At 44.9% G+C, this 68,640-nt stretch overlaps 3 protein-coding genes and 1 long non-coding RNA gene across 4 annotated transcripts; 2 read left to right on the forward strand and 2 right to left on the reverse strand.

Annotated features, from left to right (window-relative positions):
* The first annotated feature begins 10,560 nt into the window (after positions 1–10,560).
* On the forward strand, positions 10,561–28,900 carry RAB4A (RAB4A, member RAS oncogene family). Its single transcript, XM_023923631.2, has 8 exons — positions 10,561–10,757; positions 18,624–18,704; positions 19,877–19,991; positions 21,177–21,239; positions 22,437–22,591; positions 23,517–23,612; positions 25,176–25,336; positions 26,645–28,900. The coding sequence occupies exons 1-7, from the start codon at positions 10,727–10,729 to the stop codon at positions 25,289–25,291; spliced, it is 657 nt and encodes a 218-aa protein (XP_023779399.1). The 5' UTR covers positions 10,561–10,726; the 3' UTR covers positions 25,292–25,336; positions 26,645–28,900.
* A 672-nt stretch (positions 28,901–29,572) lies between these two features.
* Positions 29,573–44,351, reverse strand: CCSAP (centriole, cilia and spindle associated protein). The gene is made up of 3 exons (XM_086877824.1): positions 43,997–44,351; positions 35,464–35,747; positions 29,573–33,604 (listed from the first exon to the last, which is right to left on the reverse strand). Exons 1-3 carry the CDS (start codon positions 44,286–44,288, stop codon positions 33,431–33,433), a joined length of 750 nt encoding a protein of 249 aa, XP_086733950.1. The 5' UTR covers positions 44,289–44,351; the 3' UTR covers positions 29,573–33,430.
* Positions 44,352–53,071: 8,720 nt separating this feature from the next.
* LOC147654908 (uncharacterized) lies at positions 53,072–60,064 on the forward strand. The gene is made up of 4 exons (XR_015283389.1): positions 53,072–53,414; positions 54,564–55,918; positions 56,288–56,524; positions 56,681–60,064. It is a non-coding gene; the product is annotated as an uncharacterized LOC147654908 (long non-coding RNA).
* Positions 60,065–65,560: 5,496 nt separating this feature from the next.
* On the reverse strand, positions 65,561–68,002 carry ACTA1 (actin alpha 1, skeletal muscle). The gene is made up of 7 exons (XM_086877823.1): positions 67,827–68,002; positions 67,604–67,746; positions 67,116–67,440; positions 66,812–66,973; positions 66,404–66,595; positions 66,102–66,283; positions 65,561–65,977 (listed from the first exon to the last, which is right to left on the reverse strand). The coding sequence occupies exons 2-7, from the start codon at positions 67,730–67,732 to the stop codon at positions 65,834–65,836; spliced, it is 1,134 nt and encodes a 377-aa protein (XP_086733949.1). The 5' UTR covers positions 67,733–67,746; positions 67,827–68,002; the 3' UTR covers positions 65,561–65,833.
* Between the last annotated feature and the right edge of the window lie 638 nt (positions 68,003–68,640).

Consider the following 68,640-nt stretch of genomic DNA (forward strand, 5'->3'; position numbering starts at 1 on the left):
AAAATAAACCTGGCAAGGAAAAAGAACCAAGTAAAAGTGCCATTGACATACTTGTTTAAAATACAACAAAGCCCAACAGAAAGGTTCAGCAACTACTATAAGTTTTCGCTGAAATTTTTAGCAATTCCTAAGTGTGTTGTGGCTGCAGAAGTTTTTATTTAAATATGAATATTAACAGGTTGAATAGAAATACTTTAATAACAGAAATTAACAGTGACATGCCACTAGAAAATCTGATTACTACTACAGGACTAAAGTTGTTACCAACAGTTTCAAACACTGAAAATATTCTAGAATTTAATTCCAAAGAAAGGCTGCCTATCAGTGTGTAATCTTATTATCAGCCAGAACTCTCCCAACCCTGAAGGAATATTCTAATTTTTCAGAAATACAGGTTTGTAATATTGAGAGTTGAGACATTCACCTAATCTCAGTGAATTTTAATGCAAGTGTGCAAGTATGTTACTCAGAAAAGTCAAAAGAAACCATTTCCCAGGCTAGGAAGGAAAATAAATATGTCTTATAAGATTACGAGAATTCCTTTTGGTTAGTCACAGAGACAAGATAATATGAAAATATGGTCATGATGTTTATTTTGTGGAAACCATTTGCAGAGCAACAAGACATTAATCACCTTGACTGATGTTAATTTGAAAGGGGCAATGTAAAATCAAGAAAGCAGGGCCTAAACAGCATATTTAGGAGCAGGGGTCTTTTAAACCCTCCTAACAATGACGCTTCTGAACTGCTCAGCACTGCCTGGCTGTGTTGGAGTAGCCCAGGCAAACAACCACTTTGTTGATAGCAATAAAGAATATAAAGAACTCTCCATTTATGTTTTAATGAATCCTTGAGGTTTATTTAATAATTTTTCAATGATGAATCAGAAATTAAGCTGGCAAAGGTAAAAGGTGTTAATTGGCTGGGTTTTTAATCCGAGTATGATCCAGTGCAATTTTTGCTAAGGTCTCCAACAGAGAAAGCTTCAGTATCCTGGCTCTGGACTTCTGCTTGATTTGTGTCTGGAATTTTTAAAGTATCTACAAATTGTTTATTCAGATGCAGGACCTTTTCCTATCACTATGGACCATGAGCATCATTTGAGTTATCCTATTAGATCCCAACTGGAAGTCCAGACTAAGAACTGAAATCTTGTTAGAAGCCTTTCAATATAATTTTAGCATTGACAGGCTATAGGCAAATCTCCCAAAATCTCCTTTTACAATATCAGATGGAGTGACATTTTAACTACTATTAATGAAAATATTCTGAGCCATTCTCTGCAAAGGAAAGGTGCTCAATCATGCACAAGATGAATGAAGAACACAATATAAAGCATCCCCACTGTGTAGTTTTCCCCCATAAGAAACAAGAGCAGGCTGGTACTATGTACCCTTATCCCATCATGCAGACTATCTTCTTACATGTATGCAGCAGAAACCATCTAGGAGATCATCCAAAGCAACTTTGCATTGGTCTCCAAAGGAGGAATTGATAGCAGTCTTCTGTCTTAATCAGTGTGAATCTCCTTGATGTATGAGGTGCTTAAACACTGCTGTAAAAGACACACTACAAAATATAGTCAGGTATGCTGGATCAATTGTAGCTTTTGCACAACTAACCCTTGTTACTGCTTCAGGAAATAAATCCACTGGATTTATACATTTATAGGTTTTCCATTAAGTCCTACACCGTTTACATTAGCTTTATATTTAAGGACCTTATGCAGACCTAAATCTGATTTCTGGAAGTGAGGGAGGGATTGTAAATCTCAGCAGCAGTAAAATTTAATCCTGAGCCAAAATATTATGCAAAGTCAGTGATATGTAGAGCATGGGCATCACCCCATCAGCAAAGTGATGTCAGAAAATTATCCTCTTTGGTCTCCCAGAAGAAGCTGACCTACCTTGCTTCTGTTACACTGGATTGTTTTAATTGACTCTCCATCTAGACACTGTTGAAATCAACACACAGAGCTTTCATGGCTTAATAGACAAATACAGATTTGTATAGCTTTAAAGGATGATGGTGCTCCCATAGACAATCAATTGCAATTGGTATTTTCAGGTGTGACTAAAATTTTTTTCCATTCCATGTCTTTTTCACTTTATTTTCCAGTACAGAAAATCTCTTCTGTTCTTTTGCTTATGGACAAGAACATCTATATTCTCGGGCAACAATTCATCCACACAGCAATCAAAGAGTTCCATTTCTGCTTCGAACTCAGCATGATTTTCTCTGTTTTTAAAAGTCATTGTTTTCCTATTGCTGTGGACTGACAGTGGCATGACCTTCCTTGGAAAGGCCCAAGACCTTTACTGGCAAATGCTACCTGTCCCTTAAAAGGAGAAGGCATGTGAGAGTTTTCAAGTTGCCTGCTGCAAGGCAATCCATGTATCTGGCAAATGGCCCATCGGTTCTCACTGCAGGGGAAGTCAGGGAAAGCATGGTCAGGAGTGAAAAGACATTGTTCAGACAGGTATGGGGTAGCTGTTTGAGGAGTCACTTGCCTGGTTACAGAGGTCAGGTACCAAACACCATGTCTGGCACAGCAGCAGCGCCTGGGAAGAGGATCCAACAATTCTGGGCTCACTGCCATCCTGACATATGGGCACATGTGCAAGTATCCAAGTAGATGTAGGCAGGTATCTGTTTTGGGATGCCTGAAGGGGAATCTGCTCTGAATTTCTTTGGCCATGACTGAACAAAAGCACCATTCCTGATCCCACATGATGTACAGCTGAAAAAAAAGCTACAAGCTCAATTCTGAACTCTAAGTCTTCCGCCTATACCTGCTTCCAGGATAATTAGATTTCCAGTGTGATCCAAAGGGACCTTAATACAAAAGAATTAGGCTTAAACACATGATTTTAAGCAGAAGGAGGGACTGCAGAATATACCTGCCCTCATGGCTGAGAAAGGTACTTGCTCTTGTCGTGGTTTAGTCCCAGCTGACCACCGGGTGCCACACAGCCACTCACTCACTCCCCAGCCAGTGAGACTGGGAGAGAACAGGAAGGTTAAAAGCTGGAAAACTCGTGGGTTGAGATAAAGACTAATAGGGAAATCAAAAAGCACAAAAGCACACAAGCAAAACAAAACAAGGAATTCATTCCCTGCTTCTCATGGGCAGGCAGGTGTTCAGCCATCTCCAGGAGAGCAGGGCCCCATCACACCTAATGGTTACGTGGGAAGACAAACATCATCAACCCAAACATCACCCCACCTTCCCCTTCTTCCCCCCACTTTATATACTGGGCAGGATGTCATATGGTCTGAATACCCCTTTGGTCATTTGAGGTCACTTGCCCTGGATGTGTCTCCTCCCAGCCTCTCAGGCACCCCCCCCCAACTTCCTCACCAGCATCACAGGACGAAAAGTAGAAAACCTGGCTCTGTGCAAGCCCTGCTCAGCAATAACAAAAACATCTCGATATTATCAACCCTGTGCTCTGCACAAATCCAAAACACAGCCCCATGCCAGCCACTGTGAAGAAAATGAACTCTACTAACAAAAACTAGTACAGCCCTTATGGGACAGTTGTAATAGCAAGAGTCATTTGTGAAGAGCTGCTGCCTCTGATGTACCCATTTGTAGGCATTGCTGTAGATAAAATGCACTTGAAAGACTACAGGGAACAAAAACATGGAGCTGACTTTGAAAGAGAAACACATTGAGGATCAAGTCTCAAGACAGACATACAAATTCTGTAACATCTGCTGAAAAACATATCTGTCTCATTTGTCTTCAACCTCTCCTCAAACTGATGATAACAGATCTGTGTGGGTTTTGTGTGACAGCAACAACCTGGAAGCTACATAAGATTATGAAACACATTTTATATAATCCATCAATAGCAATATTCAGCTACTAGCACCGAAGGCTGGAGGAAATCCATGCCCATTCATTTCAATCAACATGTCAGAATTCCTTTTTCAAAAAAAGAAGAAATCAAGGAAGTTTCTTCATAAGCCACAAGTATTCTCAAATGTTTATTTTCAAAAAAAAAAAAAAAAAAAGACTATAGAAAAGAATAGCTACAAGGCAAAACTAACTACAAGGTTGTCTACAAGTGAAAGTGAACCAGGCAGAAACACCATCATGAAAAATGGCATGAATTACCAGAGACAGAATTGCATCTTTGGAACTGAGACTCACTTCCAACACAGATACCATTATTTTTAGGCACAAATTCTTCCTTGAAACACTCATGAACATGTCTGGTGGTCCTTTTTGTAGCACAAGGGAGTTTGCACACCTCATGCACACGGAACAGCTCAATTACCTCTGTCCTATTCAAGGTGAATACATTTATTTTATGCAAAATTTGTTGTGTACAAAAAATCCACTTTAGACCTCAGGTATTATGAATTTTATGTGTACTTAAAAAAGAAATAACCCAAAGTCCTATCCAATAAAATGTATCAGTTACTAAGAGATTTTCTTTTGTGGAATGCTTTATAAGTATATAATAGCAACCTGGAAAATTCTGATCTTGCAGCTTTTAGAACACAAATATTCTGCGGTTTTGGAGAAAATTATCACATATTTAGCAATGAATGCTTTAACACTGCACTGCAGACTAGTCTTCTCAAACCATCCTGGCACAGATCACATCTCCAGGCTCAGGAAAAACCACAGCATGGTTTTAGGCATAGGGACATCCCCTCACACAACTGTCTTCTCCCAGCCCTCTTCCAGCTGCTGAGTTCTCCTTACATCCATGACAGATGTGCAGTGTGACATTCTTTGGCCTCTTTACATGGAAGCTGGCCTGTCCCAGGATGCATGGCTGCTTTAGTGGCTGCATATCACTACCTTGACGAGGGAGAGCAGTATCAGGAATGCATTACATGCAGTTGCAACTTATTTTAATAACACTGAGGCTGGAAATGACAAACACTTTTGATCAGAAAACTCTTGTTGGTCAGAGAGCTCTCTCCACTTAGCACTCTCCACAGCTCAGCACTGCCAGCCTGTGTCCCACCAGGTCTCCCTCTAATCACATTTGTGCACAAAACAAAACAAAACAAACATATTCCAAGAGTTTCACAGTCTGTTTAGACTGTTTAATGAAAACAGCTTTCAGAGGCAAGGATGCCACTACAGGCTGCATGTATCATGGAACGTTCCATGATGCAGAGTTCAGAGAGGAAGATAAGCATATTGAAATTTGGCTTTGCTCACCACACATGAACAAAAGGTTGCCCATTTTAATTCCATTGGAACTATGAACTGCCAGTATCAAGCCGAAAAGCTGCAAAATAATGTAACATCAGCTGAATAAACACACTTCCTGGCTGCTTGCAAAACCAGATGCAACCAGAAGCTGCTGAGAGCATGCTAGCCTCCACTAGGGAGGCAAAAAGACAGGGGACAGAAAAAGGCTCAGGAAATTCCATGGGTTTTCCCCACCATCACTGGGCTTTCTCCATCAGCACAAGCAAGGCCTGGAGAAAGGAAGATGAAAACAAACCCCCTGGGGTAGGGTTTGGTAGTTTCTACTTTTAGGTGGCTGTGTTAGTTTTTCAAAGCTTGCATTGTGCTCTCACTTAAAAAAGAGTCAGTGGAGAGAAGATGATCCATGCTGTCCTCAGACAGACAGTGGTGATCCATGGGCTCAAGACCTCTCCAGAGCTGCCTCCCATTCTGCACTGATACAGAGAATTCCCAGAAAGCCTTGACTGCCTCCTGATGCTGCATTCCCATGAAACCAAAGAGTCAGAATTGAATCCAGGCTGCTATATTGCACCTTCAAGGATGCTCACTTGAGAAACAGGACCCAAATGAGAGACATTTTCCTTATATATGAGTTCTTCAGAACAGGTAGAACCAATTTGAGTGTGAAAGGGAGACCATGAACATGACCTCACGTATCCCTGAGAAACCAGTAAACAAATCTTCTAGTTCAAGTGTATGGTACTAAAAATATCAAACCCCTCAGCCATTTCCTATTGCTAAAAGTGAACATAATGCAGCCAATTACATCCCACTATCATCATTTCACCAATAGAGAAGTTAACTGGTGACACCATGAGGCTAACTTCATAAAACATGGGTGTCAAACCAATCTGTCTGTATTCTAGACACTGGCAATTACTTATGCAGGCTAATTACATGTCCCAAATTTCTGTTGTCTTCATTTTCTTGTGCATCTCTTGACATGCTGAAATAAGTATTTAGGTCCCTTCACTCTATTTATGTGATTCCTGAAAATCTAAATCACTAACTGTTTTTAAAAGCTGTGGCCTATAGTCTGATTTGCTTTTACTTTTTTTTCTATTCTGTGCATTTCTTTTCTAAATATAGCATATCTATATAGCTTTATGTTAGTAAAACATACTACATACATACCACATAAAACATACAACACCTAGAGGAGGGTTCTGCACAAAGAAAAATACATAGTATTCATTTCAACATCAAGGCAAATTGGTATATGTCTGTGCTATAGCATAGAGCTATCCTAAAATGAGCTTAGCCCGTGTTGTGGTAATTTTTTACAATATCAGGTTGCACAGGCTCCTACTACCTACACCTGCTGGTGAAGAGAACATGATGAAAGAATAAAGCAGATGTTTAGCACACAGCATGGCATTCTATAGCTGTCACCAGTTTCCAGTAGCATTGTTTGTGGTCTTCATATTTATTTTTGGAAAAGTTCACCATGGGGCAAGATAAAGTTCAATTACAGCACCAATGTACCTTTGCAGTGCCTTTCATCAGCTCTCATCACTCTGGCCTAGCAGTGGAGGGATGAGCCCATGATTTTAGAAGCATCCAACCGATAAATTTCCGTACCTAACTACAATTACATATCGTATTTCTCTGGCTGTGATATTTCAAGTGGTGCAACACGGAGTTACAAGTCTTTAAAGACTGCCCTGGCAATCCCAGCAGGGTGAGTCCGTGGTATTGGACTGGTTTAATCATTCTCTTGCTGTGCATCAGGATGGCCATGAGCAGGTAACAGCCTTGGTACAATGGGAGGTAACCCTCTCCCTGGTGAGGTGCCAGCGTAAACATTCATCCCCTCAGCACTGCTGTGGCAAGTGGGACTGAATCAGTTTACACCTCTCAGGTGCTTGGTCCCTTGAGGATCCTCAGATTCTCCTTTGATCCCTGAGGATCAGGAATTCAGACTACCTGCACACCATGTGAAGTGGGTCGAGGTCCTTCTAAAAAGCTAGGTCCTAATCTAACGAGATTACGAGTGCTACGTTTCTTGTTATTTAAAATACACAGATATCACTTTCATGCTTGAAGCAAATGCTGATTTCAGCACTAGTAGTTCTTAGGTGTGAGCTGCACGTGCTCACATTGGCAGACGTGTTCACAGACTGAGGGCAGCTCCTGGGGAAGCTGAAGATGGCACTGTTCAGATGATCCCAGTTGTTTTCAGATGAAGTCTGCGTACAAGGAGGTCGCGACAATCTCAGAGGTTCCTCAGAGTATCCATCACTTGTCTTCAGATTCCAGCTGGGTTGCTGGAGTCACATTCATTGCTGTTTCAATCAAGCTGAAGCCAGCGGCTGCCACATACACTGGGCTGCTTTCCATATCCAGCATGCAAGGAACAGGGAAGAGCAGCAGGATACATCATTTTAGCTGAGCATGCCAGGTGGGACCTCATGTCACACAGCCACCACAAGGAACAGAGACAAGTAGTGCCACTACAGTAGTGCCTTCCACACACAGCCTTGTAGTGCCACCTTCAGAGCAGAGCGAGGCATCCCTAGCGCTCTCTCCAGGAAAAGCCCCATCCCACCCGCAGCTGCTCTCCAGTCCCAGACAGCAGCCCACGGTGACGGTGAATCAAAAACAAGCTTCAGTTACAAACTCTGTTCCTTTTACAAAAAAAAGGAAAGGCAAAAGAAAACAAAAGGATCTGGCTTGCAGTGCTAGGGGCCGTGTCCAAATCTGAAAAGTCCTGAGTCATGCTATTTTATCTCGGCAGAGATTTCACAGAATAGCCCACCCTGAGTCTGACTCCCATTCCTATTACTGGTCAGTAAAAACTAGTAAAAAATTAGGTTAGCACTTTTAGAGAAACCTTTAATATGAACTCCTGAGCAGCAATTTTACAACCACAACCACTTAGAGGCACAATAACTGTGGTGAAAGTAATTTGAGGAAGTACGTGATATGCAGATCCAATTTAACATAATACATCTCTTCTTACATATGCCAAAAGTTTCTAGCAAATGTAATCAACAGAAATCATAAATCAAGTGAATTAAACACTAGGTTTCAGGGTTTTTTTTCACCTTTGTATTCAAGATAGACACTGACAAGGCCAATTCTAGCTACTTATTGTTTATTACTCAGAAAGAATGATTTTATTAACATACAGGCCTGACATTCTCAAATTACTGAGGTATGAGCATATATTTTCTAGTCTAGTGCAGTCGCTGTTATTTCTGAATTTTACTATTTGTTCTAACTTATTCTTCAAGGCAAAATTTCTAAATCACTTAATACTATTAATCCCTAATGCTCTTCTGTCTTTGCTTTAATATTCTTCCAACTTCTGCCTTCCTCTTCTGTATGAAACTAATAGCCTTTTTGGAAACCTTTACAGTTTTAATGTACTTTATTGGTAGGTGCATATAAACTTATCAGGAGTGACTGGAAGCGAAGGAATGTGGTATTAACACCATGACACATTTATCAAATATAAACTCCATAAAACAAAGTTACCTTGTAAGATACACAGAATAAAAAAAATAAAATTATCCCTTAATCTAAAGTTTTTACTGTGCAAGCAGTCTAAATCTCCTTGTTCTTGCATATAACTTTGATATAACATAACATATTTTTAGTAATCCAGTAAAATCTGTTTACTACAGTATCTTAGGGGCTTTTTTTTGTTAAGACATTCAGTTTGGTATTTGAGTTTTATGGGGTTTTGTTTTATTAATTTGGTTTGTTTTCTGGGGATGGGGATGGGGGGGTTGAGAAAAAATAACCAACATCTATCAGGGATTTGGTGATGTTAGACCAAACTTATTTAAAGCCCAAACTGAGCCTCAGAATGCACCACTTTGGGGGACAGCTTTCAGACACAAAGCTCACATCTGTGACATACTGTTCTCTGCAGTTCATGTGAGGGCTCTTCAGCTTTCCACAGCATTTTGGACATCAGATGCCCCAGAGAAACATTCACATGTGACATTTCAGGCCTCAGTGTCCTCTATGCATCAGGGCTGTGCTAACTTTGGGGACCCGTTTATACAACCTCCAATTATTGTTAATAGTATGAACTCTTTAAGGAGTTGGTTCTTTGAAAACTGTGGCAGGTTTCTTTGTCTGTATGTACCCACAACAAGAAGAATAATCAGCAGATTCTCTGAGGGGTTCTTGGTGCTGGCTCAGCACATGTTGTTGCACTGATTAGAGATGGGAACTTCAAAGCTGACCTCTGACCAGCTAAGGACTTGGCAGGGAGGTGGCTGGGACAGGCAGAGGCAGTTTTTCCTACAGCTCGGGAGATGAAGGAGAAGGGGAAAGGATGGGAAGCTGTGAGCAACGAGATTTTAAAAAACCCAGAAATAACAGAAGAGGAAATAAGAGGAAATTTTTTAAGGATTAGAAGAAAGGAGAACATGGAGGACACACAGGAAGGGCATAGATGGAAAAGCTGTTGTGCTGGGAGCTGTAGTGCCCTTGGCTGTCAGACTAACCAGGGCTGGCAGGAGAGTTAAGACATCCAGGAAAGAATAACACAGGCCAGGCACTGTTTCTATCGAGCCCCTGAAGAATTGAACCAAACTTTGCAACTTTTGTTTTGTGGTTAGCCTAGCTATAGCTGCACAGTTAGGATTGAGCAGTTGCACTGTGAACACTGTATGCTCGGCTAATCTTTTGTTACAAGGAAAGGGTAGACAATCCCAGGATGAATGGGCTGTCTAGATGACAGGAGTCATGCCAGGAGTGAAGTCAGGAGTACCTGGGGGAAAGGTCATTCCGGCAGTGGGAGATCACGACCACCGACTCATTGACTGCCTATCCAAAACGGAACCCAGACTCGGAAGGAGAGCAGAACTGAGCCCGCGGAATAATTGCCATGAGAAAGGAGAGGAACGACGAGCAAACAGGGGTTTGAGTACAAATTGAAAGAAAAGTTATATAATTTGTAACCAAGGAACGCTGGCGCCTTTGTTAAAATGTACAAACAGCGTACCGTTCTGGCGACCGGGGAGCCGGCCTTCCGTGGCCACCGCCCGTGGCCACTTCCGTGGCCTTCCGTGGCCACCGCCCGGCTCGCTCCTTGGCGCGACCTGGAATAAAACGCGGAGAGCCGCGGGAATAGCGCTTGGCTGTGTGAACGGGCGTGCGCACGGGTAACGAGTCCGCGCTGGGGGCCGCGCTCGAGGAGCGTATTCCGGCCGGATTCCAGCCGGATTGCACACGGATTCCAGCCGGATTCCAGCCGGATTCCAGCCGGATTGCCGACGCTGCCTTTCCCGGGAGAGAAGCGGGGCGGGAGCCTCCCGGGCACGTGCGCCTTGTTTTGGGGGCGGGGCCCCGGCCGCGCGCAGCCGCGCGTGCGCGGGGAGGCGGGGCGCGCGCGCGGCCCGGGCGCGCCTGCGCGGCGGCGGGGCGGGACGGGGCGGGGCTGAGCCGGGCCCGGGCGGCGGGGCCTGTTCGGTTCCCTCCGCCGTCGGCGCCGACCCTGGGCGGGGCAGGCAGCGAGCAGCGGCGGCGGGGGTCATCCCACCCGGGATGTCGCAGAGTGCCATGTCCGAGACCTACGGTAGGATCCGAGGGCGGGCTGAGGGGATCTCCCTCTCCCTCCTCCCCTTCGCGGAGCGGGCCCGGGGCCGGGCAGTGCCCCCTGAGGAGCGGGGAAGGAGCCGGTGTGACGTGAGGGCTCTCCGGGCTCGGGCGGGTCCCTCCGGCCGGAGCCCCCAGCGCCTGTCCCGCTCGTGGTTGCCGGGCAGGAGCGCTCCGAGTTATCCTTCAGGGTGAGCAGGGACCGGCTTGGGCGCTGCTTGTTGTGGTCCGGGGAGTCCAGAAGGAAACTTGCAGTGCATGTCCGCTGGGAGAAGTGCATGTCCGCTGCCCCTTCCCTCACTTGGAGATGGCGGGTGCTTCTGCGAGGCAAGTTAAGGTTTCGGTCCTGGTGTCTTAGACGTGCAGACGTCAGAAAGAGTTGACTGCGTTGTGGGGAAATAAATCAGTGGGTATGTTCCTATGTCCCTGTGGTGGCCTGGGTGTGTGATTATTGCTGGTAGGAAAACATCCGATGGAGTAAGTCGGAGTGCAGGCACTGACAGGGTGTGTCCAGTGCGTCGCTGGGAAGTATCAAGGAGATGTGAGGACTCAAAGAGGCAAGCAGAGCTGGTATTGCTGGCTAGGTGGAGGTGATGAGAAGCAACTGAATAGCATTAACTTCTTTATAATTTTATTTGAAACTTTGCTTTGAATAGACTTTTACCCTTTCCATACCATACAGTTCTGTAATATTTTCCAGTATAAAGATACAAGCATATTCTAAAGCCGTGTAATAGGTTCATATTCAGAGTCCATGAGAGTAGGATCGGAATTGAATATAGAATAATTGAAAAATGAAAGCAAAATTTGACACAACAACTCCGGAAACTGTTTGGAGGCTGGGATCAGGAGCAGGCCAAATGACCTGATTGTTTCTACTGTGTAAGTAATTTTATTTTCAATACTGTAGTCATCAGTGTTTGATATTCTATCCTACTGGTCAGTGCTTCCATGTACAGTAAATGCACAGAACTAAGGGGCAGAACAAGGCAAGAGTGTGGGGCAGCCCTTGAAGTGCTATCATTAGGATACTCTAACCCTACTTCTTTTGACCATCTGTTCTAGAAACACGTAAAACTTACATGTATAAACCAGGGAGGTGTGCTTTGTCCATCTAGATTTGAGTTCAAACAAGTTCTTCATGCTCTGTACCCCTGTGATCTTGAACTGGGATTACTTTGACTATACTTATGGTGGTCTCTGTGCAAAAGAGTTGGTAGAAAACCAGAGATGACAGCATTTCAGTGGAGCTCTCCTTTGATGCTGTAATACTAGGTAAGCCAAATACATGATTAGTATCTTAAGCCAGAACATTTAAACATTTTTTGCATTGTTCCAGCAATGCAGAATAAGGATAGTAATCCTACTGGAGCTCTTGATACCTTCTGATTATTTTGGTATCTTAGAAAACAAGCCCTTGGAATGGAACCTTTGTAGTTGTGGGTTGTTCCTGCTATTTGTTTAATTCTTGCTTGATATATTACCTTTTGGAGTTTCCATGTTTGTCCTATGCACACACAGGCTACAAAAAATTCAGAGCTAGAACACTTGAGAGTGTCGAGTTCTGGAGAACACAGAAGAATAAAAGCTAAGTTATAGCATAAAATTTAACTAATGGCTCTACAATCTCTGACCATAATTGTAGTCAGTAACTAATTTTGCAGTGTCCTGTCCACATACGTAGCAGCACCATTGACAGATCAAAGTTAACAGTACCATGTGATTAAATTATGGATATTCTGTGCTTGATGAACTTTCTGGATTTAATGTGCTCACTGTCCTAACAAAGAGTGGTTTGTTGCTGACCAGCTGTTACAATAACTGTGGAGGATGGGAGAAGTATTAGGTCAGTTTCTCCCTGGGTGACTGAGACTAGGGGTTACTGTATCCCCACCCTGGAATCCCTATAGCTTGTAAATGCTTAGTCATGAATTGGATTTTTCTTGTCACTTGAATTATGACCCATTGTAATTGTGTAACCTCAAGCTTTTTATCCCATATAGTTAAACTCAGGAAACTGGTTAGTGGTTGGGTTGGTGCTTTTCTTCCCAATGTCGTTTTGCTGTCTGACTTTTATATGGCTTTAATTTTGCTGTGAGGTTTCAATTTCTCTTTCTATTGAAAGAGGGGGTTCTTTTTTTTATGTTTTTCTCAATCCATAGGGAATAAAGAGCCTTTCCTCTGGCCACCACTGTTAATTTCATGCCTCCTGGGGTTTTTTTTTTCTTCCCTTAGTATCTTTCTCGATGTCAAATCTGTTTTCTTTGAAGGTTTTCTGCTCACTCACTTTTCACAACTTGTTCTGTCCATTATTGAGATTCTTGTCTCTTCCCTCTTTTCAAACAAAGTTCTGCAGCTTCTCAGTCTTCACACTAAATTTTGCTTACAATTCATACTTTCACTCCTGCAGTGAAATTACATCTGTTGTGTATCTTTTGTTCTTAGCTTTCTTATCTGTTCAATTATTTATGTGTTCAATATCTATTCAATTCTTATGTGTTCAATTTATTTCCCGTACCAAGTGCCAAAACCAAACCAAGCATGAGTACAAGGTAACTCCATGAATTTTGAGACTGGGTTTAGAAAGGACATTTTCCTGGCTGCTTTTGGGAGAAAAGGGTCATTCTTTTAGAAGTTTGACGTTTAATATTGGAAAAAGATCTGTTACTCATCGGAAAACGCTTTTAACTCAAGTTTTCTGAGATGTAATGGCCTTTCTGTAGATAATTGCCACATTACATGCATGTTTTAGCTTGCTTCCCAGTGCAAAATATACATGTTTTTGTGGTAAATACAGCTTTGCAGAAAGTTGCTTATCCTTAATAAATAAAAGCAAAGCAACCTTTGGCAGAAGGATGGAAGTTGTATGAGCATTGAATAAATGCAATGTGTAAGATTCAGGTCAAATCTCTTCACTCCTTAGTTCCTTGTGTTTTTCCACCAGCATCTACAAATCCCAATCTGCTCACTTAAATTTACCAATCTCTGTCATTGGCAGGGAATGCACAGTCTTTCCATCCATTTGAAAATATTTTTTTTTGGTCTGGACAATTTGATTCGTCCTCTTCTCACCATCCCATCCCCTGCCATTTACCTGATGGTATTTGCATTTTTCACCCTGGTCTTCAGTTTGTTTCAAATCTGATTTTATTCCTTAGAGAGCATAGGTCTTTTGCTTGTAAGGAAGCAGAATTTCCCTCTTTGAACCACTCTTTTTGGAGTTTGGAGTAGAGCCAGGTTGATCTGTTCTACCTGTTTGTCTTGTTAACTTTCTGCTAAAGAAAGGAGTGAACAGTGGTAATAGCTCCTCCTTTCATTTAGAGGCAGCATGTGCTAGTAGGAATGCTTCAGAGCACTCTTCCTCCTGCCCTATGCCATGAATGAGAGACTTTCCAAAGGGTCAGATGCTGCTCTCTAGCAAGGAGTTGGGAGGATTTCAAACTGAGATTGGTGATATAATTTGGTCTCCCCCCTACCCTACTGTATTAGCATTGTAAAGGAAACCATTTAGTTCTCATTGCATTTTAAAGACTAAGCTACAGCATTTCAGAAGCTGTTTGACTATTTCTTTTGCTGGAGCAGACTTCAGTCAAAGGAGGAGGTTGGATGTCTGGGGGTGGTTGCCACATCAACCATCTGTTTTTGCTGGTGCTTGAGTCAAAGCCCACAATTGTCTCTCTTCTCCTTTCCCCTCAGCTCACACTGCACCACCACCCCCAAAAGGAAAAAAAAACAAACACAAAAGACATTATGTAATTTGTATAGTTTAACAGCTTGTGCTGTTGGTGCATCTTTAGGGCAAAGCCACAGTTTCATTCCTTTTTTCCTGTGCTAGAAAGTAAGTTTTATTTCCTCTACCCCCTGCCCAATTTGGGATCAGGTGATGCATGTAACTCTCAGAGGGGAGTATGCTGATTCTTTATAATGCCTTATTTCCTTTAACAGCCATGCTGTGCTGTGTTTCATCTCCTTATGATTTCTGTAGTGCTTATTTTGTAACCTTTTTTCCCTTTAGCACCGAGTTCAGTCTTGATCCTAAATCCCTTCTGTATAAAGATGATCTTATTTAAAGGCAAAGTGTTTTAACTTTTCTAGACCTTTTCAGTAGCCAGCATGGCAGAAAGCATTTGTAACATCTGAATGATGTTGCTTTTCAGCTCTTCTATGGAGGAGGAACAACAGAATTCAAAAGAAAAGTTTCTCTAGGGTGACAGCGTTGGCAGCTGAATGGAATGCTGGAGCTCTGAGCTGCTTTGTCAATCGAGGGAAAAAAAAAGGAGATTTAAAAAAAGCTATGAAATGAAGTGAACTAACTCTTCTGGGAACAGGACACCAAAAATAAAAACTAGAGCCATTAAGCAGTTGTACAAACAGTAGAATGTGAGTTGCATTTGCTGTAGTTGCAAAAGATGAATATACAAAGCTTGAGTCCACAGTGATGGTCTAAAAGAAGCTGACTGCCCAATCTCATTTGATTTCTGTGCTTCCAAACTGTGCTAAATTTTACACACATCTGTACAGCTTAAAGAGAAAACATTTAATGTCCTAAATCATGTGCTAAAATAAGTAATAAAAAGGTAGCTGATGTGGTACCAGTTGTCATACAGAATGATGTTATAAGAAAGAAGTTGCAGAGTAATAAGATGAAAAATGTGTTCCCTGTTCTTACCTGGTATTACCTTATTTGTTAATGTGCTAGGCTGTGAACTTAATAATTTGTTAAATTTTGGTATTTTTAACATTTAGTATTGGCAAAGCTTTTTTCGTGTCCTTCCTTGCAGTTGATTAAATGTGCAGAGTATTCTATATATTCCTGAACCATGTTATCCAGTGCTCATAAATAAACTGATAACATAAGTCTAAGAACTTTTTGGTAGTTCAAATAATTGACATAAAATTGGAGTTTAAAATCATAGAAGCATGGTTATATTAATAAATGTAACAGTGTCTTTGAGTCTGCATGCGTTTGGAAACATTGCTGCCTTTGGTGCAGAAAGGTTTTAATTTTTTGTTAGAAGACTGACATTTTCATTTTATGAAGTGGACTACAACATTCTCTTAGTTTGGTGGAATAAAACACATTTCTTTTACTTTCATACTGTGGAAAAAGTGAATTGTAGCTAGTTTCAAGTTTCATCTGAAAAAGCCTGTTTGCTATTTTGTCAGATGGAAATTTGTTTTTTATCTCCTAAGTAAGCAGGCATTGAACTGGCATTTTTGTGATTTATTTGTAGGAGAGATTCCCTTTTAAATTTGTCTGGCACAATAGAATCTCAACAGGAATTAGGAGTCTGTTATGAAGCACTGCTAGAATATGTTATCAATTTAAAGACATGAATATACAATCCCCATATAGCACTGTTGCTTTCAGAGCAAATATAAAGCACCTCAACTTAAAACACCTCGGGGAAAAGGTGCTCTTCCAGATCAGTCCCTGGCAGTGAGATGGTTGTCCCAAGGCCTGACTGGCCTGCAGCCTGTCTGTGCAGAAGGGAGCAGGGTGTTAAATTTGCTGCTCACTGTGTGTTTGTGGGTGGCACAGATAACGCCTTCGTGAGCCACATTTGACAACCGGTGCTTGCAGTTACAGTGCAAATTAGTGGGGGAATAGAGTTTTGGTTTTAGTCTTTCCCTGGTTTAGGTTTGCAGTAGCTGTTGTACTACTGTCAATAACATGAGTTTTCCGTAGGAAAAAAAAGAAAAGGAAGGCAAACTTGAATTTTATAATTGTTCTTAATGAGAAAATCTGACAAATGGCATTCACCATATACAAAGTAGAACCAGTTTTAATTTGATTTCAGATTTATGTTTGGAAAAATGACAGAATCAGAAACAGATTATTTTAATTGTGTCTGTGTCTCAAAATATCTTGCATTTTGAGGTACTCTGGAAGTGATAAAACCAGTAAGATTATACACACACACACAGAGTCATTTAAGTATACAAAATGGCGTAAAAGGCAGCTAAACAGTGATATTTGATCCATAAGAATTGAAGCTTGGCTTTGAGATTAATTTTTTCTTAACCTAACACTTTAGGCTATTTATGATATCTACATTCCATAACAGTGAAGACTTGATAGAGTGAAGAGTTCTCAGCTTCAGTGTGTTTTGCAGTTGAGATATGAGGGGCCCTTCTTTAGAGGAGTTAACACAAAATTTTCACAACCTGAAGGAAAATCCTTTTTGTAACTTTTTTTTTTTTTTTTTAAAAATCCAGAAAGCATGAGCAGCTGGGTGGGGGCGTGACAAATGAGAGGATTTTGGAACAGAAAGTTTTGAGCATGTAAATGGTTGTATTTGTGAGCAAGAAACAGCCATCTTCTGAGAAGTGTAGAATTCAGAATCTATTCTGAGCTTGTTGCAGCATTTGAAACAAGAGGGGCAAAATGTAAAAAAAGCAAAAATCATTAGTAAAACATTACCTCATTTTAAATATGAATAAAATCCAGAAGACAGGTGAAGACAAAGAGCAGTAGACATTTCCAGGACTCAGAGCCCTGTCTTTTTAACAGTGGGAGTCTTCTTAACATTTGAGAAACTTGCTTGTTCCTTTTGCCATTGCTAGGGAGTGTTTATGATGTACCATAACAAGCAACTCCTTCATGAAATGGAATGAGCACGTAGATTTATGTGCATCTTAAATTTGATTTTTGAAACTAAGTACTCAAATGAGGTCCTGGTAGAGGATTTTATTAGTTCTTTGACTTACTTTGCATCATTTATTTTTATTTTTGTTTTTATTCTGCCATTCCCTAGGCCAATACCTGTGTAGCCCACTTGACAGCTTTGAGCACTTAAGAAAATTAATATTTTTATTTTTATTGATATTGCAAACTTAATAATTTTCCTTGCATGCTTACCAGATGGCTTCTGGAGACCTGCTCTGTTTCTTAGAGAAATGGTGCAATAAAGAGTAAAAAATCTGCTGCTGGTGGAATAATAAATAGGGAATCTTGCATGAGCTGTAGAGGTTCCCTTGGTGGCAGTATATTAGGGGAAGCAGTTGTAAGCTTTCTAATCAGTTTATAATTTTTGAGAGCAGTAAGACAGGGAAGCTTTCTTCAGTCTTTAGCAAAACTGAAAGCAGATTTGTGGTGGTAGCATTAAAGGATTTTATGTAACTGTTAAAACAATAGAAATGGACCATAAATCTCAAAAATGTGTATTACCAATGAACATTGATATAAATGGCTCATACATAGGTAACAGAAATACATGTATATTAATTTAACATGTGGAGGAAATGTTAAACCAGGCATCCCAGAATAAAAATTATTTCTCCCCTCTAAATTTTGCAGTGAAATACTGCGGTTGTCCCAGCTGTACAAGGATTAAAAACAAAGTATGAGTATTAAACTGTTAATAGAGAAGTTCAAATTAATGTAAATTTTAAACCAGGGGGGGAAAAACCCAAAAAATACCCAAAAAATCACAAACAACCACCTCTCTCTGGAACTGTAGATTTTGAAAAATGTTATCATTATATATTTGTGTTGACCATAGTTAATAGCTGACACACTCTTAAAAGACATTACTGGAATACAAGCCAGCCATTTACCTGTTATTCAGCTTTTTTTGACTGAAGTCAGATTCAGCTGTTTCTGCTTTCTTTTGTCTTTCTTGCCTCTCCATAAAGAAAAATTCTTAGTTCTTGATGTGTAATATCACTACTGTAGATACTGGATAATTTTTCAGATTTATTGCTATTTGCCAGTTTTGTCATCTATTCCCTTCTCTTTGAAATGACAGCTACAAGAGAATAGTTGGCTTGTGAGCTTGGTCTTGTAACAAAACGTGAGTCCATACTAAAATTTAACTTTTTTTTTTTTTCTTTCAATCATCAGATTTCCTGTTTAAATTCTTGGTCATTGGAAATGCTGGAACTGGAAAATCCTGTTTGCTACACCAATTTATTGAGAAGAAATGTAAGTACATGTGAAGGACAGTGAAAGCTCTTCACTGCCTTGTACCACAGCTAAAGGCTCTGCCTACATGAGTACCTATTATTGATATGGAAGCTCCCCTAATTCTCTTATTTGTGTAGGTGAGGATTTTAGTAAAGAATTATGTTCAGAACTGTACTATAAATTATTATTGCTCACTGTTTGTCTTTAATCTAAAACCTAATATAGAGTATTATTTTCTGTTCCTCTCAAATAAATATAACAAGATGTTGGTGAAAATGCAGACTTACTTTCTGTGAGAGGTATAATTTGATGCTACAAGATTCCCTAGATATATAGTAGAAACATGGATCTTTTAGAAAAAATAATGAAGGAAAAGTTGAATTGCTTGAGTAGATTTAGAAATCCTGTAGCATCTTTCAAAATAAATAGTAACTCTGTTTTCTTTGTTAAGGACTGTGGTCTATGATAAATACTGATATTCAGTTTTGAATGTTATTCATAGATGAGCAGATAACAGGAAAATTTCTGTTGGATTCTGCATTTGGCATCAAGTTTAAACTAAAATAATATGCATTTAGAAAACTTTGTAAATCTAAGGTGACTGTTTCTTTCTCAACCAAACAGTAATTCACCTTATCTCTTGAGGAATACTTAAGGATAATGATGTGTAAGCGCTAAGGAACATGGCTTGATTCTGAGTAAACCTGAAACAAGCCCTTCTAGTAAGGGCAGCTGTAAATTGCTGAGATTCTGTGATATCAACAGGCATGCATAGAGCAAGTATCTTAACTTTGTGCATTAAAGAAGAATTAGCTCTTGCATATTCATGGTTAAGGCTGTATGTATTTCCATTAATTTTGATTTTAAATGGCATCAAAGTATTAGGAAACACAGCTGGAAAAAAGTGTACAAAAAGTATCTTGCTACTTACGAAAGAGAACAGGAAATTACTCATAGTGGGCTTTCTAGTAGTAAGTTTGAATTGACTAAACTGTCAAAAACTGTAAGAACATTCAATTCTGTGTGGTGGCAGTGAGCTTATGAGCAGCACTGAATTTGATGGTTCAGGAAGTTTGTAATTTGAACACTGAGGAGTTTTGATAATACCTAAATTGTTTTATGTAAAATCTATTCACTCAGAATATTCTTCAAATATTTTTTTTTGTTTTGTTTTCTTTCTTTTTTTGTAGTCAAAGATGACTCAAATCATACTATAGGAGTGGAATTTGGTTCAAAGATCATAAATGTGGGTGGTAAATATGTAAAATTGCAGATATGGGATACAGCAGGACAAGAACGGTTCAGGTACGCTCTTCAGCCATTTTATTAAGTGTTATTATAATTGCTGCTGTGAGTGGTGGATATTATTTATCTCTGCTTGCAAGTAGGCAAAGCTTTTTAGTCAGTGGAATTGTTTGTCTGCTTTCATATTAACCTTCCAACCTGGACACAGCAACACAGATCCATTGATTCCCGTAGAGCAATGCTGCCTTGCAGGACCCGAGTTTCTGCCCTTTCTTTCATTGGGTATTTCTGCTAGGTATATAAGTGGAATAGGTGGCTAAAATCTTGCTCACCAGCCAAATTCCTAATTGCTTTTAACTAAGAGTATGCACTTAACTCTATGTTTTGAAGACCTATTGTTTGGCATAAGTAAATGTCAGGAAGCTGTAAGCTGCTCAAAATCTTCATGAAAATGATTCACAGTATAATTATATACAGTTTTATTAGAGAAGAAAAAAAATTAGTCAAATTCATTTGGGTAAATACAGTTCTAGAAAGACTGAGATATCTTAAGTTTCTTAGAGAAAAAACAATGAATTTTTCAGTTTATAACAATCAGTGTGCTTTTAATGCTGTATTTTAACAGTGTTCTACATCTGAGGCATCGATCAAACTTAGTAAAAATCTAGTGGATTCCTGGGTACATTCACCATCAAATAGGACATCCTTTTTTTATATATATATTTTGAGGGGGATAGAGCTGAGGTGTGAGCTCAGATGTGTCTGAGGTCACTTCGTTTTGGGAGAGGGGTTGGTTAACAAAGATATGAGAAGTCTGAGTAATGGACAGCACTCCAGGTAAATGTCTTCTATCAGACAAGTCCTTTGGATATATTTCTGACTGAATAAAGCTGAGCTGTGATATGTAGTCTTCATTAACGAGGTCTCTGCAGTGTGTTGGCCAGATATCAGCCTCCAGTTCTCTATCTGGTCATGTATTATGATGATCTGTATACCTTCAGCACCACGTGGGTCATAATGGACTTTGAGAATCCTTGTACAGCTATACTTAATGAAAGTGCTTCATCAAAATCCTGGTTGTAATTAGTCTTCTGCTGCACAGCCGATAACATTGTCTAGAAAAACATGTTTTGTTTTAAATATGTAAATAAGAATTCTGTTCCATAATACAGATTGTGTTATATTAACCCAGATTTTTAAACAGTGAAGGCACCACAGAAATGTGTATTTCTAATTCTATTTCAGGTCTGTAACAAGGAGTTACTACAGAGGGGCTGCAGGTGCTTTGCTTGTCTATGATATAACCAGGTAAGAAAGCCAGCAGCTCTTTTGTTCATAGACTTCCAGATTCAATTAATGCACAATAATTCTTCCCCAAGTACCTGATGCTGTAATTAAGATTGGGCAGGAAGGAGAGAAAGTATAAGAAGTACTTCTGTTTCAGTGCATATTTAAGCTTTGGAATTTACTTACATGAGATACTGTGAATGTCAAATGTGAATGATCCTAAAGGCTTACACAAATTTGTGGGGATTGGCCTCCCAGCTGATCTAATAACGGTGGACTATGTGCAGCCACTGGCTCAGCAGGCTTTGCCACAGAAACAAGAGTGGACTTCAGCCATCCTTAACCAAGGTGGTGCACCCTTACTTGTGGAAACTGCTAATTGGTGTGCTGGGATAGCAAGTCATCCTCTGGAGAATCTAGCTCTGCCTACACATTCTTTAACTGTGGGCCAAAATTCTGTTCATCTCTGCATCTTTCGATATTTTAATATTATTTAATATTAAAACAGCCAGTAAAACACCTTACCATTATACACGTTCACATTCTTCCTGCCACCATTAACTGATAATTGTGAGAGGAGTTTTGGCTTGGTTAATGGTGGATCACTTGGTTGTTGCTTGTTGTTCTGTGAGTGAAGATTTCTCTCAGCAGGCTCTGAAATCTGTGTTCTGTGCTTAAGGTCAGCTGGAGTCATCTGTCAGTTCACTGCTTGAAAGCTTTCTCCCTGACCACTGCTACAATGCCAAGTGTGACTGCCTGCAGTGTAGGTCCTGACACTGGTGTGAAAGTTCAGGCATGCACATCTACACAAGCCTCGTAAATTCTTACAATCCCACTGGTAATTCAAGTATCAGTTGAATTCCAAGTGGAACAATATCTCATTCTGTTATGCCAAAATGTCATGCATAAAAGGTTGAAACTAGATAAGAGCTTAACATATCAGCTTTTCATATTAACACAGTATTTTATAATTGTGTGTTTATATGTTGTGATTAATTTCATTTCGATTTTTAAAAACTCAAGCTTTTAAATAGTTTCATGAAGGAATTTGATACTCTTCCCTGTTCATCACTGGCACACGGAGATGTGTAGGTGCCTTGCCTGACTACCAGCAGTTTGTTTGCCACAAACTGATTTGCTGTCTGAGTTTTGGGTCAATTATTTGTTTGTTCATGATAAATGAGTGTGGCCTAATGAAGGATTTCTTTTCCTGCACAGCCGGGAAACCTACAATGCACTTACTAATTGGTTGACGGATGCAAGAATGTTAGCAAGTCAAAATATTGTGATAATACTGTGTGGAAACAAAAAGGATCTTGATGCAGATCGTGAAGTCACTTTTTTAGAAGCATCCCGGTTTGCACAGGAAAATGGTAAGTAGTAACATTCAAAGACGTGTAATACTTCAAATCATTTACATTTTTGTGCAGTTAGGCTGTACTTTGTACCCTGTCTACAGAAAAGAGTTCTGTCAGTACCTGAGGCCCAGAGAGGCAGTGCATGAAAATTACGTGAAAATTACATGTACTACTTAAGTCTCATTACCAGTGGCTCTTCCACTCACAGCTGCTCCTTTAAGAATACCCTCTATGTGGAGATGTATTCTGTAGGAAATGTAATACAACTTCAGGTATTGCCTTGCCTCCAAACAGCTGAGGAGAAAATTAAGGACGTGAATTCCCATTTTTCAGCATCTTAAAGACTCTGTAGATAATAGATGAAGTTGTATGGGGTGTGCTGCAGTTTGAAGCAATGAATTTTTACTCACTGAAAACTGAGGTCAGTGCAGGGCATGGATCCAGAGAACTGTTACCTAGTCTCTGGTATTCAGAATTTCCAGTCTGAGGACATGATTCTGAGTCAGCTAAAGCCAGTCTTGGTCTGAGCTTCTGTGCTGCAGTCCTGCCATCAGCAGAATCTAGTTTTTCTTTTATAAATCAATTAAAGTCTTTTCTACTAACTCTGCTTACTGACTTTACTTTTGCATATGACCTCTATTAATGGGAACCTATATGAAGTTTGGTTTCAAGTGCAGTTTTGCATGCACAGCCCAGGTTATCTTTGGATTCCAGCTTTCTAGGGTCCCCGAGTAAATTTTAGAGGTTGTTTTTTGTGGTTTTTTCATTGAAAGTTAGTTTTTCTGGACCATGCTTTTTGACAGTAGATCTCTGTAAAAATATTTTTATTGCTTTCACTTTGAATTTTTCACTTTTCACTTTGAAACTTTCATGCTTTGAATTACTATACCTGGTATTCCAGACTTGTTTTGAGGATGATTTTTTTTGGTGTCAAATGCAGAGCTGATGTTCTTGGAAACAAGTGCTCTAACGGGGGAAAATGTTGAAGAGGCTTTTGTACAGTGTGCAAGGAAAATACTCAATAAAATTGAATCAGGTAAATTAAGCTTTATATTTATAAAATCTTTTATTTTAACTGAAAACTAATAAAAGTGCACATGGAAATATCACCATTCAAAGTCCTTTAATAGAATTAAACAAAAAAAACCCACAAAATTTCATTTTGGTGAAATAACCCATTTGTTTGAAATAACCTATTTACTTTATACTGTTTTTCTTATGCTTTAATAGTAATGGATATCTAAGTGAGATCTGTCTATCCAAAAAGGGGTGGTGGTGTGAACTGTGGGTGATGTTTACCTTAACAGTCAGGTCTGAGTGTAGGTTCTGTTTTCTGTGGGTTGTTGCATCCCTACAAATACCAAGCCTGACATTAGGCAGTTTTTGTAGTCCAGAATAAAAACCTAATATCAGGGCAGTCATAGCTTTAAATTCTGCTTCTGATATGTAACAGGAAATACAGTCAAGAAATATGAACAGTAACACTAAAAATTTCAGGGATGTTTCCTAGCAACTGTTTCTCTGAAGTGACCTTTCTACCTCTCAGTTGAAATCATTTTTACTTTTGCAGATCTAGAAATATAACAGAAGCTTCTCAACACAAGTGGGCAGGTTTCTGCTGGAGATGGACTCCTGTGTGTTAGATGTCATTACAGCTAATTTGCATTCCAATTTTTCTCTCCTCTAGCTGCTTGATATCTTCAAAGTTTTAAAAGTACTGGCCATACTGAAAAGTCTGTCCTGGATTCTAATTACGTGTTTCTAATGCCAAACACAAATTTTTAGATTAAAATAATATATTTTCACAGGAATTTTCTGCTTACTGCATTAAATCAATACCAAACAGCAGCTTCCATTTTAAACAAACAAAATGAATCTAAACCAATCAAACCTAAAACCCTTATGAAAAAACAGTATGTAGCTAGTTTCTCACGATACTGTAGTTTGGTGATTGCTTGTAAGAGGCACTGCCACCACAGAATTGAGTTTTATTTTCTGAGAACTACTCCTGGCTTTTTTTGTGCCAGCACACATCCACTGAATCATGCAAAAATGGAGAGTGTAAGGAACTTATGGAGGTCTCTCTTGGCCAGACCACCATACAGCCATAAGAACAGTTCTGAAGGCACAGTGTATGAAGTAGGCAGAAATGGATACCAGAAGTTGGAGAGGTTGATCATTTTCCCTGGGGGGCAGTTATTTTTGGAATCCTTCTATCAGATTGATCCATTTTTGTTTGGCTTGGTATCTACAGTACTATTTTCTTTGCTTATGAGACTGAAAGCAGGAAGTTTTTAACTGTATTCACAGAAAACATTTTAGACCTATCTTTTGTTCAAAGTAGAGCAAATGCATTTCTTGTTTGCAGCCTAACTGTGGGACAGATTGCTTTGTCATCATGGTCAAGGGCATATGGTTAAATTAGAGGAGAAAATGATTCAGGTTTGAAATTGCCTAAAAGTGGACAGAATTGAGATAATCTCTCCATAAATAGATAAGACTATAATTGTGTATTTTTTTAATCTAATGTTAACAGTTAATTTGGAGTATATTATTTGCACATGATCTATGTTCTTGTGACCATTTTGTTTCTCATCAGGAGAATTGGATCCAGAAAGAATGGGCTCAGGTATTCAGTATGGAGACGCTGCCTTGAGACAGCTGAGATCACCACGGAGAGCACAAGCACAAAGTGCTCAAGAGTGCGGGTGTTAGAGAAACAAAAGACAAAATCCCAAATACTTACTTTAGATACAGGAGGTAAGGCTACAAAAATCCTGGGGTGGTGGGAAAATTAGCATTTTTCATAAATGTGCTGTATTGGGTGCTTGGCTTTTTCATAGTTAGCCTGTAAAGTTACAGAGAATCTATTGAAATAATTATAATTTATTGAAATAATGCACAGTGGAATGGATTGGAGTTTTTATACTTCAGACTTTCTTCTCTCATCTGCTGGGAAGACTAGGGCTCTTACTGGAGTATTTCTAAATATTAGCTTACTCTGAAAACATTTCAAAATTCTCTATTCCTGAAATGCATTATAGGCCTAATAACTACCTAATGCACTGCAGAGAAAGTGAACCAGTTCTGTTGCACTGGGAAGAAACATTTGTAGAAGTAAGCATATATATATTGTATATATATAATATATTGTATAGTATCTTGTACTAAGCTGTTATAAAGTCTTTTCAGAAAAATGATGCTTAAACACTGAGACTCAAAAATTAAAGGTAACACTAAATTTCAAACTCACAGTGACATTTAAGCAGCCTGAAGTTATTCTGATTCCTGTCTGCTATTAGCAGAAATGTAAACAAGAGAATAGTAGTATTTGCTGCTTAAGCTGTGTTATCATCTAAAGTAGCTCTTCTGAGGCTGTCGCAGCCTAGGAAAGAAGTGTGCAGTGTTCTGAAACTCTTCCAAATATGTTCTTCAGAGAAAGTGAGGAAAGAATTTTTCCCTTTAACAATTGCAGGGAAAGAGAAAGAAAAGTCACGTGAGCTACTTAGAACAGCTCTGTGATTACTCTTTCTTATAAACAGTTGTCTTTAAGACACTTCTCAGCAGTCACTGGATTTTACATAACTCCTTGCAGCATGCAGTGGCTCTTAGGACAGTCTTTTCTCCCAGTGTAGTTAATTATTCTGCTATAATTAATCATTATTTCTCTAATACAGGGACAGTGATATCAAATAGGTGCTGCAGGCATAGCTACTGCATCATTTTTGCTATATTCAATCATCAGCTTGAGCAGTGCACACAGCAGAAGCTTTATGGAACATTAAAAAAGGCAGCACATAATTCTACATTCTCATTTTTTTTCCTGTGTTCTGGGAGATTAGCTCCCAATTAAAACTCAGAATTTTAAATAATGGATAGGAATCCTTGAACTGCTTTCCTCCTATGAAATGCCATTCTTCAACTAAGAGACTGCTAGAAAAGGGCTTTAATTTAGTTCAGCTTTGGTGTGGCTCTACAGAAATGAATACTTATTGATCTTATTTCAAGAGCTCAGTTTTCAGATTGATCAGATATGGGTAATTAATGGAGTTATTATGTATTTTACAGCTGTCCTTGCAAATGGTGTTTGAAGAAATGGAAAAGCTTGAAGGCTATGCAGTTTTTAAAAACATCTTTCCACTATCTACAAACAGAGCAGACCACTGCTGACAGAAAGGTGTCCTGTGGTAGGGGGCAGGAATGTGCACAACACACAAGTCTGCAAAGTGAACTGGATAGTTTGGTGGACAATATTAAGGCTCATACCTGTATGTAAATGTTTTCCATTACCTGTTTTTGTTCTTTCACCTCTAGTTTAAAGCATTGCAATGTACTGTAAATAATGTAACAGTAAATTTACAAAGCATGGTATACTTATGTATGCTATTAGAATGTTGCACTATAAGCAGTTTAATATTTTATTTTTTTATCATATAAACAAATTTAACTGAGGTAGGCTTTGTCACGTTTGTTTGTTGCACAGTAGTTTGTATTTACAACCTGAATTATAAAACCACTGGCAACTGTCAGTGCAAGGTTGTTGGTTTATTTTTTCCTACTCAGTTTGCCACATTCTAACAAGCTGTTGACAGGATCAATTCTTAATGTGTGGTTATGACCCATACTTCTGTATCCTGATGTGTCAAGTTGGAAAAGGCAAGTTAAAGCACAAGACCAGAGCAAGAATGCTACACTGAGCTATACCATCTCTCATGAAATTTGAGTTCTGTTTATTCCCTTTCTCCTGACATTTTCATGGTTCAAATGGATGCTTATCTGAAAAGTATGCACCTTAGGTTGTCTCTGAATTAAATGGAATTAAGCATGCTTTGTACTTGAAAAGCCTGGGTTTAGGTTTAAAAAGGCTGTTGGGTCCAAAAACTTTCATGTTGTATCACTCCTCTGACTGTTGTAGGGTTGGATTTGTTACAGAACTGGTAACAATTATTCCCAGTGGTTTTCTCTTCCTGGTAAGGGCGTGAAGCATTTTTTGAAGTGGCATAACTGTATTTTCAAGAACATCAGAGAACTCCAAAGAAACTTACCTGTCTTAATCCTTGCTCAGTTCACTTTGGCTTCCAGAAATGCAAATACTTACCAAAAGCAAGTTCTCTGGAGTGGGAAGTCAGATGGAGCCATCTCCTCCAAATAGCCAGTTATTAATTGGGATGTGTTGTCTGCCAGAGCTGAGGAGGGTGGTAGTTCCAAAACTCCAAACCAGTTCTGGAATGCTGGGAAAAGATGAGGTACTGCTGGGTAGTCTGTTCCACCACACACCATTCCACAACCCAGTCACGTTTCTTGGCACGCTGACAAAAGCTGAGCACTGACACAGCACAAGCAGAGCTAAAGGTTGCTCTCCTGTCACTGTTAGGGCAGTGGAAGGGGTGTTGGCTATTGATCAAAACCTCTTTCCCTTATTACAGTAGCAGTTGAAAGGAGCAGAGGACTGTTGCTTATAAATAGAAATTTCAGGGGTTTCACAGGGATTTTCTTCTACTTCTTTCTGTCCCTTTTACATACAAGGCCTCTTTTTTACTTGGTTCTTATGATCATTTTGGTCAAGTGTCTCCAGTTTAAAAAGCAGTAAGCAGTTTTTTTTTTCTTTCAGTAATTGTCTTAAAGCTGTCCCCTTCTTCCCTGGAAGGAAAGAATAGTGTCATTATAATGAGTTGGGACATGTTTTTACCATTTTTAAATGTATACTCTCACTGTATACACATTAACCTGGTTAATGTGCATGTTTTGTAGTATCTCAGCCTTTTATGCTGCATATCTTGCTGACATTCTATAAAGAAATTTTCTAAATCTGCAGTTCTTAGAGAAATACTGTTGGAAGCAATAGCTCTCAGCAGTGCAAACTCTATTGTTTACTATTGCTCCTCTGAGGGTCTTTTATTTCTAAAAATAAACATCATGCCAATATCAGCCCTGGAGTAGATTTCAAGCATTATAGTTGACACAGCAAACCAAACCTAGCTCACCTGAACAGTAAGTCATAAATAGGCTGCGTATGTTTTTAGGGTAAAATTCTTACTTTACCAAAGGAAGATGGATGGGAGTTTTACGTGAAATACCACCAGGTACCTGTATCTGAGGTTTCATTGGATGTGGAGCTTTAGGTGTTCAACCCATTTAAATGTCTTATTAAAGCCTGTGTCTTGCCTTTTAAATGAGTCTGTTGGCCTACACTATTTCATTTAATGCTTGTATCTAGCACCAAATAAAGAATCTTCCTTGATTTTTCTTCCAGCAAGTCCTGTTTACTTGTACAAGCTTTGTCTGTTAAGTGAAGTCAATAAAATGACTCTTCGGCAACACAAATAGAATTCACAGTTGCCTCATCTTATCCATCCTTTGTGTTCAAATAGTATGCAGTATGGCTCAAGAGTTCCCTTAAGACCTATAAAAAGTGAATGCCATAGAGAAACCTGGTTAGTCTGTGCACCTAATTTCCATTACATTTTATATGCTGGAAGAATTAACACTATAAAAATCTCAAGAAATACATTGTAAATCCACGGAGTAAAAATAGTCTCATTCATTTACTGAAGAACCCATGGCGTAGAGAACTTCAGGGTAGCCAGCTTTTAAAAGCTTAAGTTTTCCTGTTTGCATAAGTATACCTGTTCTTAATGATACAGCTTCCTGTTTGTTATCCTTTTTCCTCCAAAGCTTTACATTTATATTCTCAAAGGCATAGCATTTCAGATAGCTAGCATATAATAGTAGGGGGAAAGAAGTGATTCAGGTTGGGAAAGGATGTTAAGAATCTCTGGGAGAGTTACAGGAGGAACACAAGAGGCTGGAATGGTAACCCTAATCTACCTTCATACCTACCCTTAGTCATTACAGAAGCCTGCCACTTACATTCCAGGAGAGACTATCTGGGACAAGCAGAAGCCACAGTTTGCATGCAGGGACTAAAGTACCCTGTAAGGGGGAAAAAAAAACAATCCAAGATCCCAAAAAGCACAGTACAAGCAGTCCAGGCACTTTGTGTCACTCATTTTATTCACATGTACAAGTTGACACTACACTATTAATAATAGACAATACAGAAGCATTAAAAACAAATACTGTTTAAAAACTTTAAAAAACACATATTGCTTCAAGCTTAGATGGTATTTCCCTATTGTTTTTAAAGTGAATTCAGTGCTAACAATAGCTGAGGCAGCTTCCCATTCACTTGTACCCCTAACTTCGTGGGGCTACTTGTCAAGGTGTTGAGTCAGGCTCCATTTATGGCTTTGCTGCTGAGTGCAGTAACTGAGCTGGAAAAGAAACTGGAACATCCAGGTTACCATACATTAGGCCCTCAGATTGCTAGCATTTGGTCCCTATCACAGTAAAAAACCAAAAATGTCAGAGAGGCCTTTATAGTTCAGTGGCACTACATTATACCATAAAAAATGAGAACAGATACACTCCCCGATGTGTTAAAAATTCAATTTAAATTTGCATGTGCTACCTGGATAAGATTCTTACCAGAAATTGTCCCTTGGTTTTGTTAGGCTTGTTTTTAGGTTGGCTCTAAGTTTAGCTATCACCTTGACTACTATCTCAGCTTCCTGTGAAAACATCTGTATCTCATAGTTGCAAAGATGTGACAGCAGTGACTGAACAGGCATGCTACTGTATTTTACAGGACATTCTTATGCAGTTTTCATGGTAACACACTGTAAACACTAGTCTTCACAACACTATAGTTAAACTGCAGCATTACACATTATAAAACTCTTGCTTCACTTAGCTAAATACTCTCAGAAACAAAGGAATAAACAGTCAATTTAATGAAGACTTTGGACAATTGAGTATTTACTGTGTTCTTACCAAAAAGTTTTACTTCTAAAAGAAGTGAGAAGTGTTCACCACTTGGCTAAATTCAAGAGTCCATGCAAGACAAATTTCAGAAATTCCTTAATTGATAGGGAGACATTCACTAGGTTTTCTACTTCTCAAAGAGTCCAGTTTGAAGCAAATGACCACCTCCTGTAGGAATCTATGGAATACACTTAAAACTTTTACATCTGGAAAGTTCTGCTTTACAATTCACTTGGCTTTTCATTTGTTAACTTCAAAACACCAGCAGTTTTCCAGACCAAATACTTCGCACATAGAGCTTGCAGTGATCAGAACTACACTATTTCATATAGTCTAAGCAAAATAGTAGTTTTTTTAGTCAAGTAATGCCCAAATGCAGGAAGGCTACCTGATTTGCAGAATAATTTACCCCTTACTTCAGGCATTGTATTACTTAAACCCAGATAGTACCAACATAGCACCCAGGATTGTTTTGGCTGCAGACCATTTGAAAAAGTACAACGATTCACGCGATCTTATTGGTGTCTCTGCTGTCTTCTAGTAAGTGGGGAACAGCTCTTGATCAGACAAGGATTAGGACTGGACAATTTCCTCAGTACACAGCAGCCTTAATGCTCTTGAAAATTCTCATTTGAACACCTGAACCGGCCTGTTGGAGACAAGTTTTCAGTTTGGTTCCCAGGATCCAAGGCAGAAGACACTTAGGCTTCCCAATAATTATTGAAAACACCAAGACCTAATGGGAGATACATCTTATCCAAACACGGGTAGTTAAGGCAGGCAATATAGTCATCCTGGCTCCTCCATCCCCTGTGGGAAGAGAGAACTGCAGAAGCTATCTTCAAAAGTGTGGCAAGACAAGTCCTACCTCACACAGTCAAGGAAACTGTTGAATGTGACAAAATGCACTGAGGACACAATCCATCTGCTGTGGTTACATAAAGCCTACAAAGCCTATGGGCAACAGGAACAGGCAAGTTTTTATTGAATAAGGCTGTTAAACACTACTGAGTTGGTGCTTTGACATTGTTGTGCAAAGCTTGGGTGGCTTCTGGAATTGCAACAGCATCAGAAGCAAGCTAAGCATATTCACAGCAGTTATTTTAAGAGGAAAACACAGCATAAAAGGAAATCAAAAGAATCTCATATGGATTAAAGGCATTCTCTGGAGCAGTCTTCCCCAGTTTTGGGCACTGTTCTAAAGTTTCAGAAAGTTCTAGCCTGTGGTTTACTTAGCAGTTGAAATACAGGGATTTTGCTGCATATAAAACATTCTTAATCATGCTGTGTTTTCCCAGACTTAAAAGCTGTAAGATCTTCAATAGGTAGCCTTCAGCAAGAGTCATCTGTATTTTTATAGCTTTATGCTTAAAAGGCAGGTTAAAAAAAAAAAAAATTGGACATTTTAACAAAATTAAAATTGTGAGTAATAAAATCTATAGTGATGTAATAGACACCAGGAGGCAGCAGTGCTTGGACCCTTTGCACAATTACTTTCTTCAAGAACACAATCAGACTTTTCACTACGCGTGTGTACTCTGTTGCAATAGTAATTCTAGAGTCCTCCTTACTGAGATTGTGGAATGAAGCTAAAACTAGTGCAGGTTTCTGCTGCAGAAGTGCAAGTATGCATCCTGTGGGAACGTGTCCAGCCTGTAAAACACAAGCTTCAAAACAATTAAACCGAGATTACCAACACATGTAACTAACACACAACAGATTTGAACAAAACTTTGAAGCTCACAACTACAGCAATCATCTGCCTAAAGCATAATTAGCAAACTGAAAAAAAAGATAATTTACAGCCACCTGAGGGAAACAAAACCACCAAGGATATCACAATGACTGTCTTACTATGTAGAAGTAGGACCTACAAAACAAAAATGTTCAAACTTCATTATATGTTCTTGTTTACTAAAGGTTACACCCCTCCTTTCCCTAGCCCTTACCCCCTTCCCCATTCCCCCCATAAGTGAGGGGTTCTGCACCAATTTCGAGAGGCAGCAAGTTTCTCAGGACATCATCTACAAGTTTTATCAACACAATTTTCAAGTTTAAACCCTTTAACTGTATACTTGTACAATACCTCCAAGCGGAATGCATATTGCACTCTGACCCCCACTGAGCATAATAGATTCTCTGAAGTGTTAAAAATAGACCTCACCAGAAAGGAGCCAGCCCTCTCCTTCAATAAATGCATTTACATGATTAAGTACAAACTAAGTGTGACCACGAGGTTAGTACAGTGGTACAACTCTATATTTGTGAACAAGTAACTGCTTGTATGATTGTCTACATTAGTTATTTGGTACAACAGGAACAGCTACAGCAAAACGATCCTGTAGCTGTTTCTTGCCCTGAAAATGAGTGGTTTATTCTAATGATCTTAGAAACAGTGATAAAAGTTAGCATCAGCAGATTTACTAATCAAACAAGGTTGTTTTTGTTTGGGTTTTTTGCTGTTTTTAAAGTTTCTGTGTATAGACAATACTTGGTATTTGCCTGCCTAATGCATCTACACTTATTAGTGTTAATTACCAGACACATTGGCTTCCTGTCAACCTGTCTTCATATGCTTATTTTCATAAAAGTGTTACATAGTTTTATAAATACAAAGGCACCTCCATCACTCCTTTAAAGTCTTTCCCCAATACCATCTCCCCATGACTTGTACTTTAAATAAGGGAATTACAGATTATTTGAAACCATGATCAAAAAGGTGTTTGTTCTGACTCCCTTTATGCTAAGGTTCTCCCTCCCACCCTCAAAACAAACTAACTGAAGCATTAGAAAAATTCCCAAAAGGGGAATTGTTTAAAAGTTTGGGTAGTTATATCTAAAAGCCTCTTCAAATGTTATGGCTCCAAGAATACACCCCACTGTGAGGTAGGTAGCCAAGATAAAAACATTGTAACAAATATTTTAACAGCTGGAAACTCCCTATAAAAACCTTGCATAAGTGGTTTGGTTCCTTGCACCAGTGTCCTGATATGCGTAACTTCTTCTGAGGATGCCTAAGGGAATCCAGGTTCAGAGAGCTCTTGCTGAGTAGCATCTCATGTACTCTGTCATCCAGGGGTTGTCTGCTGGGGAGGGCTTTGTTCGCCAAGTGTTTTCTGCCTCTGCCGACCGCACCCGCCTCTGAGAAAGCTTCCTTTTCTCCACTTGTCTCCTGTTCTTTGCTCGTAGGGCAGATTCATGAATCTAAAAGACCAGAGTTAGTATTATGGAAGGAGAACAGCCTAGGAACCCCTCAGGAATGATGAGGATCGCTTTTTATTTGTCCCAGTCCCCATCCTGAAGGAACAGGGATTGTGAGCGAGATTAGATTTTCTTCTCCAATTTGTACCACTAACTGAACACAGATACTTTTTTTTTCCGTGAAAAGTGCTTCCAATTCTCTTCTGCATTATCTTTCACACTTGCAACTATTAAATGATTGGAAAAATCTTGAACATTTCATAGTCTTACCCAGACGTATTCTAGAAACTTCAATTCTCTATTTCTATAATTTAAAATCTTTACCAGCCCTCAATATGCCCAAGCATCCCTTAAAACCTAAGCCATACTAGTAAGACCAAACCCAAGAGATTCCTTAGAGACTAAAGATCTTAATTTTAAACCACGTGCTGAACACACAATTACATACATTTTTGTATTAATAAATTATCATATTTCCCCAAAAATTTAATATGAAGAGACAGTTTCTGTGTTTGCTTGCTTCTGTGTCCAGATTGAAAACTCTCTCTCCCATCTCAATTAGGGGAAAGTAACACCTTTCAAACATGCAAGAAAAAGTAACCTCAGCAGGCACTAGTCAGTTCCTACATAAAGGAACATCCTCAGTGACAAAACACTTTGTAATTGGGAGCGCTTTAGAAATGTTCTGCTTGTTCAGTCCAAACTCAAGACCCAAGCTGAGGTGCTCCATTACTGTTTTAGCCTAAAGAAATGTTAAAAGTCTAAGATGAAATATAAATATATCTGCTCAAGTCAGGCTTCAGCCTGTTCTAGGCTTCAACATAAAGCATCAGTCAACTATTTTGAGCACTGACCAAAGTTTATTAATTCAGCATTAGTGTCCATTATCAGGAAAGGCAGCTTCTTTCTAGAGGTGTAATGCCCAAGTTCCTCCTTTTGCTCAAAGGTCTGAGCTGTCCAGGAAGGAAATGCCTGGGCTTCAAACCTCTTCCAAAGCAGCCCATCAAAGGCCAGCTCCATCTTGCACATCACAACCACCCCCCCACCTCAATCCTCAGGTATCTTGTGTCACAGATTCAGACTACATTAGTAGTAAGATAAGGACAAAACACTGGCTGGGATGCATTAAGGATTATGTTTTACCAGCCTAGGAGAATTATAGAGGAGGAAGAAATGGATTTGTTATAACACTCCCTTGCTGTTTCTAAGCTAGAGAAACAGAGCCTCAGTACAGCAGAATCCTGGTACTGTCCATGACCACATGAACTAAATTGGTGCTATTTTGGTAATATTTACACCAGCCCTGTAATCCATCAGCCATATGATAGACCATGCTGCTGCGAGCAACATTTCTTACTGGCACGCCACCAAAACAGGCTGCTAGACAAGGCATCTTAGCAGAAAAGCGCTTGTACTATCTCAGTGAGGCTCCTAGTCTAGGAAGTGCCCCAGCAAAATTCACTCTTTCACTGCACAAGCACTTCCCCGGTGTTTATACACCTGCCTGCTGTGGGGTGCCTGGTGCTGTCTGCTCTTCTCTTGTTCTCAGGAAGTTCAGAAATGCAGAAATACTTTTATAACAGCCAGTTTTCCTGGTAACACTGTGACAGCCAGAAACAAAACTACAGCCAGGTTTTAATTAGACCTTCCAAGTAATCATCAAACCTGGGAAGTTTCCAAACCAACAGTAAAGAGCTCTTATTTGGACATCTCAAGACTCTTCAGGTTTATTGCTAGAATCTGCTACTGGAATCACCATGCATTCAAATAAAGAGACCCCTAGGAAGTTTTACCTGGATATTAAGATATCTGTAGGCACTAAGTAGTCATTGCCTTTTAATGAAACAGAAGCTCTTACTTACCTCATTCACCGAAGCAGAAGCACAGACATTGTGAGTTTTCTGGCTCCCAGTATCCGTCTGTCTTTCTCCCCATCCATACAGAGCAAATGGATGTTTATTCTCCTTTGGTGCATCTGTCCTTTGGGGACTTTTGGCTGATTTTCGATCATTACGACTGGACAAGGCACTTCGACTTGGACGTCGTCCTGTACGGTTGGTTTTGTCTGCTTCCTTTACAGGAGCAGGTTCTACAGCTTTCTCTTGCTCTTCCTTCTCCTGCTTTTCTTGATCTTCTTTTTCTTTCTCTAAGGAAAAAGAAAAGTTATACTTTAAGCTCCCAATGACAACATATTAATGTCTGATTTGCACAGCCTCTCAATACATCATTGAAGCTGTGCTTTTTTTAGAAATTCAAGAAGTTATTGCTTCCTTAGCAACAGACATACACCTTGCTTAAATGTCTTCATTCTTTCTGCAGCAACTACAGTACAGCTTTCACATACTTAAAAATGCCTTTCACTGGTGAAGTTACAGATAACCAACAGCCCCAGGCAGAAGAACTTAAAGACTGTTTCCAGTGATCTTCTGTCTTTACTATTTCATCCTCTCATCCCTCAGACAGCAAGCATATGGAGCGCTGAATGCCACACAGATGCTGCTAGCCAGTCAGAGATGAAGTCTGATAAGAGAATGTGCAGTATTAAATCCCTCATATCATCATCTTCTTCTGAGAAAGGCGATTCATTTTCAAGCTCCCTGTTTATACATACAGCTCTATTACGGTTTCCTGCTTATGAAGGAGAGTGTGAAGCAAAAACCCAAAAAGCGGTAGACATCACCTTTGCTGCCTGATTGGTGAATTGTGTTGTACGTTTAAAGTACCACACTCCAAAGCTCATTTGTCACCACACATTCCATGGCAAGGGGCCAGCAGTAGCCCTCCAGGCACTAGGTATGGAGAATAGGGTTTGTGAGAGAGAATTTAAAGGCTGAATCACTGCAGTTTTAGATCATCACTGAAGTCTGAATCAGTACTCCATAAAAAATTAATAAAACCATTTTTTTTCTTTTTTTTAGAAACAAATGTTCCATGAAAGCAAATCTTCTTGCCCTATAGTGCAAGGGAGAAACTGGTCTTCCTTTGTTTGTGGCACCAGTGATGCCACACCTCAAATCCTGTGTTCAGTTCTGGGCCCCTCACCACAAGAGAGATGTTGAGGTCTTTGCTGAAGCATGTCCAGAGAAGGGCAACAGAGCTAGGGAGGGGTCTGGAGCACAAGTCCTGTGAGGAGTAGCTGAGGTTGTTCAATCTGGAGAAAAGGAGGCTCAGGGGCGACCTTGAACTACCTGCCTTCTTGTTCTTCAGTTCTACAACTGCCTGAAAGGAGTTTGTAGGTGGGAGTCGGTCTCTTCCTCCAGGTAAGAAGTGACAGGACAAGAGGAAGTGGCTTCAAGTTGCATCAGGGGAAGTTAACACTAGATTTGAGGAAAAATGTCTTCACTAAAAGTATTGTCAGGCACTGGAACAGGCTGCCCAGAGAAGTGGCTGAGTCCCCATGCATGAGGACATTTAAAGACATGTAGATGAGTCACTTTGAGACATGGTTTAGTGGTGGATTTGGCAGTGCTATGTTAATGGTTGATTCAATTTTAAAGGTCTTTTCCAACCAAAATAATTCCATTACTCTATAATGAGCAAGTTAATCAAATATATCCCTTACAGTACATAAGTGAAATATGACTATGCAAAAAAGTACATACAAAGAACTGTTTTCATTCTTCATCCAGTAAATCTTCAGCCATAGTGTGGACAAGCTGGAATTGTATTCTAGACTTTGAACATGATCCCTAAACGTTGTGGGCAGGCACTGTGATCTGACATCTCTGTGACTTTTAGGCTAACCATGCTTTTTATGCATCAGGCAACTAAAGCCTTTTATTCACCTAAGAGCATTGGAGTCCAATAGTAACCAATTCCTTTCAAGTCTGATCATTAGATGCTGTCTTCTGCTTTACTCACACACGCAGTGATCACTCAAACTCTGCTGACATAAACACACCAAACTTGCAAATCTACCACACCATCTCTTTCTGCTTCTGGTGGGGACCAGCTCAAAGCCACCCCTGTTCCAAGTCTCAGCACATTCAGCCACTACCAGCATACACTGGTAGGCACAGGAAGAATTCCTTCTGTCATAGGGAGTTCTTCTGGTTTAGAGCTTGCTTACATGTTGACAGGTTGACCATGGACAAGTAGTGCAGTCTTAAACCAGGTGTCTTCATCATTAAAAGCAGAAGGGCTTGCCAGTTCTGTGACAAGATAGCAACCATTCCTGGTAATTGCTGTGATTTCAAGCATGTACATGCCCAATCTGACACTGCTTTAATCTCAATTCTGCATCCATCCAGTTCTGATGAAACAGAATTTACCTGCCTGGCACACTGCTTAAGCATCCATTTACTCTAGCACTCACTCCACATTTGCAGGGTAAAGATATCAAGGCTTGTTCCATGCCCCAGAAATCCCCTAAGGCAAGCCTTATGCTCTCTTGCTAGCTGTTAGCCTGGCCAGCACGGTTTCTAGGTGCTGCCAACCAGCACACAGGCTGTGGTGCTGGGCCCTGTGCAGGCTTGCCTATACTCATCTTCCAAAATGTGCAGGTGTAGCATTCATCTACAGGGATGCTGCAGTACAGCTGAGTATTTGTTAAAGAGAGGACAGCAATGTTAAAATATTTAGAACCGTATTTGTTAAGAATTCAGTTGAATGACACTACAAAATAACAAAAGAAAATTTGTCAAGGCCAAAGTAGTAGCATATTGAGAGTAAAAATGGATAGATGAATTTTAGATACCTAAATATTGGCTGGATGCAGTTTCAGTTATTATAGACAAGGGGGGGTAAAAGACAACACTGAGGTCAGTGTGATATTAGACTTGTTTTCCCTGGGCTCTGGGACACACAGCTTCACCTCTGAAACAAGGAAGCTCATTCATCATGGCTGCAAACAGGCAGCACAGTTATCCCCTTACAAAATATTATCTGAGCATCTCCCTACACAGCCACTCCACAGGAGGGACTGCCTAAGTCCATTAACAGAAGGGAGCACCGTTTTGAGAAAATTAAACTCTGAAAGGGAACATATTGCTGTCAATTCAGCAGCAAGAGTGCTTTCATTTTGAAAAGCTGTTCCATCCTCCATTCAAGGGAAAATGGCATCTTCCTTCTCTGCAAAGAGGGATGGAGCAACACTGACTTCATAAACAGCAGAAGTGGCATTTAGAAACTTAAAAATACAGGAAAGTGGGGGCTCTGCAATTACATGGATAGTTCAGCTTTAAAAAACAAGTCAGCAGCCATGCCTGCCTATGCTGCTCACCAGGATACAGCTCCAGCTGGTCCAGAAATGATTGAGCCAGCTTGTCCCAAAATAGCAATATAAGCATATGGGTAAATGGCACACAGAGTCCTGTGCACAGCCTTACAGTAAATGCTGTATGCCAGCGTGCTGTAGCACCCTGAGCACCTGCTATTAGAGCAGGTATTTCCATGAACTCACTGCTACAGTGCATTTACACAGAACTCAGCTGGTGAAGGCACAAGACCGCTAACAGTTATTTAAGCATTTTATTTAAAACTACATGTTTATATCCAAGCCATTTTTTCTTAGGCAACGCTTTTCACACGAAGTCAGAAGAGCAGCAGTTGACAGCAGGACTTAGACCCAGCTGCTCTGGGGGAAGTCCAGGCACCAGCAACTCCCACCCATCTTCTCCTTCCCTTGCAGAGCACCAGCTCCAGCAGGCACAGGAAACTCAGGACTGACCGGCTTGCAGCATTACAGGGATTAGACAGGAGAAGGGAAAAGCTAGAAACGTTTAAAACTGCATCATGGATGCTAAGCAGAGCACACTGGATGGACAGGAGGGGATTAAGTGCTTAACAGGCAGAACGAGTCCGTCAGGCCCACCCAACAGGGCTGCTGAAAGCTCCTGCCCAGAAGAGGTCACTTAAACCCTGCTGCACGGCCCCGCTTGCATAACAGCTCCGCTCCTGGCTCGGGTGGGAAGGGCTCCGGGGGAGCTGCTCTCTCCCACAACACTGCACCTGGGGACTGACAGGACCCCCACTTCAAAGGCCCTGGTGACTTGCTACAGATATCAACAGCCTTCTGATCAGACCCGCGGTCCAGGTCACAGGCTCAGCTGTATTATCTCTTTATAGAGATGCTGGCTCCTTACAGTACTTCCTCGGCATCAGGAGAAGCGCTTGGTGCTTGCATTGCTGCAGGCAGAACTGGAAGTTTCCTGCCTTTGTACCGACGCCTGCCCAAATGGGGCAGGTCTCCTACACCTCCTGAAGGGGCCACAACCAGTTGTGGGTATCAGCAAACTACAGCTGGGTAGAAAGTTAGTTACCACAGATGAAACACATTGCAACATCATTTCTTCAAGGCAGATCTTGCGTGAGGCAATACTGGAGCGAGCAGCCACACAGCAACTCGGAGCTTATTAGATTCACACAACCTTCATCCGCAGCAGAGTTTGGAAAGTAATTACTGGATTGGCTTGATAGCAAAGCTTGTTTCCAAAAGGGAAAAAGAAATAAAAATGGGAGCAACTTGAAATAACAGTACTATAAATCCCTGAATTTGACACCCTTGCCTTCTTCCCCCACCACAAGCTTCTTCCCACATACATGGGCCAGCAAATGCACCTGCAACACGATGACAGACAAGATAGGGGAACAAGTTTGAAATTGGATCTTCTATTTAGTTCCACTAATCCAGATCAGTCACTTTCCAGATACTGTTGAGGCAACTCCTTTGATGACAGCTCGTCATTGCTGTCATTTAAGATTCCTGCACAAAAATGCAGGGGACAAAATGGCAATAAGGATTGAAAAATGCCTTCATCCTGCATGTGTGTGCAGCAGCGTCATTTCACAAGCAACAGGTCTGACAGCAGCACTGCTGCCAAGAGCTTGTCTTCTACTTACCAGCCCACTGGGTTCTGTTGACAGCTTTGAGGATGTGTCTACACCACAGCTACACCAGCTGATTTAGGTCAAGATTCTGTGGGATTATGTTTAAAGCACATCTGTGCCCGGGCATGTTCCACAGAACAATCCCACAAACAGCTGCCACAAGTGGGGGGTCAGAAGGAATTAACCCAAAGGTGCCTCCAAGCACACCTTGGTATAGCTCAGCCATGGCTTCAGTGCAAGACACAGTGACAAAGCACCTTGTCCCACGTGCTGCCCAAGGGGTTCACACTGGTAGTGCTCCAGACCAACACCACCGAAAACTAAAGCCAAGCTGCCTACATCCACTTTCTCTTCACACACCAGAAACACTCACAGCAGTTACAAACACACATGGGCTCATTTCAGCGAGAGAAAGAGGAAACCAGGGCAGCACATGCCCACATGCCATTATGAATTGCATTTACCTCGGGTATTAAACAACATTAGTGCTGACCAGCCAGCACCGTCAATACCACTCAGGCAGAAATCAGATTCCACTCAAAACAGCAGGAAGCAGCAGTAGCCAGGTAACAGCCAGGATGTTCCAGCATGTGGGTGGATGTCAGATTCAGAAGACAAAAGATGTCATCAACATGAGCACACTCAGCTACCCCCACAGCACTTCAGCATAATTAAGTTCTTTCAGAGTAAAGAAAAAAAAAAAGAGAGAGAAAAAAAGAAAAAAAAAAGGCAGTTTAATAGTAGAAGCTTCAGAGTGGTAGTTTCTGTGTTATCTCCTCCACATGCACATGCCTTAATTAGCCAGCCACCAAGCAGAAGAAAAATGCATCTTTATGATTGTCCAATACTAAATGAGTCACCTCCTTATGTATTATATGTGCACTAAGATACGACAAATATCCACTAAATCCAGATGCCTAAGCAGAGTTGTTTTCAGTCCTTTTGCTAAAGGCTTAGTAAAGCTCTTAAATACTTGCAGAAGTTAAAAGTGTTTACCCTATACCATTTGGCAAAGATGTGAATGTGAAGTATAGATTTGTCTCCCACCCTAAGCATAAAAAAGAAAGGACCTAGCAGAACTTCAGGCATTCTCTTACAGCATCCATGGCAAAGGTGTATCAGTTGCAGATGCACAGTTGCCCCAAACCCTGCAGCGTGGCAGGCCACTGGTGCTCCACAGTCCTTTTGTCACTGCTGCAGGACTGAGGACACAGCTGGATGCACTGGATAGTCACACACACCATCACTGACCGCAGATAGTGCCTGCACAGCTAGCAAGATGTTATTCCCTGCCAAATCCCAACCAGAATCAGACTACCAAGTGACTCCAGCTGGATCTTTCCCTAGAGAAGAGTCAGGGGAGGAATCAGAGAGCAGAGCACCCTGGCCAGCAGTCTCCAGCCTTGGCAGCTGCTGGTGTCATTGGATTGTAGCAGGTTTGCGTGCTCTATCCTCAGGCTCAACAAGAAGCATGAAAAGAAACTCGGGTCCCTACCTCAACTGCCCCAGGCTTGTACATATTCAAAGTGCATCAGAAAAGTTGGGAATGCCAGGTTCTGAGTGCAGCTTCAACAGCTTCCACCTCCTCTCACTAAAAACCAAACCTTTAGAGAACATCACTTTTTCCCATGCAACCTCTCCTTTGGATCTTTTGCAGTTCCTTGGCTCTTCTCACTAAGATACTATGTAGTTCCTCCATACATGTTCCCAGTCTAACTTCCTCAAGGCCTGACTGAGGAAAGCAAAAACCAGGCCCACTAATACTCTGTTACACTCTGGTGAGCTGGGGTGCTTCCATCACTGCACAGCTGTTGTGGTTTAATCTCAGCCAGCAACGAAGTATCACAAAGGAACACACTCCCTCCCCTCTGTGGTGGGATGGGAACCACAAATAGAAAAACTCATGGGTTAAGATAAGAACAGCTCAATAATTGAAATTAAGTAAAACATAATAGTAGGAATGAAAACAGAAGAATAAAACCCAAGAAAAAACAGTGATGCATAGTTGATGGCTTCTGGGCAACTCTACCCAGTTTATACTCTGGGTGACTGGGATGACCTTCTGGCTATGGAATATCCCTTTGGCCAGTTTGGGTCAGCTGTCCTGGCTGTGCTTCCTCACAGCTTATGGTGCACCTGCTGGCTGGCTGAGCATGGGAAACTGAAAAGACCTTGATTTAGGCTAAGTACTGCTGAGCAACTACTGAAAACACGAGTATGCTATTAACATTATTCTCATACTGAATCCAACACATAGCAGTGTACCAGCTACCAGGCATAAAATTATCCCAGCTGAAATGAGAACAGCTTAGGGGAGGTAGGGTGCACAGCAGCTATGTGCACCCCATGTGAGACCTGGGTACCACAGGCCCACCCAGCTGACTGCAGAACACCACATCATCACTAAAGTGCTCTGAAACAGATGACAGCACAGCTAAAGATTTTGTGTAATGTGGTATTCTTAAGGTCAACGAATGCAATTTAGTCTTGAATATCAGAATACAGATCATTCTGGAAAGCTCAGGCCCCAAAGGACATTGGATCAGATTAGTTTCCCCACTCCAAAGAAGCACATCTAACACTGGGGAGGGGGAACAAAAAAACCAAAAACAACAACAACAAAAAATACAACCAAAAAAAAAATCCCAAACAAACCAACCAAACCCTCCCCCAGCCAAAAAAAAACAAAACCAGGCAGCATGAGGCTTGACTGAACAGTTCTCAGGGATTTTCCCTGCTACTGTACAACAGAGACACAGCTGATTCAAAAGGCATTTCAAAACACTAATCGATGGCTGCCAGACACAGTATTCTTTCACTACAGGTAAGAAAATAAATCTTATGGGATAAAAAAAGAAAACAGCTTGGGAAGCTTGGCCATGTTTTTAATCTGCCTAACCGTTCTCTCAAATCGTGAAACATCAAAAGAGAATTAATTACTCCGTGCTGGAAGAGAACAAAATGTTACCAGCTCAGCACCTGCTCAGACTATGGAGTTGGACGCACTCAGCTGCGCACCCAAGTTCAAACCTCAGGTGGCCTTAAGAGCCAAGTGCTCAGCCGAGACAGATCACACGCGCACATCCAGGAAAGCAATTGCGTTAAGAGCCAGCCACTGGCATACAGTCCAACTTGCCGCTGCTTTTGCCGGAGAACCTGCTTATATAATTGCAGAGATGCTCGGCTCCCATGGCAACAGTTTACATAAGTGGCTGTGACTCAGGATGAGAGTTACCAGCACTTGGCTCCTTACAGAGACACCTCCGATGCCGCAACCATGGCTTCTCCGCAGGCCTAGCCAGGATCCATCCGGCTGGAGGCAGCGGGCCGGGCTGATGGGCCCTTCCAGCCCCGGGCCGTGTCCTGGGGGATGGCGAGACGGGCCAGGCTGCGGCCGGCTGTCCCCGCACGGTCACCCCCGGCATCGGGGATCGGCCCCCAAACCGCGGCGGGGCGGCCCGGGCAGAGCCATCTGTGCCGAGCCCGGCGGGGAAGGGCAGGGCAGCACGGCCCCGGGCACTCGCGTCCCCCCCGGGCACTCGCGTCCCCCCCGGGCTCCTTCCTTACCGGGGCTGGCCCGTCCCGCCTCGCTCGGCGCTGCCGCCGCCGCCTCCTCCTCCCGCGGGGCCGCGGGGCTGCCGGCGCCCGGCGGCGAGGGGGAGCCGGCGGTGCTGCCGCCGCCGCTGCCGCTGTCCTGCTCCCAGCCGTCCCAGAGCCAGGGCCGGTGTGCCTGCTCCAGCAGCCGGCGGCTGAGGCGGTAGTGCAGCAGCTCCAGGTAGCAGGCGCCGCACGACTCCCACTTGGGCTCCTTGAAGCGCTTCATGTACTCCGTCTTCACTCGCCGCGCCGGCACCACCATGGCGGAGCCGGGAGCCGCAGCCGGGAGCCGCAGCCGGGAGCCGGGAGCCGCCGGCCGAGCCCGCCCCCTCCCGCTGCTACGTTTAAATCCAAACAGCGGCGTCCGGCCCCGCCCCGAGCGGGGCGGGCTGCCTGGGGGGGACACGGGACACGGGAGCGTGAGGCACAGCCAACGGGACGGGACGGAATGAAAATTCAACCAAACATTAAATAAACCGTAAATACACCGAAGCACAGCAGCTCTGGGCCCAGCAGTAGGGGTGCTGGGGCCCGGGTGAGCCCTGCACCAAGTGGGGCTCCGGGAAAGCCTCCTCCTGCCCGGCTGGGGGCGGCCTAGCGCCGCTCGGGGCGCACTGAAACGCAGCGAGTCCGTGCGGTGCGTCAGGATTGATGCAGCAGCACCAGCAGCACCAGCAGCAGCAGCAGCGCCTTCGTGTGCGGCAGCCGCGGGGAGCTGCTGCCTCCCGGTCTGCTCCTGCAGCAGCAAAGGATGGGCAGCAGCCGGGCACGGCCGGAGGGAGGCGAGCGCCTCTGCCAAAACAGGGAGCTCTCTCTCCATCTTGCACTGATCTGCTTTAAAAACCCGTCGCCAGAACAGGATTCGCCTAATCCAGCAATGCGCTGGGCGGCCGCCGTCTCTGGGGATACGAAGCACTTTAGAGGCGAAGGCAGGAACCGGGGCGGTCTCTGCAGCCGCCCCCCGCCCTCCTGCCTGCCCGCACACGGACACGCACTCTCGGCTCTTCTGCGATTTCTGGATATTTCCTTCTCGCACACACCGTATTTAGGGCATTGCAGCGAATCGTGCCCCTGTGGGACACGACTGCCCTTGAAAATGGTTTGCTGCAGAGCCTTTGCCACTTCACAGCGTCGCTGTCACTTCACAGCCCCCGCCCCCCCCGTCTGGAGGGGACAGCGCAGCCCCCGCCGCTGCCCCACGGGTGCCCTTTGGACACCTGCAAACCTCCCTTGCCCGGCGCAGCCTCTGCACAGAGGCTCCCCGGCCTCCCCGCCAGCCCCTGCTCCGACACACGGGGGCACTGACGGATTTTCAGAAACAGTTCTGGGAAACGCTTCTCTTTTTTTTTTTTTTTTTCTTTTTTTATAATTATTTATTTATTTATTTATTTTTATTTTTAAACTAATAAGGAAGCAAACAGCCTTTTTTCCTTGCCTTGCCCTGTGCGTCCCCTGACTGACACAAATGAAAAAAACCCACAAGCTGGCGAGGATTCCCGGGATGATAAACGCTGGCCCAGGCTCTTCCAGTGAAACCAAAGTGCTGGTGGCTTTAAGGTGAGGGGGCGGGTGTTACACACAGCACCTCTGCCTGTGCTCAGTGATGCAATCCTCGATACAGCTAGCATAACCAAATCGACTTCGTTTAATCGATGCTCCGATCGAGCAGTATTTAGCCCTCGTTTTGCGTGTACTGGCTCAGGCTTTCCAACCCTGCGGTGCCCAGGCATGAGTGAGGGGGACAGAAAATTTGCCTGACCTTTGCAGAAGCACCTGGATATCTCCCTCCAGCCGGACAGCCCCCCAGCCCTTGCAGTTATGTCACCAGCCCCGTGACAGCAGGACATTGGAGAAATCCAGTGTGTCCCTCAGCGACTCAGGAAGATGCAGTCAGGAGAGGTCACCCAGTGACACCCAGTGCCTGGGGCTGCAGACAGGCGCAGCCTGCAGATCTGCATCCACAAACCTGTTAAATTCCATTTTAAAACCCGTCCTAACTTCCCCAGCTCCCTTCAGCTCTGCCTGCTGCTCTCAGGGGTGGGTGGTGACCAGGGAGGAGACTCTGGGCAGTGTATTTACTGGGAAGAGAGGCACAGAAATAGCAGGACACCTACCCCCGCTCAACAGCCTCAAAAACGACAGAGGAGCTCCTTCTGAGAGCTCCTTCTCTCATGCCGTGACACTCACGGCGCCCTGCCCGAAGCAGATATGCAGGAGCCTTGCCTGCGTAATTCACTGGAATAAAACCAGGAAGATGAAGCAGATTTCTCCCCCCCACCCAGTGCTGTCCTGAGGATTATATTTGGGAGCTGCCTCGCTCATTTACTTTCCCCACTGAGGGCTCCAGTGGCATATGGGTTGTCCCTGTCACCTTCTCCTTTTGCCTTTAGTGGTCCCACTGGGATCCAGCCATGTCCTCAGCAACACCTGCTGTAACAGAGGGTAGGCTTTGGAAAATAACAGGGAACAATAGGTTTAAAAACACCTGTAACTGAAGACAGCACTAAATAAAGCAGCTGTAGAAGTGCTGTCTCAAGAGGGGAGCAGCTTGCTCCCCAATTAACCTGGACTCTGGTTTCTTGCTCTGATACTGTGCTCAATCTACACGGGCAGATGATGTAAGTGGATTTCACATAAACAGGCAAGGTCTAGGAGTTGCAGAATTTCCTTTCCTTTTATAAAATGTTATTTTGTACAAAACGTTATTCTGAACTGGCCTGCACAGTTTTAGTGGTTATGAAAATACTGCTGCTCTTTGCACATATTTTATAGTATCAATCTTTCCTTTCCCAAAGGACTTCTGTTCCCTGTTGTCCTGGCTTCAGCTGAGATAACTTTCTTCTTAGTAACTGGTACAGCGCTGTGTGTTGGATCCAGTATGATGGTAATGTTGGTAATACATTAATTAGACTAATTACTCTAAATCAAGGACTTTCTGGTTTCACAGGCTCTGCTAGGGAGCAGGTGCACCAGAGGGAGGCTGCACGGCCAGGACAGCTGACCCAAACTGGCCAAAGGGATATTCCACACCACAGAACATCATGCCCAGTAAATAAACTGGGGGGAGCTCCCCCAGAGCACTGATCACTACTCGCAGGTAGGCTGAGCATCAGTCAGTGGATGGTGAGCAATTGTACTGTGCAGCACTGCTTTCTCTTGGGTTTTAGCTCTCTCTTCCTCACATTTTTATTTTTTTTTGTTATCATTATATGTTATTACCGTTATTATTCTAATTAATATTACTATATTTTACTTAATTTCAGTTATAGAGCTGTTCCTATCTCAACTCACAAGTTTTACTGATTATTTTCTCCTGTATCTCTTCCTCATCCTACCAAGAAGTGAGAGGATTGAGTAAAGTCTGCACGGTACTGAGTTGCCAGCTGGGGTTGAACCATGACACCAGTTTAAAAAGACACAGCTGGATGCTCTCTGATGGCTTCTCTGTCAGGAAGGGATTCTGATATCAGACCCAAACTTCTCCTGGGGTGCTCATAAATCTACTGCTCAGTCATTAATCCATGCCCCGTCCATCAGATAGGAAATGCCACTATGGCAGGCTCCAGATCCTGGCACACAGTCTGTGAAGTTCCCATTTTCTGCAATTTTTTTTTCCCTGAACTCTGCACTCTTCAGAGGAGGCACCTAACCTTCGCAACAGCCTGCAGGGTGTCAGGGTTTCACGATGAGCAGAGTGTTGTTAGCAGCTGCCTGCACCCATCCTCTCCACTGTGCCACACAGGCTCAGCACTCTTGCTGACACGACAGTGAGGACCCAGCTGCCCGAGTGGTGTGTGGTAAACTGCACCTTCACACTCCTGCTCGAGTTTCTCCTTCACAGTGCAACCCTCCCAATCCAACAGTTTGCATGTACATGCCCCAGTGCCTGGGGAAGGGGCGGCTGCAAGGCTTGGAAACCGACTTGTGTGAAAAGACTTGTGACAGAAGTGTGCAGAGACACCCAGCAGAGCTGATACTGCACTTCACACGTTACCTGAGGCTGATGCAAGCAAAAGTCTGGATGTGACTGCCAGGCACCTCCCCCCATGCCCCTCCACCATCTAATCTGGACACAAACAGTGCAGCAGTCGCCAGGCAATGGGGCCCAGCATCCCAAACCAGCTCCAGAGACCATAGGCAGCTCCAGGGCAGGATGCTGAGACTGTCAGGGTGAAGAGCAACTCCTCCCTCACCCCTCCAGCTACAGCCAAGCAGCTCTGTATGTGCCAGACGAGAATCATTCCCTGTCCTCGACACAGCAGCTCTGGATAGCCTCAGTGTAGCTGTATAAACATTATTATTAATTTAATCCTAATGAGTTTTGGCTTCAATGCCTCATGGCAGAGACTTCCATGTACTGAGAATAGCCAGTTATTAAATGATTCCTAAAGGAGGAAGTACAACATTTATGAGGCTGATACTAACATTAGAATTTCCTCCCTTGCATACTTTGCTACATTTTTGCCTTCATTAAAAAAATGAAATAAAGACACCATTTGAATCATAACACTGACATTCTAAGCACTTTTCCCCTGAGGATCTTATTTATGCCTCTTAATCCCTATTATTGCTCTTCTACACGTAGCAAAAGAGGTGGCCAGGTAGGTCAAGAGTTTCTGACCAGATCCAGGACAGATGAGGGATTGATGCCAAACCCCAGCCAGTTTCTTCCACTACCCTCATTTGAATGTGAGCACCATTCCCACCAGGGAGGACAGCAGCCTGGGCTGGAAACAGCCTTATTTCTGTCTGAAATAACCACAGCAAAGTCAAGAGCAGAGAGATAGCCTGAGTTCTATGCAAAAAGTAGCAGGTAATGAAAAACAAGTATGAGTGTTATTTTTCAGAGTATGGTCCAGAAAAACACTGGGAATCACATGGGTAGTTTGGTTTTGACTTGCAGTCTTCTGCTGTTGCATCTCTCCCTAGCTCCGGGCAATAAGGGGAATAATGGACAGTTTATATGCAGTAGGAATGGAAAAATTACATGTCAACACATCTTTCAGATCCACAGACTGGCTTCCAGCCAAATCAGGAGCTGTCAGAGTCTGAAACTGGGCTGCTGAGTTTGCTTGGGTAAAGTCTGGAGTAGAAGGAAACCAGGGAAAGGAAATAAGCTGCTTCTTAAAGAGAAATGAATTTTTAAAGTATTTAACAGCATAAACCCCAAATCAGCAACAAAATTTTGCCAGATAGGGAAAAACACAATCTTTCTAGAGCTGTAAACTCTGCTTTCACCTAGATCAGTGAATCTTTGCCAAATACTGGGGGTAGCTGTCCCAGTCACTTCACAAAAAAAGCCATCATGCTGTTGATAGCAGCCTGCTTAATTCTGCAGGTGCAGGTTCTTTGGTTTCATGGGATATTATCCTTTTTAGGTCTACACCAGCTGCCCACAGGGTAACACTGTCACGGGAGAAGAATCAGAAGCACTGGTTCAAATGCTCCTATGGGCGGGAAGTGCACATGGCTGCAGAAGTCTCCCAGAACTGCCTGATCCTGGTATCCAGCATTCTGGGAAACTCGGCCACAGCTGCTGTGATTTGCAACCTGCTGGGGAAGCTCTGCAACCCCTCTCTGGCAACTCTGATCACAGATCCCGTTATTTGTGCAAATCTCACATTTTTCTTGGAGCAGCTCAAAGCTTTTTGCTGTTACAGCTGAGTGGCTGTGCCTCCAAGCACACACAGCAGCAGAGTTCACTGCAACCTTAGCAGCTCCTCTGAGTCTTGTCAAAGGTCCACGCCTTCCATCCTCCTCACTGAAAGATGAAAAGAGAGATGTAGCTCCTTGGATTGTGTGCTAGGAACGTGGCCAGGAGCAGGGAGAGGCATTTCCCACCCCCGAGTGTCTTCCGTCTTCTGCACACCCGAGTCTTGAACTGGGCACCTGGTGAGGATGGCTGTTCACGCCACATGGTGTGAACACAGCTCAGCTCCCAGTTTTAAATTGTTGCTGTGGAAAAGAATAAAGCCCATACTGCTATCAGCTCTTTTTTTTTTCCTGGTCCCTTTTTTTTTTCCTGGCCCCTTAAGGTTGCAAGGTTGCCCACCACTGTTGACTGGTCAAGTGGGTCCTGGCAAGGGAGCAGAACTCAGAGCCTGCAGTAACCAGGTGCTTGTCAAGGCGCTGCCCCCAGCAACACATTTGCAGGCTGCCCATTCAGACTGAGAAAAAATCAAGTTTACATGCCAGATGAGTAAGAGGCAGGAGAATTGGGAGACATTTCCCACCTGTCCCTTTTTGTCTCCTGTTTGAGCAGCCCCAGAGACTGGCAGGCTCACTGGTGACCCCTGTGTGTCCCATGCCCAAGGCAAGGAGCTGGCTTCCAGATGTGCAGCTACACAGCCAGTGCAGGACACTCCCAGCTGCAGCCTGAGTGTTTCTCATGATGGATGTGGGTTTCCCACAGCTCCTTACAAGAAGTGGGGTGTGGGCATGTGGAGGTGACTGCTCACCACATCTCTTTTTCCCTAGAGGATAGGTGAACAGGGAGTAAGTCCAGAGCTGGCTGCTCTCTAAAACTCCACATGCATTCCCTCCAGCCTAAAGGCTCTGCTAAAGGCTTAGGGCCACTGTGGGCACCTGCATCCACCCCTCCTTCACCATACTTAAAGAGGGTGGTTGAAAACAAAGAAACCCAGTCTGAAAATACCTGGGTTTTGAATGTCTGTCAGGAGTAACTTGTGTCATTTATGAAATTCCCCTTAAAGAAAGGACAAACAGGGATTGAGGCAGTTCACCCTGTGGTGGGATCTTGCTCCCAAAAAAAGTCATCAAGGCAAACCTGCATCATGCTCCAAGTGGCAGAGTCAAACACAGTCACTTGCAATGTGCAGGACGTTGTGGAATTCACGGCCTCAGTAACACGTGCAGGATGCCACCTCCACAAGTCAAGGCAGGAGGCAGCCTGAGTGCACCCACTCAGGGAGACATAGGGGATGGAGATGTATCTGAGCCCACACACTTTCCTTCAGCCTTATCTCAAGCTCATAAGGCTGCCCAAAGCTGCTCTTGACTCATACTCCCTTCCCTCTGAAGCCCTGGGGCAGCCTTCTGGCCACTGCTCAGGATTACTTTTGCTACTGTTTCTGCTCATATTCCTTTTTCAATCCCAGGCACATCTTCCTCTCCTTTTGGCCCTGGATGACACCTGAGAGGCTGGTACAGCATTTTCCACAAGCATTGGATTCAGAATCTCCACCATTTAAAGGCTACATCTGTCACTGAGAGAATATAAATTTTGGGGGCAAAACCTGTGCTGCAACCTGCTCCCTATCTCCCAGCAGTAAAGGAGTGCTGCTGAAATGATGAGTTCTGAAAGGTCAGCCCTTCAGACCACCACTGCTGGGCTAGAGTCAGCTTCTGGGTGATGGGGACAGAGGCTGTTTCTATGGCTTTGGGATGTTTCTTGGAACCTGCATGCCTCACAATTCCCCATATGGTGCCCAGTGCCAGTCCTGCATCTAACAGCAGCCTGCACTGTGATGGATCTGTTTCCCAAGCACCAAATTGATGGGTGATAACAAATGATCTGTAGAAAACAATTTAATGCTTGAAAAAACTTCGCAGAATTTGCAATGAAAAGGCTTGGGAACAAGGCTGGCTCAAGTTCATAATACCAAATCTGGTTTTAAATATCAGAAATTATTGGCAGCTCAGTGCTGACTCTGGGCTGATTTCACTGTCAGTTTGTGAAATCTTTGTAACCCAATCTCATTATTCTTCCCCCAGGAAACAAGTGGGTCTTCAACACAAAATAACTTCTCATCTGAACATAAACTCATTTTAGGGATCCCAGTGCCATGACCATGTGCCTTGAGATCATTCACTGAAGGTTGCCACAGCTATCTCCTTTTTTTCTGAAGCACCTCCAGCACAAGTTCAGAAAATCTAATGTTTTGAAGTTCTTCCCCTGACCACCTTGTGAAGCAGTCCCAAAAGACCCTGCAGCTCCTGATGAGCACACAGGGTGGAGGAAGATGCCACAATGGGGACAAGAGGAAAACTGTGCAGGGAGCTCCTGAGAGGGGTTTACCTGCCCTCAGCAGTACCCTGCAGGTGAGCAGGAGCCCCAGCCTCTTGGTAGGGGCCTGCAAAATTTCATCCCAAATAAAGCCAGTCGCATCAAGAGTTCAGCTCTGAGCAGGGATAAGGCTCAGCTGCTGAGCTGAGTTTCTAAACTGCTCTCAAAATTGCACAGAGGCAGAAGAAAACAACAGGGAATGGTGGTAAAGAAGGCAAAGGCGAGCTGGAAAATCACATGCAGTAGGCTGGGCACAGGCTGGCAGCTCCCCCTTCTCTCCCTGCTGGCACCTTGGCTTGTCCTCACTTATGCCCATTTGGGATAAGTGCTGGCTCAGAGGATGATCAATGGGATCCCATTGTCCCTGCCTCTCACCCCAAAGATGCTGCCTTCACTGCCTCTTTTAGACTGTGCAGGGGGGAACCTTGCAGGGAGCCTTCCCATGGGGAACCTGGTGGAAACACGCAGCTCAGACCAGCGAGAGGCGTCCCTAATATGGTCTCAGCCTCGCTGACTGGCTGGGGGCTCCTGGGGGAGGAATGGAGCCCCTTATAAAAGTACCCAGGTCCTCCCACAAAGGCAAACCTCCCTGGACTTCAGCAGAGCTTCAGTGAACCTTGCTCGATATGGGAATTTCATCCACCCTCTGGAGATTATCCAAGCTTTCTTGGGTTTCATATGGCATGAGGTGGTGGCCTGGTCTGTGCGTGACCTGGCGGGTGCCAGCAGAGAAAGCCCCTTTCCAAGCAGCACACGGCTCCTGCCTGCATCTCTCTGGAAGGAAACCTGCTGTTATCCCCCTGCCATGGGCTGCTGCCTTGCTCCCTGCTCCCTGCCAGCAGCAGCCCATGCCTCAAAGGGTGCACAGCAATGCCACCACGCCAGCCCTGCTCACTGCTCTTCCCCACAGCAGAACCCGCAGCAGCTCCTCTTTGCTTTTGCCTCTTCCAAACATGCTCAGGTGCCCGTTTATGTGCTGTAATCACCCCATCCTCACCCCAGGCAGCCTCCTTGGCCCCGGGAGCCGTGTGTGGGAGATTCCCTGAGCTGCAGTGCTGACCAGGGCTGCACCCTACCTGCAGCAGGGCCGCAATGTGCCCAGTGCCGGGGCCAGAGCCCCACGGTGGTGGCAGCCGAGCCCTCGGGGCCGGGCCGGGCCGGGGCTGGGGCTCACACGAGCTGGGGCCGCTGGAGCACAGAGATCCAGCCCCAGATGTTTCCCGTAGCACACGCAGAGGTCTCCTGGAGGGCGGCGTGTGCCAGGGATGGCTCACTGCTGGCATGTCCAGCCCAAAAGGCAGCACAGCCATCCCTCAGGGCCAGCGCGAACACGTAGCAGAAAGGATGGAGCTTTTCGAACAGGTAATTCTCTGGTTTATAAAAAAAAAAAAAAAAAAAAAAAAAAAGAAAAATGAAAAACATTTGACTCGTTTAGAGAGCAGCTCCCTGACTTGCTCAGAAATATAAAGGCATTATCTGGTGGCTGTGTGTCGGGGCAGGGCTGCGGCGGGAGCACCACAGCCATGCCAGCAATCACGCTGCAGTTGCTCCTCCGGAACAGGGCAGGGGGGGCAAACGCAGCCCCCCGAAATAGCGCTGGGAGTGGGGAGCCAGCCCGGGCAGCCGCCGGGAAGGAAAGAGAAAGAGCCTTGAACAAAATGTCAGCACCACGAAGGCATTTGCTCAGGTCTCCCGGAGGACTGTCGGGATGGAAATGCACGGCACACCTTTAAATGGACATAAAATGTGCCATCGGTGGGGTGGGATCTATTTTTAACCCCTTGGAGTCTGCAGATGTGCAAACCCCCCGAGAGCAGCTCCCGGCATCTAGAGAGAGAGAGAGAGGCGTGTGATCAGCCTTTTGGCTACCGGGCTGGGAAATGCCACCGCACTCAGGGCTCGTTTATCCCCCAGTGAGGAGGGAGATTAAAGTCTTACCGTGGCCCTTCCTTTGCCTCGGCAGCAGCCCCGGCCGGCAGCCTGGGCACACACAAACGTGCTAAGCACCGCTCGCCAGCTTTGCAGTTTTCTTTTGGGAAAAGGACTTTCTGGGTCTGGGTAAATAACCTCGGCTTCCCTCCCACCCCCGGCTCTGCCTGTGGGAGGCAGCTGGAAGAAAAGCTGCTGCAAGGCAAGGGAAAGAATCGAGCCAGCCGGGGGAGGGCGAGGAGCATGCCGGCGACCCGCTGGTGGCTGCCGGGGGCAGGACAGCCCTGCGGCAAAGGCTCAGCTCTTCTGTCAGCACCGCTGGGAAGCCATCGGAGCTGCATGTCAGCCAGCCTGGCCTGCGGTCTGGCATTGTCCTGCACCCCCTGCCCCTGCCGCATGGCCAGCAGGCGACACGCAGCCGCCAGCCCAAGCCTCCTCCAGCTGTGTAGTTAAAGCGGCAGCCGACCTCGGCGGGGAGCAGGGTGTGCATCTGCAGCCCCTCAGTGTGTATTACAAAATACACACTGCATGTTGTAAAATCGCCCATCGTGTATTAAGGGTTTCCTCGTCTCTTCCTGGCAGGAAACCCAGCTGTTCAGTGAAGCCGGTGCTGATTTGAAACACAGAAAAGCAAACACTACAGCCATTTCTCCAGGTCTCTCCAGATTACAATTTTAATACATTTGTCTCCAGGCACCTGTTTGTCCCCTCTGGTGCTCTCCATCCTAACCCACTCCAGCAAAGCAGCTTCCTCACAAGGACAGGCACCAAAAAGTCCAGCTGCAGCCAAAAAGCAGCTATGGATCCTGCAGCATCCCTGCAAGAAGGGTACCTCAGTTCTGCTTTCACACAGCTTGGCACCCAGATTTCAGTTTTCAGAGGATGGGGAGCAAACGAAACCTGTGCTCCATGGGAAAAGCCCCAGCTTGAAACACAGCATCCCTCCGAGGCACCAGGAACTGTCTTGAGAATGGTTCTGACAAATGGATGCTCTTGAAAAGAACCTGTGCACCACTTGTGAGCTGCTCCCCTGCACAGGGCTGACATCTGCATATATGGTTTATAATGAATTATCCACTCAGCACGGGGAACCTGTTGGCTCTGGAGAGTGGTGTTAGGCCGACTTTCATCTCCCCAGCCTGCTGAGCCTCCTGTGAACCAGACTTCTCCCTGCAAAAATCCACCATGGTGCCCTGACCCCTTTGTCCCTGCCACCCCACACAAAGTGGCCATCCGTGTCCAGAACACCACATCATCCAGGCTGCTTCTGGAAAATTATGTGCTGATTTTGCCACTGAAGGGGGCCAAGGGTGGTGCAGTGGGCTGTTTCTGGAGCAGAAAAGGAGCTGGTTGTGGAGCTTGTCAGATCCTGCCCCAGCACTGACACTCACCTGCTGCCCCACTTGCCGTGGGTCAGAGATGATGGGCACTGTGAGGAAACTGGGGGGGATACAGAAATAAAAAACTTTGCTGAGCCAAGCTCCCAGGAGAAGCTTACTGAGCAGGGCATTTTTCTAGCAGTGGCTGATAAGGTGGCTGGCTTTATTCCTGAGAGAGGAGATTGGGAGTTTGGGACTCTGGCCTGTGCTCCTGGCACTCCCACAGCTGTGGGGGCATCCTTGTCAACCCCACAGTCCTGCTCCCCATGCCCTGCAAGACCAGAGAAGCATATTCCTCTGGCTCAAACTAATGAAACATTCATTCATTGGTAGTTGTACAGCCCTATGTGACTGCTTCCAAATGCTGTCCCCGTGGTGCTGTGACCCATTGTCTGCTCCAAAACCCCTTTGGAGGAAGGCACTCAGGATAGGTGAATGAGTGCGGTGGCAGCACTGCCTTGCTGAGCTGGACAGGAAAGAAACTGTCTTCCTGTGAAGTCTTCCAGAGCCAAACTGAAAGTCCAGCAGAAAGCAGCTGTCTCCTGCACAGAGAAGGAGGTGAGCAGAAATAAAACCAATTCCTTCAGTCACTGAAGTCTCAGAACCAGGGGATGCTGTAACCCCACTGATCTGCTTTCCAAGGTGCTGGTTTTGGCTGAGATAGGGTTAATTTTCTTCACAGTGGCTGCTATGGGGCTGTGTTTTGGATTTGTGCTGAGCACAGGGTTGATAATATCGAGATGCTTTTGTTATTGCTGAGCAGGGTTTACACAGAGCTGAGGCCTTTTTTGCTTTTGGTACTGCCACACTGACGAGGAAGTGGGGGAGAATGGGAATCTGGGAGCAGACCACATGACATCATATATAAAGTAGGAGGAAGAAGGAGGAAGGGGAGGACATTGGGAATGACAACATTTGTCTCTCCAGGTAACCACTACATGTGATGGGGCCCTGCTTCTGCAAAGGCAGACTCAGGATGTACGTGTGTCCCACATTCAGCCCTCATCTCTCATTTGCCCAGTCATTTGCAGATGACCACCATGGAAAAATGACTGACAGGGAAAGAATAAGATCATGCATTCATCCAAACCACTCTTTAAAAGCAATTTGCATGTGTTTGTCCCTCCTTGCCTGTTGTCTGTGAAGAGGACATGAACAAAACAGGTCAGTACTCTTCCTTCTGCCCTTAGTGGCACCCCTGCTGTGCTTCCCAGTATAATTTCCACAGCATTCCTCACATCCTTTTGCCTCATCTCCCTCCTGCTGGACCTACTTGATAACCACTATGTTACCAGCATTTGGAAATGTGTTTTATTGCAGCTCCAGCCGGAGCCCCAGGGAGGAGGATGCAGCTCTGGAGATGTGTCCCTGCTGACCTGCACATCTAAGCCCTGTCAGCACCGAGGCACCCCACAGCTGCAGCCAGCCGGGGGGCAGTGACCCGGAAAGGGCTCCCGTGTGTGGCAGGGACTAGGGCAGATGCCGGCAGGGACCCCCACTGAGTCTCCTCTCCACTCCATAGCTGCGGCAGGGAGCAGCTCCAGCAGCCCCCCAGCCTCCCTCCAGGCATTGGGCACAGGGAGAAAATCACTGGCTGCTGGTTTTGCTGGCATGATTCCCTGGAGTAACCTCCCCCTGCTCCTCCACACATCCTGGGACACCTGCAGGGGCTTGGCTCAGACAAATCTTCACTCTCCTTTCTCCACCTTGTGCCCAGCAGACTGGAGCCATCCACCTCTGCCTCCTGGGCTTGTTCATGGGGAAAAAGCCTAGCAGCACATTTGGTCTGCTCTTCAGAGGGCAGTCAGCATGCAGTGGTTTGTTGTGTCCTTTCCAAGTTCCCTCACTCCTCCAAATTATTCCCTGGTTCCCACACCATGCCCCTAGAATCCTCTCCACATCTTGGAGGGCTTGTTTAGCGAGTCAGATTTAGCAAGGCATGACTTTATAAATAGAGAGGGGCATGGCTGGGGACTGTGCAACATGACTCACAAGTGAAACTGCCAGTGAAGAACTTATCAGACATTTGCTTTAAATATTCATTTAGCAGTACCAAACCCTCCTTACAGTTACACCTCCCATATAAAAACACCCTTCCCATATGCAGCCAGTGTATTTATGTTACTTTCTCCAAAGCTATTCCAAAGCCACTTACCCTTGTGCTGGTCAGAGATAAACCAGAGTCAGAAAGGAAAATACCTCCTTGGAGCTTGAGCCTGCCACTGCTTCCAGCACTGCAACTCAGCAATCTTTCCCAGCACAAAGTCAATGGCATAACGATTATGCCATGAAACATTTCCTCTTTTAATGGTTTGTTGTTTTTTTTCCTACCCATGTATGTTATTCATCAAATCTACAACTCCTACAGAACACCTGTGGCCCAGACTTGGATCTTACTGCTCTTCAGTTTTCTTCTCTACCCTCATTTTCTCAACTGATACTTAATTCAGACAGATTCTTCCACAGAAAATGGAGAAAAAACAGATGTGAATTATTAAATGAGCAAAAAAATCTCTACAGAACAATCCTATACATGCATCCTATACATTCCATGGCCTCAAGCTGTGCCAGGTTCTGGACCCACAGCAGCAAAAGTAATTATTCACTCTTTCCTCTTTCTGCTTCCTCTTGTGATTGCTTTTATTGCTATGGCTTTTTTACTTAATCTGGGACCTGATCAACCAAGAACTTAAAAATTTACCAAATCTGGTGGTCCCCCTGCAGCTTCAGTGGGGCTGAATCAACTCCAGCACTCTTGCATGGCAGCAGAGGGGATCTGAGACTGGGTACACGGGCTGGAACTTTGCTGCAATGCTGAAATAGAGCCAATCCAACATGCACAAACAGTAGAAATGAATACTGAGTGTGATGTCACTACAGCACCCCGGAGCCTTCTCCATTACTTCTGTGTTGTTGAACATCCCAGACTCCTCCTCTTTACGTGGCTATGCCTCCATCCCAGTGTTTGTCCTGTCCTTGCCCAAACCCCCCCTGCCATCTGCTGACCTTGCAATATTTTCCGTGTTGTTCTTTTCTCTCCCCTTTTTATTTTTAAACGGTGATGCACATTCAGCAGGTGCATCCCTGGGCTGCCCGCAGTCCTGCCCCAGCCTTTGCCATGGGAAGATGCAACTGGGGAAGAAACCAAGCACCTCCAGTTTGGGCAGAGCTACACCTGGTTTCTGGATTCTGATCAAGATTTTGTGACAGGAGTTACATCAGCTTTCTGTCAAACAATTGCTTCTCCACTCTGGAACTTGTGCAGCAGGCACTAGAAGAAAATAAAGCAAGGTGTCAGCAGAAGCTAAGTACCTCAGGGATTGAATTACACCCTTTTTAAGCTGACTTTGGGATTTAGCTCTGAGTTCCACTTAATACCATATTTTGCTGTCTAAGCAGAACCAAACTGCTTTATTAATCTGTCTGGCATTTAACCCATCTAATGTGAATAGAGGAATCATAACACCTTGACCATGCAGTCTTGGCCAGGATGGGCTGTCTTCAGTGGACTAACAAAAATTAAAGAAAGAGGGAATAAATCTCAGAGTAGAAGGGTCTAAAATCATTCACCACGTTTCTCCTAAAAAATTTATCCCAAGAAAGATTTTGCATATTCTCCCTGAGTGTACTGGTTTGAACACTGTAATCCTCCTCAATTTGCCACCTCTATTAGGTTTGAAGAATAATCTTATCACAAAGGGCTCTTGGAGGCCCAATATCAAGGAGTCACGCCCAGAACAAGGACAGAAACTGCTGGTGTTTTGGGTTGCTGGTGGGAACAGCTTGGGAGGAAGTGGCAGGTCTGGGCTCCCAGCAAGACAAAGGACTTGCAGGGGGGCACAGCCAGAGATTCCCAGAACCACCTGTGGCTACTGCAGCCTCCAGCTTGTGGCTGCAATTGGAAAATGCTCAGATTTCAAGACTTTCTCTGGTATTTGTGCCAGGAAACTGGGCTGAATGACTTTCAGAGCTAAATTTAGGATCACAAGTATTTCACATTCCCCAAACACCTTCTGTGACAACATCTCAAAACCCTTCATGAGCATTTGCTATTCCTCTTTATCTTCCTTTGAGATGGAAAATAGAAAAGCCACATTGCTGGCAACAAACAGAGCTATGAATGTTGACTTGCTCATGGTCACAGAGGAAAACTGTGATGGAGGCTTGGTATGGGAAAGGAGAAAGGAGGAAGAAAACCAACTTTCCAAACTGAACTGCTTGGTTCCTGCAGTCACAGAAACAGGGACTGTCACCTTCTGCAGTGCTGCTGGGATTGAGTAGGAATAGCACCATCACTACTTCCAAATGATTTAGATAAGGAATTTCTGGTAGCTCTTACTTGATTTTTTTTTCCCTAGTATTGAGAATAAGGGGTTCCAGGACAAGAAACCCTTATAGGAAAATACTCAGCCTTTGGAAAAGTACTTCAGGCTCCCCATAACACTCTGAAAAACTTGTGGCAAGAAAGTGGGCAGCTTTATCACCTGAACCTCCTAATTTTTGGCATGGAATGTAGTGCAGGACAGGCTGAGCTCCCCGCAGTGCCCTTTGGTTGTGTTCTGCAGGCAGGTAGCCCAGTGACAGCATTGTTCAGTGCTAGCAACCTGGATCTGATTTAGACTCTTATGACTCTGTTATTGTAACTAATTGTCATGGTTATTGTTGCTGGAGGGAATTAAAAAGCCTTACAGATCAGATACAGTTGCCCTGCGAAACCTTGTGGTCTTCTTTTGTGTTGATCTGCTTCAGATCTCCTCCCAATTGCGTGGTCCCGTCCTTCCCTCTGCAGGCAGCCACAGGGAGGTTTGGGAAGGGCAGGACTGCTCTGTCGCTGTCTGCTCCCCCAGCACGGCTGGCAGTGCTGTGGTTCTTGCATTGCTCAGAGAGTGCTTTCCCTGCTCTCTGGCTGTCCCCTTCCCAGCTCTGACCTACCCAAGGCAGCACCAGCAGCTCAGCCACCACAACTGGCAGTGTCAGCTCTCTTTGTTTTGCACTCAAATCCATGAGATGGTGTCTGTGTCCAGGGGGTTTGAGGAAGCAGTGGTGTGGGATGAGCGGTGACCCCACCGTGATCAGTCTGCCCACGGGAGCACCCTTGTCCCTGCCTGCAGGCACCAGGACAGCTCTTCCCTGGGGAAAAGAGCAGAGTTACATCCATGCAGGGTTATCCTCACACACCTGTACCTGAGGCCTTGCAGCACTTCTGCTCTGGACAGAGGACAGCCCAGCAGAAGCGTGACAAGGTGTGACCTCCATGGCAAATGTGTCCCAGGTTCTCCTGCCTTTGTGAGCCAGGCTCAAGGGTGATGCCTGCTGATGCTGACTTTGGGCTGCTCATCACTGAGCATGTGTGAGAGTCTTCTTTCAAGGCGATCTTCCCCCTTTTCCCTCCTCCCTCCAGCAGCAGATTTCTCAACTTTAAAGCCTTGTTTACCCTGGAAGAGAGAGAAGCTGCTGGAAGCCAAGCAGTGAGGGCACAGGGGAGCAGGGAGTGTTTGTTTGGAGTGAGTTATGGGTGGGAGTGATGTGCCAAGGAAGAAAACTGCTTCCAGGGAGCTATATATATGCAGCTCCCTGAGGTGGGGTTACATAGAGGCTCATTCCCGAGCTGCCTGTGGCACTCCCTGAACATCAACAGCCAGAGCTGCCTCCAAGCTGCAGCTTTATTTTCAGAGCGTGGCCTTGAGCAGCCGAGACAAGACGGGGTTTGGCTGTGGTCCCTGCAGGCACAGAGACTGAGCTGCCCAGAGTCACCACAGTGTGGGGGTTTGCACACTGCTGGCCCAGGCTCTGCACAGGGCAGGGGAGTTTCAAGGCTGACAGGGTGCCCTGGAGCGGGGGAAGAAGGAGACAAGTGGGGAAATGAAGGATTTCTCCAACATCTGCTCATCCCCAACACACACAGCACACAGTCTTAGTGGGAGCCAGCAATGCTTCAGCTTTCCCTGCTGCACTGCAATCAGCAGCTGCTTTATTTTTCAGAACCTGGACAAATGAAAAACAGAGTGTCTGCAAGCTGCAAATACAACTACTTCCTAAAACCTGCAGCCAGAACCTGTTGGTCCCTCCAAAATATGTTCTGGCCATGAGGGTCTGAAGAGGATCCCCAAAGCTGCCAGCAGTTCCCAGGGAAGTGTGCAAGGCTGGGGGACATTTCAAATGCTCCTGTTGCTAAAGCAGCCCATGTTGACTGGCATCTGCCCCACGTGTGAGCTCTACACACCAGCACTGCCTGCAGTTATCCACTGGCTGATCAATAGGTTACAGTCACCCTTGTGCACTCCACTTTCCAGCCCCAGGAAATGAGCCATGAAAATCTATACAATTGTAGAGCTCTTTGTTTATTTTTTTTTAAGAAAAATGCCTGTTTGATTCAAAAATAAATAAATAAGCAAATAAACCCTAACAAGATATGTTCTGTTCAATCATTTTTCCCTGTGGATTAACAAAATAGAAAAAGCACAAAATTCTCCTATGAAATAAAATCATCTGACTCTTTGAAGATCTTAATTTTAATGCCTCACTTTCAGAAATAAAGATTGCAACAGAATTTTTTGCTTAGGAGTTTCCTGTGAGAAGTGGTGATAATTTTCAGGTGGCCTCTATTTTGTCCCTTTAGTAAAACTCATTGAATAAATATTACATGGGAGACACACAGTCAAAGGAGTGAACAGTGGGGCTGTACTGATGCCAGGTCTGATTCCCTCAGCAAAGCCAAGCCCAGTAAGTACTGTGGGTCAAAGCGATTTTTGTTTCTGCAGTTTTGGAACCCAAGGGGAGAAGCATGCTGGGGTGCCAGTTCCCTTTGCACAAAGCCATCACCTTTGTGGGAGGGTAGCACATCCTGGGCCACATTCTGGTCTCTGCGCAAATGCAGATTTCCACTTTAGCAAAATCTGTACCAAAATCCAATCAGGAAACCCCTCTAGTGTGCTCATCTTCTCCAGGATTTCATTTTCTCTTTCATTCACAGGTTCCCTCAAGACTTTCCCTCAGAGCCCAGGTTTTCCCTTAGCTCCTTATATAACTGAGGTAATGGCCCAGGTATCTGCAGATCTGGGGGAAGCTTACACCCAAACCCAGTCATGACTGTTCCTCCCAAGCTCATCTAAACAGCCCCACGTAATTTTTGTCCTTACAAGGACTCCTACTCTCTCGAGATTTTCCATCCCTTGGTGATATTTGGACCAAGGGCAGCTTCTTGTGTTGCTTGCTGTATTTAGACTTAAGTTATGGAGGGTTGTCCAGCACTGGTCCAGCCCTGGGTCCACATGGCTGTGGAGCAGTGAGCTGCAGCCCCAGAGGATGTTTTTGGTGCAGGCAAGAGCCAATCCCCTTCATTAGCCTCCCTCCCACAGTACATGAGTGTCCTGCATCCCTCCTTCTATCCCCTTTTACTCCTCTGATGTCCCATTTGTCCCTTTACCTTTCTCAAAACAGAGGATGCTGGTCTTGGGGATCCTTTGGGTCCTGGGGATCCTTTGCCTGCTACCAATAGCACTGTTAGAGGTGCAGGGAGGGTAATGAAATTATTGAGAACTGTGCAACAAAGACCAAACCCAGACCGCTGTGCACAAGCAAAATTTTCCAAAACACCTTCCCAATAATGGGGCTTGTGAGCCATATGAAAATCCAACTCACCTGTTTCCAAACAATCTGTGTCTTCAATTGCTAAAAATATTAAGGAAAACCCCAAGCTCAAATAAAAGGCTGGTTTCAGAATAAAGAGAGTGTCTAAGTTTGAAATTAAAACCTGAACAGGGTGGTTTCATAGGCTTAAGACTCATGACATCCCTGCTCACTGATTAAGCAACAAAAACAACAAACCAGTCATTTGTAAGAATGTACTTTAAGGGACTTAGCTTCAACTGGATGAAATTGGCACTGAGGCTGCTGGGAATATGTGATGCTGGGGGTCAGAGTGAGAGCACGTGCTGCTGTTAGAGGCAGCAGACAATGATGTGCCAGTGGTAGCATCAGCCTCTTGGTGCAAGGCAGTGCCTGTGCCACACCCTGACTGCTGAAGGACTCACCTCTGCCCACAGCTGTGCTCATCAGGGGTCCTAAACACAAGTTTGGCAATGCAAAATATAGGTCTTTATTCAGAAGGACTAAGCATCTCCTGATCCCTTTGATTTTTATCAGGCTAGAGATGAGTGGCTGGCTCAGCATCACTCCCCCTTTCAAAAATCAGCCTGTTCCATTGTGGGTTTAGGACCATAAATTAAAATTATAGGTGAAAAAGTGGAGTCTGTGAATGCTGTCTAACTCATGAGGCTACTATTCTAAGCTAACTTTTATCTGTGTCTCTAAAACAGTCTTTTAATTAAATAACAGAAGCAGGTCTTACAATCTATTTCATAGCACCACCCAAGCCACAGCTGAACGTGAGATCAAGGGTCAAGTACTGAGGACTTAATGTTAGGCACCTCCCAAACTCCCAACAGGGAGTTGACTGGTAGAGTATGTGCCGCTACACAAATGGCAATAAAAGTTTGTGTTTGTTTTTTGAGAAGCAGCTGTTTTTTGGGAAACAACTGGCTTCCAGTCCTTCCCCAGTCCCTGAGAGCCCTTAGGGCTGCCCCGTGGCCCTCCCTGTCCTCAGATACCAGGGAAGGACCAGGGCAGCTCCTGCCACAGGCTTTTGCTTTGAGATGGTGCTGAAAAAGAAAGTGAACTCGTGTGTGGCTCTCACTTTAATGCAAATAAAACCAGCCAAAATGCAAAGCAAATGCACCCTTAGCATAGCCATAGCAGAGCAAAAAACCTTCCTGGGCTAGAAGTTTATCTGAAAATCATCTTTTTTCCCCCTGGTACTGCTGTCTCCTGCAGCAAAAGAACACCCCAAAACTCAGGCACTGAGTAGGGTGGCACAGTTTAATCATCTCATTTATTATTCTTAAGTCCTACAGCATTTTATGGATTCCATCTGATTTCTTGTTTGGCAGGATAGGAGCATTATAGGGAGATATCCCTGGCTCCAGAAGCCCTGCCTTTAGCAGGGCTCACTAACAGGCTGTAAGCCCTTCCTTCCCTCCCTTGGAACAGGGTATTGCTTTTAGACACCTCTTGTCCTGGTTGCTTCAGGTTAATTTGGAGAGGCTCCATATCTAATTTTCCCTATTTCCCTGGGGCTGCCCACACTTCTGGGTTCACTTTAGCATAGGCCTTGCCAGACATTTGACACAAAGGTACAACAGAACTAGCCTTTGTATCACCTTTTGCAATATTAATTTACATTCCCAATTTAGCCATCAAATCTCTTCCCAGAAAATCACAATTGTGAGCAAATAAAAATTCCTGCAGGATCCTGTGCTCCAGAAGTCCTCCTCCTTCAAGGGCTGATGGCTCCTGCACATATGCCCTGAGCCAGGAAGATGTGCCAAGCCTGGTGGGGCTTTAGAATGGCTCCCAGAGGGAGTGAAGCTCCCAGAGAGAACACTTGGAGTGTGTGTGTGTGTGTGTGTGTGTGTGTGTCTATGAATGCTGGAAATAGAGGGGGGTCCTGGATCCCCCTCACCCCAATAAGAGAGAAATGAGACAGGCCAGGAGCATCTTTCCCTCCTCCTCATCGGCAGCCAGGGCCGGCAAACACTCCCAGCAAGGGGAAGCCCCTGGGATTTTCCTTTGCTCCTAGGGAGTTCCTGAGTACTGGATGTGATCCCGGGAAGGGCTGGTTCGAGGGGCCGAGGAGGGGGGGGTCCCTTCTCAAGCAGCTCCCCGTGCGTGACCACTGGCAAGGGCAAGCGTGTCAGGCAGGGTGAGGAAGTGGCCCTGGCTGCCCTCGGGCCCCCAGGGACAGCAGGATGGCAGGTGGGTTTCCCATAAGTGGAGTGGAAAGCTCTTTATTTAACCTGCACCCGCCACCTGCCCTCAGCCCCAGCCTTGCCTTCCTCGGGAGCATGCCAGGGCTACTTTTTTGGCAGGCTGAGCCAAAAGAATTATTTTGCAAGCAAAGGCTCCAGGTAACCCTTTCCCGCCCGGGACTGGCGCTCTGCAGAATGTCAGAGTGGCAGCCACCCTGCACTGCCCCCAGTGCCACCCAGCAGCCTGCACCCCGAGGGGGTCACAGAGCTGGCTGGGGTCCTGTCCCCTCCCAGTCCTGCTCCTGTCTGGGGAGCCCTGCCCCACCGCCCACCGCCCTCACGCTACGTCCACAAGCGACGGAAGAGCCCGAGCAAATGACGACAGACAACGGCATCAGGGAGTGACAGAATGACTGATGATTTAATGCTTCTTGAAGTTTTTTGTTTCCTTCCACAGGGCATTGGTTTTAAAAACAAACAAAACGAGATAAAATAAATTAATTTATGTACACTTTACATACACTGTGTCACGTGGAGCTTTGCAGCAACAGTAACCAGAAATCCTTACAAAATAGAAAGTTACATGGCTGTTGCAGGCCCTCGGCCGCCTGCAACCTTCAAGGTTGTCATCCTGAGCGTGGTTGGCAAAGTGATCATGTAAACATGTTTAGAAGCATTTACGGTGGACAATGGATGGGCCAGCTTCATCGTATTCCTGCTTTGTGATCCACATCTGCTGGAAGGTGGACAGGGAGGCCAGGATGGAGCCGCCGATCCAGACGGAGTACTTACGCTCAGGTGGGGCAATGATCTGGAAAACACCAAGAGAGCTGAGGTGAGCAAACACGACTCTGCTGCGGGCGGCAGCCCCGGCACAGCCGCAGGCAGGGCGGCAGGAGAAGGCTGCTCCCAGCACCTTCGTGCTCCAGCCTTACCTTGATCTTCATCGTGCTGGGGGCCAGGGCTGTGATCTCCTTTTGCATGCGGTCAGCAATACCTGGGTACATGGTGGTACCCCCGGACATGACGTTGTTGGCGTACAGGTCCTTCCTGATGTCAATGTCGCACTTCATGATGCTGTTGTAGGTGGTCTCATGGATACCTGCGGACTCCATACCTGGGGGCAGCGGGGGGAAACAGGCAGGCACAAGTTAAGGGCAAAGCGAGAGCTCCGCGTGGTGACTCTGGGGAAGAGGGGAGAGCTGCCGAGGGAAGGGAGAGAGAGGGGGGCACGCACCAATGAAGGAAGGCTGGAAGAGGGTTTCTGGGCAGCGGAAACGCTCATTGCCGATGGTGATGACCTGCCCATCAGGCAGCTCATAGCTCTTTTCAAGGGAGGAGGAAGAGGCAGCGGTGGCCATCTCGTTCTCAAAGTCCAGAGCCACATAGCACAGCTTCTCCTTGATGTCACGGACAATCTCACGTTCAGCTGTCAGGGGGAAGCAAAGGCGTCAGTGTTTGCAGAGGAGGAGGAGCAGGGAGCACTTGCACAGCCTCCATAGGTCTGCTGGGACTCCAGACCCCCAACCACACATCAGCTCCCACCAGGGACTGTTTTTGGGACTTGCAGCGGGGTAAGAGCATCTCTAGGAGCGCGAGGGTTGGAAGCGAGAGGGAACTTTTCGGAGGAGGGAATGGTGCTTACCTGTGGTGACAAAGGAATAGCCACGCTCAGTCAGGATCTTCATCAGGTAGTCCGTGAGGTCCCGGCCGGCCAGATCCAAGCGCATGATGGCATGGGGCAGGGCATACCCTTCATAGATGGGGACGTTGTGTGTCACACCGTCACCAGAGTCCAGCACGATACCTGGGGAGACAAGAAGCAGCCATCTGAGAGATGTGGCCCACAGAGGGTCCTGCCCTGGGGGGCAGAGCGCTGGTCAGATGTGGGGGACCAGTCCTGGGCGTCCTTGCTTGGGGAAGAGGGGCCAGCAGGAGTTAGCACTCACCAGTGGTACGGCCAGAGGCATACAGGGACAGCACAGCCTGGATGGCCACATACATGGCAGGGACGTTGAAGGTCTCAAACATGATTTGGGTCATCTTTTCACGGTTGGCTTTGGGGTTAAGGGGGGCCTCAGTGAGCAGAGTGGGGTGCTCCTCTGGGGCGACGCGCAGCTCGTTGTAGAAGGTGTGGTGCCAGATCTTTTCCATGTCGTCCCAGTTTGTGATGATGCCATGTTCAATGGGGTACTTCAGGGTCAGGATACCTCTCTTGCTCTGGGCTTCATCCCCTACGTAGGAGTCCTTCTGACCCATACCCACCATGACGCCCTGCAGGGGGGGGAAGAGCGGGGGCTCAGCAACCTCTCCACGGGCAGCACCGCGGGGCTCCCCAGCAGGACGGGAGGATGCGGCGGGCTGGGAGGCAGCAGGGATCCGCGGCCACGGCTGCGGCAGGGCGTGCGGGGAGGCTCGGAGGGGGAGCGCGCCGTACCTGATGGCGGGGGCGGCCAACGATGGAGGGGAACACGGCCCTGGGGGCATCGTCCCCGGCGAAGCCAGCCTTCACCAGGCCGGAGCCGTTGTCGCACACGAGCGCGGTGGTCTCGTCCTCGTCACACATGGTCTCGGCTGTGTCTGCGGGGGCACAGGGCGCCGGGGCTGAGCCTCACTGCCGGCCGGCAGCCGCGGGCGCTGGCGGCGGGGCCGGGGCTTACCTGGGCTGGCTGCGGGCTCGGCGCGTCGGGCAGAGAGAGAGGCTCCCGCTCCTCGCCGGGTCACTCGTGGCCGCCGCGGCCGCCGCCGAGCCTTTTATCACGGCGGGCGGCGGCAGCGACCGGCCCCCAGGAATGCGGCCCCGGCCGTCCCCATATTTGGGCGTCGGGCCCGGCGCGGCCCCGGCCCGGCGGTGCCCAAAGAAGGCGCTCCTGGCCCCGGCCCAGGTGAGCCGGGCCCGGCCGTATAAGGCGCGTCTGCCGAGCCCCCCCCCGCCACCGCCCGCGGCCGGGGCCGAAATAATCCCCCGGCACCACCGGCCCCGTTAAGGGCAAAGCAGGTGGGGGCGGCCGGGAGCCCCGCGGGGCTCAGCGGGGCAGGAGGCGAGCGGCCATCGGCCCCGCGGCCACCACGTGCCAGGCTTGGGGCCGCGAAGGGAAGCGCTTCTCTCCCGGCTCTTTCCCATAGCTATAGGTGAGCCCAGGGGCAGAAAAGGGAACTGGGAGAGAAGAAGTGACAAGGTAGATCCCTGGTTTGCAGGGCACGCGGCGACAGCCCGTGCAAAACCCACAAATTTACACATCAGGTTAAACCGTGCGTCGTTTCCTTGCTGTGATTTAAAAATGGAAAATAAATGCACGGGATAACATCTGTCAGACAAATGCCTGAAGAGAAGGCCGGTAAAGGATTAATCCTGGTCTGATCCCAGAAGCCTGACGTAGTCGCGAATGCTGGTGCCATTACGAGCGCCCATCGCTGGCCGCTGGCAGCACGGGAACCCTTCAGCTATGCCTGTGGCTCACCCTTTCCAAAAGG

The sequence above is a fragment of the Cyanistes caeruleus genome, chromosome 2, assembly GCF_971803275.1.
Source record: "Cyanistes caeruleus chromosome 2, bCyaCae1.hap1.1, whole genome shotgun sequence".
In the NCBI taxonomy this organism is placed as follows: domain Eukaryota; kingdom Metazoa; phylum Chordata; class Aves; order Passeriformes; family Paridae; genus Cyanistes; species Cyanistes caeruleus.

Excerpts from the sequence above, each read along its gene's own strand:
- RAB4A (XM_023923631.2), top strand. The coding sequence starts at position 10,727 with ATGTCGCAGAGTGCCATGTCCGAGACCTACG. Across the intron at positions 19,992-21,176 it reads GCAGGACAAGAACGGTTCAG|GTCTGTAACAAGGAGTTACT; the intron begins GTACGCTCTTCA and ends ATTCTATTTCAG. Across the intron at positions 22,592-23,516 it reads CCGGTTTGCACAGGAAAATG|AGCTGATGTTCTTGGAAACA; the intron begins GTAAGTAGTAAC and ends TGTCAAATGCAG.
- CCSAP (XM_086877824.1), bottom strand. The coding sequence starts at position 44,288 with ATGGTGGTGCCGGCGCGGCGAGTGAAGACGGAGTACATGAAGCGCTTC. Across the intron at positions 35,748-43,996 it reads GGCGGGACGGGCCAGCCCCG|AGAAAGAAAAAGAAGATCAA; the intron begins GTAAGGAAGGAG and ends CTTTTTCCTTAG. Across the intron at positions 33,605-35,463 it reads CTTCTGCTTCGGTGAATGAG|ATTCATGAATCTGCCCTACG; the intron begins GTAAGTAAGAGC and ends CTGGTCTTTTAG.
- ACTA1 (XM_086877823.1), bottom strand. The coding sequence starts at position 67,732 with ATGTGTGACGAGGACGAGACCACCGCGCTCGTGTGCGACAACGGCTCC. Across the intron at positions 67,441-67,603 it reads TTGGCCGCCCCCGCCATCAG|GGCGTCATGGTGGGTATGGG; the intron begins GTACGGCGCGCT and ends CCCCCCCTGCAG. Across the intron at positions 66,284-66,403 it reads CTTCCAGCCTTCCTTCATTG|GTATGGAGTCCGCAGGTATC; the intron begins GTGCGTGCCCCC and ends CGCTGCCCCCAG.